Source organism: Crotalus tigris, unplaced genomic scaffold, assembly GCF_016545835.1.
Source record: "Crotalus tigris isolate CLP2741 ecotype Arizona unplaced genomic scaffold, ASM1654583v1 scf7180000024315.672297, whole genome shotgun sequence".
NCBI lineage: Eukaryota > Metazoa > Chordata > Lepidosauria > Squamata > Viperidae > Crotalus > Crotalus tigris.
Window position 1 is genome coordinate 445730 of NW_024100487.1, and position 72089 is coordinate 517818.

Below are 72089 nucleotides of genomic sequence, written 5' to 3' on the forward strand. Positions count from 1 at the left end.
GATTCCATAGGAATGTAACATAGGACTATATGAAATCCATAGATCAATCAATGACTAGGAAATTTGCATGCTCAGAAATCAGGTTGATGCATAATACATTGACTCCTATTTTTGAGATTCTAATCTATTGGGAAGCTTAACAGACTGGAGTATCAGATTTTTGTTTGCTTTTCATGTAACAATGACATTGCTCTATTTTTTTTTTTAAAAAAAAATGCTTCCTGATCATTGGGTTGTGCCATACACAAAAAGGGTGTGGGAAATGACAGCCAGAATTCTCCAACCCCTAGAAATAGCAATACCCCACAAACCCACAGCCGCACTCCGCCAGGAATTAGCTGGAACCAAAGGCAAGACATAGAAGGATGAAAGAAACAATGTAAATTTACAAAATTAACTGTAACAATTGCAACCAATACTACGTGGGACAAACGTCACGTTGATTAAAAACCAGAATAGATGAACATCAGCTGGCAGTCCAACATCACAATCCCAAATCCCTAATCTCTACCCACACTGACCCCAAAGAGTATCAATTTGATTATAGCAATACTAGAATCGTCAGCCATGTTACCACCTGCCACATGCGTGAGTTCACTGAAGCCTGGCACTCCACAAGCAATTCCATGAATAGACACATCGACCTACAACTGGCCTATAAACTCCTCGGAATTCAAATCAACCACAGAGCCAACCAATGACAGCACCAACCCTCAATCAACCCACACAAGCCCCTCCCATTTGTTGTGATTCCTTGCCAGCCAGTGGACCCAGCAGTTGAGTCTGAGAAATCAGCGAAGGATGACCCCTGTATTATGGAATCCCTTGCAGTAGCGTACTTCTGCTAGCTTGCATTTTGCTATCAAAAATGGTGATTGAGAAAGTGAGTTTATTTGAGATGACCTTCTATTTTGTCAAGATGGTCAACCTGTCATTAGAGGAACACAGAAGAAATTCACATTCAGCTGACCTTTAATAACTGCAGATTCCTGTAACCGTGGTTCAAATATTCTGTGGAGAACAGTAATTAGAATATATCTGCATGTGGGCAAATAGCTTCTAGGAACGGATCGCAAACCCTTGTGAGAACTGTAGCCATAAGCTATGGATGTGTGCATTTTTCAATTATGTTATGGCTTTTCTTTGTACTAATTGGGTAATAATATATTTTCGATACTACTTTTTTTTCCATTTCTGGAATACGCTGCGTATTCAAAACTGAAAGCAGCTGGGAACTGACTGCACAAAAGAACAAAATGAAAATAGTTTAGCGTTAGTTTCTCAATTATTTCTCCTGGAAAAATAAACATGCAGAGTCTTATTAATATTGTGGGGAGTTTTGGGTTATTTTAACCTGGGCGTTGAAATCAGAAATGCATATATAAGAGCAGTGGTGGCGCAGTGGTTAGAATGCAGTACTGCAGGCTACTTCTGCTGACTGCCAGCTGCCAGCAGTTCGATTCTCACCGGCTCAGACTTGATTCAGCCTTTCATCCTTCTGAGGTCAGTAAAATGAGGACCCAGATTGTTGGGGGGCAACAGGCTGACTCTGTAAACCTCTTAGAGAGGGCTGTAAAGCACTGTGTAGCAGGATACAAGTCTAAGTGCTATTGTTATTCTGAGAAGTATGTTTATTGACAGAGGTGGCCTTCTGCAAATTTTCCTCAACTCCTCCATAGTCTGTTGGACAGCATCATAGAGCCTGTTTTATTAAGGCAACAACGAAAGTATAGGTCTTCCTGTCAGTCACATCAAACTCTAGGCATAGTGCTCATCTCCATTTCTCGCCCGAGGGATCCAGTGTTGTCCAAAAACAATTTCCATGATCATGTGGCCATCATGACTATAGGCCAAAGGCACATGGAATGCTGTTACCTTCCCACCAAAGTGGTACCTATTAATCTACTCACATTGGCATGCTTTCTAACTGCTAGATGGGCGTGTGCTGGAACAAGGAATGGGAGCTCACCCTGTTGCATGGAGCTTGGGACTCAAACGTGAGCTGCCAGCTCTCCAGGTGACAAGCTTAGCATCTTTAACCACTGAGCCATCATGCCAAGTGGTGGGATTCAGCCAGTTCGCACCACTTCAGCAGAACCAGTTGTTGTTGTGAGTTGCGAAGTCGTATCCAACCCATCATGACCCCATGGACAACATTCCTCCAGGCCTTCCTGTCCTCTACCATCTTCTGGAGTCCCTTTAAACTCACGCCTACTGCTTCAGTGACTCCATCCAGCCACCTCACTCTCTGTCGTCCCCTTCTTCTATTGCCCTCCATCTTTCCCAGCATTAGGCTCTTCTCCAGTGAGTCCTTCCTTCTCATTAGGTGGCCAAAGGACTTGAGTTTCAACTTCAGGATCTGGCCTTCTAAAGAGCAGTCAGGGTTGATCTCCTCTAGGACTGACTGGTTGGATCGCCTTGCAGTCCAGGGGACTCGCAGGAGTCTTCTCCAGCACCATTGTTCAAAGGCCTCCATTCTTTGGTGCTCAGCCTTTCTTATGGTCCAACTTTGGCCTTAACTATACGCACTTTTGTTGGCAGGGTGATGTCTCTGCTTTTTAGTATGCTGCCTAGATTTGCCATAGCTTTCCTCCCCAGGAGCAAGCGTCTTTTAATTTCTTGGGTGCAGTCCCCATCTGCGGTGATCGTGGCAGAACCAGTAGCTAATTTTTTGTTGCCCAGACCCAGAATGGACTTCTGGAAGCAGCATCCACACAGAGAACCAGTTGTTCACCTATTTGAATCCCACCACTGATCATATCCCTCTTAAGGCAGCAGTAACACTAGGGAAATCTCACCCTGTGGTGTTTTTACTTCTTCCCCAAGAGTCTCTGTTCCTTAAGGGGCCATCACTCAGCCACCAAATTGGGACAGTTTTCATGCAGACTCCAATTGTTTGGAGGGCCTTACTCTTTAATCTCCTTCAACTCCCAGGAATGCATTTACATGATACTTCTAAACAGACAGATGTTGCATATTTCCAACTTTACTGGTGGCTACTGATAGGTCTACGCATCATCGAATTATCCATATTCAAACCATCTAAATTAATGGACTCATTAAAGTCTCAAGCCAGTGGCTAATAGGCAGAGGCCTTGAGATGCTCCATCTGCGAGCGAGTACTCTGAATACTAACCATTATTTACTTTTTGTTTTAATTATTTATGTCTTTGTGTTTCTTATGGAGGGATATTGGCAGTTTTCCTATGGCACACACAGCTTGGTGCCGGCCTGCACTTTAAGATTATTGACATATATAATAATATTGTTTGACTCAAACATACTTTATTTTGGAAAGCCATCAAGATCTCTTCTAATGTCGTCTATCTGAAAGCGTAGAGGGGAAAAAATGCAATTACAGCTTCATATACCATCGTATGCGCCAATTATCCTGAGAATTCTCCTTTCGTAAGGAAGCAAATGGAGACAAACCACCTGCTTCACAAGGGATTCATTTCATTCCTACTGAGATTTTCATATCTGTCTAGGACATCTGGTCAGTCCTATTCCTGAATGTCCGAAATTAATAGGAAGCTGGCATCCGGATTTCCGAGGTGGTTTGAAAATTTCAATTTAAATGCCTGGCCAATTAATCATCTACTAACCAATTGTCTCCCGTTACTTGTTCATAATTTAGAGAGTCACTTGGAAATATCAACTGCAGGTCGAATGAGAAAATTCTAGCCTAAATAAAGATATCCTTCCATATAATTGGCGTATATATATTGCAGTACATTTAAAACATAATTTTAAATAAGTAACAAAAGAAGAAGTTCACATTTGCTGGATGTCCTCCTCCTCCTTCTCCTTCTCCTCCTCCTCCTCCACCTCTTCTTCTTCTTCTTCTTCTTCTTCTTCTTCTTCTTCTTCTTCTTCTTCTTCTTCTTCTTCTTCTTCTTCTTCTTCTTCTTCTTCTTCTCCTCCTCCTCCTCCTCCTCCTCCTCCTTCTCCTTCTTCTTATTCTTCTTCTTCCTCCTCCTCCTCCTCCTCCTCTCATCAAGTGTTGAGAATGTATAACTGCTCCTCTTTGCACTTTTCACCAAAATAAGCAATAAATGCAAAGAATAGGATAGGATAGGATAGGATAGGGTAAGGTAAGGTAAGGTAAGGTAAGGTAAGGTAAGATAAGATAAGATAAGATAAGATAAGATAAGATAAGATAAGATAAGATAAGATAAGATAAGATAACCTTTATTGTCATTTTTTTACTATGGGCACAATGGCACACATCAAAAATGAAATTTAGTTGCCCGCTTTCAAAGTGAAACACGTACATGACACACACCTAAACATACTATGAACAATATATGTATAGACCCACACCCCTCCATATACGTAGCAAATAAATATTAAACACTGTCCATCTTGAATATATAACGGAAGGAGGAAGCCTGAGAGTTCACAAGGTTAATGCTGTATGGAATGAAACTATGGCTGAATCTGGATGTTCTGCTATGGATACCACGGAGCCCCCCCCTCCCAGAAGATAACAAGGAAAACAGGTCGTGAAGAGGATGTGTAGTGTCCCAGATAATCTTACGGACCCTGCTCAAGCAGCGCTTCTGTGCTATGTCCTGGATGGGAGGGAGGGAACTGCCAATGATCTTTTCTGCCATCCTCACCACTCTCTGCACCACCTTCCTATCTGAAGCAGAGATGAATAGAATAGAATAGATATTGGAATATGGAATATGGATGTGGAATGGAATAGAATGGAATGGAATGGGACGGAATAGGACGGAACAGGGTGGAACGGAAAGGAACGGAATAGAATAGAATATTGGAATATGGAATAGAATAGAATGGAATGGAATGGAAAGAAGTTCCCATTTGTGGCTACATACTGATTCTAGACTGCTTCCTCTCCTGACTCCATCCCCAGGCTCTGCCTACAGGTTGGTCCATAATGATCTTAATCCCAATAATCCTAACAGGTTTTCAGCATGTATCAGGTATAATACAAACTAGCATAGCTATACATTCCAATCATGTTTTATTAATTCTAGAATTAGCCATGGCTTTTTATAGTCATCTATTTATAGTTATTTATAGCATTTAGATCATTCATTGTACAATTAATTGTAATGTTATAGTACAGGACTCTTCTGACTTTTGACATCTCTGCTCTGTAATTTTACCTTAACAATTTTATCTTTGCCTTGCTTTATCCTACCGGTGTGACTTTTATAATTTTTTGGGTTTCTATTTCTGTGTAATCGCTATTTTATTACTTCCATGCTGATCTGTGAGTGAAATCAAACTGATGGATTGATATATGGATAGGACTGGAAAAAAAATAAGTCTGTCAAAAAAAAAATAACTTAAAGAAATGCTAATACAGATTACACATGCCGCGTTAAATAATTCACCAGATGTATTAATAATGTATGTGCAAAGTTAATTTCCCAGAGGCAAAATACATGAAGTAAATCTATATGAGAATAAAAACAACAAGCGTACTCTTTAAGGTTTCAGTTGAGACCTGTGGTTTATATATTCGGCAGTATCAGGTTAACCCAGAAAACATTCCTCATCTGCTGATACTGAAAGTAGAGAGGTGGTTTGGTGTAGTGCAGACATGCCAAACACAAGGCCCGAGGGCCAGATGCAGCCCGTGAAGTGGTTTCCTGTGGTCCGCGAAGCCATCCTGGAAACAGTGAGGGAAAGGCCCCCGCTGTCTTGGCCCTGGCCCAGTCCGGCCGGGAGCCAATGTACAATTTTGTGGTGGTCATCTATGCTGAAACTCATTCAGTCTTAGCTCCACAAAGCCGTCTGGAAACAGCGAGGAACCAGCCCCTGCTGCGTCGCCCCCGTCCCCTGGGTGTATGCTGGGGAGGGGTCCCCCTTTGTGAGGAATGAAGAAATGCACCATCGCCTGGAAGTGGCCAGCAAATGGCCCTCACCTACTTCACATATCCGGCTTGATGGGCTCCAGGGGAGGGGTTTCAGCAGGCAGTGAGGCTCCTCCACTGGACCATGCCTTGGCACTTGCCCCGGTCCCACCCCCTTCTGCCAGAGACCCTCAGATCTGTCCCACACCTGCCCAGGCCCCCAACAGGTACCTGAGGGCAGGACAGAATGGGAACTAATCAAGGAGAGAAGCAACCTAGAACTAAAGAGAAACTTCCTGACAGTTAGAACAATTAACCGGTGGAACAACCTGCCTCCAGAAGTGGTGAATGCTCCAACACTGGAAGTTTTTAAGAAGAGACTGGACAGCCATTTGTCCAACATGGTATAGGGTTTCCTGCCTGAGCAGGGGGTTGGACTAGATGATCTCCAAGGTCCCTTCCAACTTTACTATTATTATTATTATTATTATTATTATTATTATTATTATTATTTCCTGGAATGGCATGCCTAAGTCAGGTTGCAGTCGCAAATATGAGAAAGCCTTTCCAACTGCATACGCTACAATTTTCTATCCACGTTGAAACTGAACTGAAGAACTGAGGAAGCTTCTTGGATGAGAAGTGAAAAGTCTTCAAAGAAAAACAAGAAACAAGCCATTTTCTTCAACTATCTTCCCTACTCTATTAAGTGTGAGTTTTTCCATCAGCCACTGAGTTTACTTCCTGCTGCAAAATCAATAGGGGTCGGTATGTGCAAGTGTGTTTGTGTCTCCATGGGGCGTGCGAGTACACAAGCCCATCTCCTTTCTTAGCTGCCTTTGATTTATGTCATAGATCACATTTTACAAAAACAGCAATAAGATGGGCCTTTATATTTTTGTGGTTGTTTACAGTACACGAGACTCCCCCACCCCTTTTTTAAAGGTCAGTCATCATAATCAATCAAAATTTTCTGAAGGAAAAAAATTGTGCCTGTGTGCCAACCCGTGACCTGGTTGCAAATAGGTCGTGGGCCGCAGCCCGGCAGTTAGGGACCACGTTGCAGGAGATGACCAGGCTGAGCCTGAGGGAAGGATTAAATGTGTCATCAGTCTTGAGTCCCTTCACTCCCACAAGAGATCTAAGTCCATCCCACCTTGAATTCCATTGACTCTTATCTACCACCAAATTGTTTTGACTGTTAGTAGTTCAGATTCAACCTGTTCTCCATAGCACCTGAAGGCAGGATGAGAAGCAACGGCTGGAAACGAACCAAGGAGAGAAGCAACCTGGAACTAAGGAGAAATTTCCTGACAGTGAGTGGAAAAGGTTGCCTCCAGAAGTTGTAGATGCTCCATCAATGGAGGTTTTTAAGAAGAGACTGGACAGCCATTTGTCTGAAATGGTATAGGGCAGTAGTGGCGAACTTATGGCACGCATGCCAGAGGCGGCACTCAGAGCCCTCTCTGTGGGCACGTGTGCCATGCCCCCGAGATGGCAACCATCCCTCTTCAACTAGCCACCCGCTAACTCACCGAAGTCCCATGTGGCCAGATGCATCCCACTCCCATCCCATCCCTCCGGGCCTTGCATGGTCTTCTTTTCCCGGGCACTGCATCGCCTCCTCAGCTTTTGGCTGTCCGTCCAGCTCAGAGGCAGCTTCTTTGAACTACTGGCGGCGGGCTGCAGAGCCCCAGAGTGCGCTGGTCAAAGGGTCGGCAGGCTGTGGCTGCTGATGGACACTGTCGGCCTCCATGCACCCACTGGCCTCGTGTGCGGGGGCCGATGGTGTCAGGAAGCAGCTGCTCCAGTCCTTGTCTTGCCTTGCCCTGCGACAATGGCACCCCCACCCTGCCTCATCTGTCCTCACCTCAGCCCACAGGATGAGCCTCCTGCCCACCACCCCACCTGCCAGAGACCCCCTGGATCTCCCCCAACCCTGCCCAGCCCCCACAAGCATCTCTCCCCATGAGCAACATCGAGGTGACCACGCCCACCTTGGCCACACCCACCCATCTGCCATAGCCACCACAGCCATGCCCACCCAGTGGGCCATGCCCACCTGGCACCCAGTGATAAATAAGTGGGTTTTGGGTTGCAGTTTGGGCACTCAGGCTCTAAAAGGTTCACCATCACTGGTATAGGGTCTCCTGCTTGAGCAGGGAGTTGGACTAGAAGACCTCTGAGGTCCCTTCCAGCTCTATTCTTCTATTATTCTGTCCTTCAGAAGCATATACTGGTATCCAATCAAATCCTTTTTCCTTTGCTCAGTCATGTAGCAAAGTTAGAATTTAGAATTTCTGTTTGTTTCTTGTAAAACATTAGTAGAATTAAGCTGCATGACCCAGTGAAAAAGGTCTGGGTTGTGGAAAACACACATTACAAACCTATTATCACTCTTGTAAATACTTGTTATTCTAGGTTTTTTTTTTAAAGCCTTTATTAAGCTGATAGCATGTCAGTGTTGTGGAAAATCAATTGTATCCCACAACAAGGAAAGAGCAGATAAAAATCTTAATTATCATAAAGCTTAGAAGGACTTAAAATCCCAGCATGAAGTTCTTGCTTTCGGTACATTACTATATAAGACTTAATTCTAGTTATTTTATGCGTTCCAAATTCTAATAATATTAAGATGGAGATGCAGGTTTAAACCAAGGAACAACTTGCCCAAAAATTCCTAATATCTGAGATCACAGAGTCAATAAACCAAGGGCGAGAAACAGCTGAAGCAACGTGACATTGATGAATACTGCTGAAAGTATACTGTTGGAAGGTGGTCTTCAGGATATAATCTATGTATCTATGGGCAAAATAATCAATACATAATTTAATACTTATTACTTCGAGATATATATGCAGAGGAACTAAGAGATACTTCTCTAAAATTGGTGTGACTTCCTTCAGTTAGAACAGTGGTTCTCAACCTTTCTAATGTCGCGACCCCATAATACAGTTCCCCATGTTGTGGTGACCCCCAACCACTTATACATCACCGGGTGCCAGGGGCGTGGCCAAAGAAAAGGGGGGGGGAATGGCGGACAGCCTTGTTTGGCGACCCCCGTGAAATGGTCGTTCGACCCCAAATGGGGTCCCGACCCACAGGTTGAGAACCACTGAGTTAGACGGTACATTGTGCAAAACTTATCTCCTGCATATACATTATCTTGGACATCTAGATATCTAGCACATATTTGGCATCTGGAATACCAGTGGAAAACAAGACCTCACTGTGTTGATCCATGCTTGAGGTTTTTTTTATTTACCAATGGTATCGTGCCTCTTGGTGCATGGGATTCATCTGATCCCCTTTGAGTTATGCAACAACTCAATAAAGTAGATGAGACTGACATATAGTCAGCATATGAGTTTGCAAGAAAGAAATATATCGGTTAAATTAGCTCAAATGCGCCCGGGATCAGAAGATATTGTAGACTCAATGCATCTTGAGTTAGATACAGTACTTGGATACTAATCACGACGTTTGCTCCATCAAAGTCAGTATGATCAATGCATTACTCTATTAACTCAAAAGGGCTTCATAATTCTGCCCCAGAGGAACATCGCCAATGCTACACAAAATTCAAAACGATGTCAGAAGTTAATAACTGCAGTCTTCTCTTGATTGAGTATAATTCTTGTAAATATTTTAGCTTCTTTTTCCATCAATGGCTCAGCAGGCAGGAATTAATTGCTGTTTCCTTGGCCTTTAACAATAGATGCAAACCTTATTTCAGCCTTTAGTGATTGAAAGTCATGCACAAAAATCTTTGCTGCTAATGATATTCACTTCCAGAACAATAAAAGTTGCAAATGAAGCCCTTTGTCGGGATTTCTCTGTGGCAGATCATAGAGACCTTATGCCACCTCCTCATTTTGTAGTAATTTGTTACAAATTCTGTTGACTTTAGCCGTAAGCAATTGCAGTTAAAAGGGGGGGGGGAGAGAGGAAGAAAGTGAGGACAGAAAAAAAACAGAACACCTAAAATTTGCAGAAGTGCCCATTTATTGCAATGGCACTAGTTAGATAGTTATTTATTTACCAAAATTGCATGCCATCTGCCATTAGATTATAGGTTGTTTAGAATTGTTGAAAGAAAAGTCTTCATCGTGGTTCCGTCCAAGCTGGGAATAAACAACATGGCGACTGCTTTAGGAAGAAGGTTGCAGTTTATTGGAGAGGAGAGCCAGACAGAAAGATGGAGAGAAAAAAGGGCTGAGCACATGTAGGGAGTAGGTTTTTATATCCTCTGGAGCCTTTGGTTTGGAGTTGTTCCTGTGGCATGAACTTTGACCTGAGTCTGAGTGTGCCCTTTGGTGTCTCTGTGTTAATCCTATTATGTCCTGTCTTAGAGTTTGGGTGGGGTATGTAGATTTTAAGAGTCTTTGTCTTCCTAAGCTTCTAGCTTCAACCTTCCTGATGGTTTACATCTGTATTTCTACAGAGCTGGTTTCTGCTTTGGGGAGGGAGACTTGGGGCTATTAAGAAAAACTGGGCATGCTTTTCTGCCTCTTTAAGATCCTTTGAGAAAATACATTTTTCTTCCCTTTCAATATTTCCTTCTCTGGGGGGCTGACTTCCCACAGAATAATAGAGGTGTTCAGAATAATAAAGCAATAGAAATATAAGACTTGCCATCAAAATAAAATACAACATGTGCTATCCACTTTTGAAGATTCTCCATTGCGAATGGTGTGTGAAAAAATAATATCGTTTTTAACCTTCTTTCTGAATAAGGAAAGGATGGGAGTTGAAATCCACACATCTTAACCTTGACTAAGCTTGAGAAACTACTTTAAAGCTGAGCAGTGATTTTTAATTTTGATTTGTTCACGAATCTATGTTGCAATTTTGGATCCAGTAATCAGGCCACTGATGGGGGAAAAAAAAATCATACCTCGACTGAAATGATGCGGAACTAAATGATTGCCAAAGATTTGCAAGATTCCCACCAGGTATCTATAGTATATATTGATTACAGAGAACACAGATCAATAAAGCAATCATTTTCATATCTTCTGGGTCCTTTTCTTAATGTAAAACCATAAATGTGTATTTTCAAGAGTGGGGGTGAAAACGCAATGACTTTTGTTTTCAAGGGCAGTACCTGGTCTCCCTTTATTTCTAAAGCAGAAATACATCAAGGAATCTACAGATTTACTACTGAGCAATCGTTTTGAGCCATCAGACAATGATCGGGTTTGATATGCTGCTCTTTGACTGTAGATTAAAAGGTTTGATTGGATGAATTAAGATCACCTGCTGCATTAACAGAGGGATAGAATCAAGATCACACAAAGTATTAATACCACTTTACAAGGCCTGGGTAAGGCCACACTTGGAATACTTCATCCAGTTTTGGTCACCACGATGTAAAAAAGATGTTGAGACTCTAGAAAGAGTACAGAGAAGAGCAACAAAGATGATTAGGGGACTGGAGGCTAAAACATATAAGGAACGGTTGCTAGAATTGGGTATGTCTAGTTTAACGAAGAGAAGGACAAGGGGGGACATGATAGCAGTATTCCAATATCTCAGGGGCTGCCATAAAGAAGAGGGAATTAAGCTATTTTCCAAAGCACCTGAAGGCAGGACAAGAAGCAACGGGTGGAAACTAATCAAGGAGAGAAGCAACCTAGAACTAAGGAGAAACTTCCTGACAGTGAGAACAATTAATCAGTGGAACAGCCTGCCTCCAGAAGCAGTAAATGCTCCAACACTGGAAGTTTTTAAGAAGAGACTGGACAGCCATTTGTCCGAAATGGTGTAGGGTTTCCTGCCTGAGCAGGGGGTTGGACTAGATGACCTCCAAGGTCCCTTCCAACTTTACTACTATTACCTATATTCTTGGACCTTCAGATTCCCTGGAAATGTATCAAAAGTCCTTCAGGTACAAGATTCAGAAGGTCTTCTCTGTCTTTCAATCTTACAAATTCCTTTGAAGCTGTAAACCTCATCACTGTATCACCCGGGCAACTTCCAAATTCTTTTTTTTTAACCAAATTTTATTAAATTTATATAGGTAAGGAAAAATAGGAACAATACAGGTATGGTAAAGGGAAGGGTAAAAGGAAATGGGGAGGGGAAGGAAATAAGGAATTAGGGTAAAATAAGGATAGGTACAATCACATATTTCAACAAACAAGCAACCGTCCGGATCATAATAGTGAGTAAATATCATATTCAACCATTTTTAACAAAGCTTAAACTGTAACAGATTAAAAACAATTAGTAAACCAATACGTTAATCTATTAAGTAAACACTACTAATAAAATCTAAAAAAAAAATAATCCTAACAATCAAAAGTAACAAATGAAAATCAGTAAATCAAGAAAAGTAATCGTATCCTCAAAATGTTAGTTAGAACTCGATTAAAAATCAGTCATTTATTCTAAAATATTAAATGCTTCAAGTTCTAACGTGTCTCTAACCATTGATAAAATTTTTCCCAACAACTTCCAAGTTTTGTTGGTTGACTTTTTCTTCCCTCTTTCCTGCATGTCCCACCTCCCTCACAAAAGAGGTCTGGAAAAGCTTACAAATCGTTTGATGACATTTTAGTTAATTCTAGAAGAATGGATCTATGTAACAGATAACGACGGTTTAAAATCTACCTGTTTCCTTCAGCGAGACAGTTGTTAAGTGGGTTTTGCCCCACTTTATGACAGCTGTTAAGTGAATCACTGTTGTTGTTAAGTTAGTAACACGGTTGTTAAGTGAACCTGCCTTCCCCATAAAAGGGGATCATGGGATCCCCGGACATTGCAACCGTCATAAATATGAGACAGTCCACCAAGCGTCTGAATTTTGATCACATGACTATGGGGATGCTGCAGCGGCTGTAAGTGTGAAGAACGGTCATAAGTCACTCTTTTCAGTAACTTAGGACGGTCACTAAATGAATTGCTGTAATTTGAGGACCATCTGTACTCTGCCTTTCTTTTAAGTTCTTTTAAACTGAAGCTTCCAAAGATTGCCTGAAATAAATCATTTTCAATAAGGATTAACAATAAATGCAACAATAATATGTTGTGGATGGATGGTGCATGGGTGTATGGGTGCATGGATGGATACATGGGTGCATGGATGGGTGCATGGATGCATGGATGCACAAATGCACAGATGCATGAAGGGAGGGAGGGATGATTGACAAACAGATAGACATAAACATTTATTTTGAGTACAAAGAACAGAGCCTCATTTAAATGGATATTAGAATACAGGTTTATATAGAACGTAGTCAGCCAAAAATTTTGCAGCTGGGGTCAGAAAAGCAGAGCTGGAGGGAACCTTGGAGGTCATCTAATCCAACCCCCTGCTCAGGTAGGAAACACTACACCATTTCAGACAAATGCCTGTCCAATCTCTTCTTAAAAACCCCCAATGTTGGAGCACCCACAACTTCTGGAGGCAAGTTGTTCCACCGATTGTTTCATTGGGCCAATATATTGGAATTGTTTTACTTAAGCTGGGGGGGGGGGAACCTGCAAACCACAGGGATATAATATTGAGAGTTGTGCGGTAGCACAGGAGGTGTCATTTCAAAGAAAATGGGTGAAAAATATACTGCATCCAGTTTTGGTCACCACAATGTAAAAAAGATGTTGAGACTCTAGAAAGAGTACAGAGAAGAGCAACAAAGATGATCAGGGGACTGGAAGCTAAAGCATATAAGGAATGGTTGCTGGAATTGAGTATGTCTAGTTTAATGAAGAGAAGGACAAGGGGGGACATGATAGCAGTCTTCCAGTATCTCAGGGGCTGCCACAAAGAAGAGGGAGTCAAGCTATTCTCCAAGGCGCCTGAAGGCAGGATAAGAAGCAATGGATGGAAACTAATCAAGGAGAGAAGCAACCTAGAACTAAGGAGAAACTTCCTGACAGGTAAAACAATTAACCAGTGGAACCACCTGCCTCCAGAAGCGGTGAATACTCCAACACTGGAAGTTTTTAAGAAGAGATTGGACAGCCGTTTGTCTGAAATGGTATAGGGTTTCCTGCCGGAGCAGGGGGTTGGACTAGATGACCTCCAAGGTGCCTTCCAACTTTACCATTATTATTATTATATCTACTTTGCATCTTTTTATTGCTGGGTGTTTTATTGCTGAGTATCAGTTGTTTTGCCCCTGAGTTTCAGGTGATGAGTTTGGGGGCTGAGTTGTGGGCCATAAATTAGGGAGTGGGACCATCTGTGAACCAAGGATAAAAGCAGCCCATTCTTCCATCAGAAAGAGAGATTTATATATATATATATATATATATATATATATATATATATATATATATATATATATGTATGAGAACAATTAATCAGTGGAACAGCCTGCCTCCAGAAGCAGTAAATGCTCCAACACTGGAAGTTTTTAAGAAGAGACTGGACAGCCGTTTGTCCGAAATGGTGTAGGGTTTCCTGCCTGAGCAGGGGGTTGGACTAGATGACCTCCAAGGTCCCTTCTAACTTTACTACTATTACTATTTTGGATATACAGCCTGATTCAATGGACAATAGAGACAAAAAAAAAAAAAAAAAAATTCCTGACCAGACAATCTGGGCAGATCAGTTACTAACGGTCCATGCATTCTAATCCACGGTGTCATTAAACTGTCAACTAAAATCTATATTTGCTGCAAATATGCCCTAAACCCTTTGGAGGAAACAACTGCACTTGCAAAGAAATGTAGATTAGTTTCTAAGCTCTGCTCAAACTGAACACTATTAGGTTTCCACTTATAGAACAAATGCTTTTTATTGGAATATAGCAATCCTCGGAGCTCAGCTTGCCTTGATGAGCTTTGCAGAAAAAAAAAAAAAAAAACTTGGAGGAACTTCATCCGTCCCAATCATTTTATTGGGAAATTTAACTTGGGTTGATTACACTGGAGGGTTGCTTGCTCCGTGGGGGAGTTTTGTGACTTTTATTGCTAATGTTACTCTTTGCTGGCATTTGGCATCCCTATGGTTAGAACAGAAAACATCAGAGTTGGAAGGGACCTTGGAGGTCATCTAGTCCAACCCCCTGCTCAGGCAGGAGACCGTATATCATTTCAGACAAATGGCTGTCCAGTCTCTTCTTAAAGACTTCCAGTGTTGGAGCATTCACCACTTCTGGAGGCAGGCTGTTCCACTGGTTAATTGTTCTAACTGTCAGGAAATTTCTCCTTAGTTCCAGGTTGCTTCTCTCCTTGATTAGTTTCTATCCATTGCTTCTTGTCCTGCCTTCAGGCGCTTTGGAGAATAGCTTGACTCCCTCTTCTTTGGGGCAGCCCCTGAGATACTGGAAGACTGCTATCCTGTCCCCCCTGGTCCTTCTTTTCACTAGACTAGCCATGCCCAATTCCTGCAACCGTTTTTCCTATGTTTTATTACTTTATTATATTTATTATTTTATTACTTTATTATAGTTTATTACTTTATACTATCCTTCCAACAATGAACAGATTGTCTTCAATTTACAACCATCAGTATAGAGCAGGGGTCTTCAAACTTGGCCCTTTTATGACTTGTGGACTTCAACTCCCAGAATTCCTCAACCAACCAGTTTGAAGACTTCTGATCTGGTGCTGAGTTGTGTGGGTCTTTTTAGTCGTTCATTGGGATGTTGTTGGCTATTTGGGCTATTCTATGTGGGCTATTTGGGCTATTCTATGTGTGTTGTTTATATGGTCTGTGTGGCCTTTTAGTTGTTCATTGGGGTGTTGATGGCTGGCTATTAGGTTTTTGGCTGTTGTTTCCTTGTGCGGTCAGTCCCTCACCCCCTAAGTACTTGAGAAGCTGGTGGTCAACAGGAGTGTCAACAGGAGTGCAGATCAGACCTTACAACTCATTTAACAACTGCCTTGCTTAGCAACAGAAATTCTGATCACGGTTGTGATCGTAAGTCAACAACTATCTGTACTCAATCAGAATGTAGCTAGAAGGGACCTTTAGCCCAACCCCTTGCTCAAACAGGAGACCCTGTACAATTCCAGACAAATGAATGTCCAGTCTCTTCTTAAACACCTCCAGTATTTAAGAACACACAACTTCCAAAGGCAAGTTGTTCCACTGGTTAATTGTCCTCACTGTTAGGAAGTTTCTTCTTAATTCCAGGTTGCTTCTCTCCTTGATTAGTTTCCATCCATCATTTCTTGTCTCGCCTTCTGGTGCTTCGGAAAATAAGTTGACCCTCTCCTGTTGGTGGCATAGTCTTTGAAAATCTCAACAACCACTCTAGAATTCTTCAACAAGAGTTAAGCATCTATCATTTTGTGCATCAGGATGACCAGCAGGCTTGTGAGTGAGTGCATAAGCGCACACTCTAAGCGCTTTCCTTTCTCTACATGGATCCTTCCTTTTTACGACCCAGATTTCAACTGCTAATGTGTACAGCGTTTCTTGAATATATAATTTCTCCACACAGTAATCATGTGCTCTTTTTTTTAAAAAAATGGTAATTTATCCTTTGGGCCAAATCATTGTCCTAGTGAAGTCAGGGAGAATTACTATCATATCTGTCACATTAGTGTATGTTCCCCCTGAGTCAGATTTTTAGATTAGCTCAGTTTCGGAATGAGCACCAAGGAAATAAACTCCGCTTCGCAAATAAGGAATGTGCTACAGCGGCTTTCAATTAAAGCAATCATTTTTGAAGCCATCTTCTGTAACTCTCAGGCAAAGTAAACTTAAGCTTGGAGGTGGACCGCCAGTGTCAGTTAGCCACCGAAGCCTACAAAGAAACAATTGTTTATCTCTAGGTAGACCTTGTGGGAACTGAACTGAAGTTGTGTCATGGTTCCGACGGATGAAAGAATCTTTATTCGAGAAGCATAGCATCGGCACTTACATAGTCAAAACCAAAATCTGAATTCCCCTCCCCTGAGCACATAGTATCAAAGCACAATTCCCTCCTCCAATTTACAGTCATAAATCACATTCTCCAATTAGTTTGAAATGCAGGCTTTCCCTCCAGTTCTTCAACCCACCATTTCTTATCAACTCTTATTTCAATAACCTTGGTTCTCAGCCTAGTTACAGTATCGTTATGTCTAACTAAACTCCCATGCACATTCCTCCTCCTCCCCCCCAGTATCATCTAATTCTAAGAGTAAAACATAAGAAGGAAAAAGGTTGCAGCTCCATATGTTGTCAAAACAAAAACATCCGATGTTAGCAGCGTTGACAAGCTGTTTGTCTCATTCTCCTCTCCATGAGGATTTAACATACGTGCCTTGATGGGATGGCTTTTTGTGCAATTTAAAAGCCAAGAGATAAGGGAATCTCCAATCAACCTTTGATGCATTATTCCTGATCCGCTCTCCAAAATCTACATCCCCAACTTTCATTGCAAGCTGAGGCCATCTGCTCAGCAGAACACGCTCCTACAAGCAGCAACAACTGACGACAAAAGCCTGTGCCATTTGCACAGTTAGATTTGCAAGCAACTATCACCTGCTGATCCTAAAGAGCTTCAGGGGCACAAGAGAACAAGCTACCATCCGTACCGTGGTCAATTTTGTACAAAGATCACAGCCTTCTTTTCGTAGGGCTGACATTTGTTGTTCACAGCTAGAGGCTCTAGAGCAGTGATGGCAAACCATTTGGAGACCGAGTGCCCAAAAACCAGCCCCTCCCCATCCCGCTTGCTCCTCCTTCCCTGCTCCACACCCACCTCCGTCCCACCTGCCCACAGGGCCACTCACCACCTCCATGGCCCACTGCAGATCGCCCAGACAGCCCAGCAGTGCCATGGCAGCTATGCCCTCCACCCATGTACTGAAGCATCAACTGCGTGCAATGGGATGCGAGGGTGGAGTCTTGTCCCTGCTGTCCAGCTGCCATGTCCTTGGCTGCACTGCTCTTCACAGGCCGTGCTCGGGGTGACTCTCCTCCAGGGGGGCTGCTGGTGAAGAGGGGGCCACAAGGGAAGGCAGGGCTGAGGTGACGGCACTCGTGCCCACAGAGAGGGCTCTGAGTGCCGCCTCTGGCACGTGTGCCATAGGTTTGCCACCGCTGCTCTAGAGACTGTTTAATACTTGGAAAAAATAACACAATGGGACATGAGAGAAACAATAATGATAATTAGTGTCAGAGGGGGGAAGAGCATTTGCATGGAACAGGAGATGCTTTTTGCCTATTCTAGCTATTCAGTCAAATTTTGTCACCTTATAACTTATCTTGGCACTGTAACCTTATAACATATCCGCGGTGGTATTACGGCTGAATGGCGAGGCCATCCAAATGTTCTGCCTGATTTATTTCATAGGGCGCACTTTTATGACTCGTGAACTTCAACTCCCAGAATTCCTGAGCCAGCATTGCTCAGCTTGGAAACCTCTCCCTTTCCCCTCAGCATGGCTGGCTGAGGAATTCTGGGAGTTGAAGTCCACGAGTCAGAAAGCGGCCTAGGCCTAGGCCAGAGGTAGGCAACTCTGTCTCTTTTATGACTCGTGGACTTCAACCCCCAGAATTCCTGAGCCAGCATTGCTCAGCTTGGAAACCTCTCCCTTTCCCCTCAGCATGGCTGGCTGAGGAATTCTGGGAGTTGAAGTCCACAAGTCATAAAAGAGCCAAGGTTGCCTACCTCTGGCCTAGGCCTAGGCTGCTTTATGACTCGTGGACTTCAACTCCCAGAATTCCTGAGCCAGCATGGCTCAGCTTGGAAACCTCTCCCTTTCCTCTCAGTTTGGCTAGCTCAGGAACTCTGGGAGTTGAAGTCCACAAGTCATAAAAGAGCCAAGGTTGCCTATCCCTGCCCTATATCAGGGGTCCTCAACCTTGGCAAAATGCTGAGCTTGTCACTTGGAAAGCCAGCAGCCAAGGTTGGAGAGCCGAGCGCCATGAGAGGGGTGAGCTCCCGTACTCACCCCAGCTCCTGCCAACTTAATATTTTGAAAGCACACAAATGCGAGTAGATAAATAGGTACCACTTCGGTGGGAAGGTAACAGCACTCTGTGATGTCATACTGGCCACATGATCAGGGAAATATCTTTGGACAGTGTTGGCTCAAAGGCCCTGGAACAGAGATGAGCACCGGCCCCTAAAGTTGGCAATGACTAGCCAGGTAAAATCTGCCGTCCTTCTTTCTTTCATTTTTATCCCATCTTTATTGCTATTTATAAATAATAATAATAATAAGCACCTGCAACATAACACCCCAGACTTAACAATTGTCGATAAGAAAGACAAAAAAGTCTGGATAGTGGACGTGGCAGTGCCTGGAGACAGCAGAAGAGAAAGAGCTGGAGAAGATAACAAAACACAAAGACCTACAAATAGAAATAGAAAGACTGTGGCAAAAGCAAGCAAGGGTAGTACCAATAGTCATAGGCTCCTTAGGTGCAATCCCAAAACAACTGGAGCACCACTTGACATTGGCATTGACAAATTCGCTATTAGTCAATTGCAAAAGGCGGCCTTATTAGGAACTGCTTCCATCCTGCGACGAGACCTGTAATACCATCAAACATCCACATCTGCCTATCCCATGTCCTGGGTAAGGACTCGTTAGGTAGACAAAATGCCAAATCCAGTCTGAACATCTGGCTGACTGTGTGATGATCCATAATAATAATAATAATAATAGTAAAGTTGGAAGGGACCTTGGAGGTCATCTAGTCCAATCCCCTGCTCAGGCAGAAAACCCTATACCATTTCGGACAAATGGCTGTCCTGTCTCTTCTTAAAGGCAGAGACATACATCTTCTTCCTCTGATTTTACCCTGTGAGGTGGGTTGAGCTGAGACAGAGCAACTGGCCCAAAGTCACCCACCCGGTTTTCATGGCTAAAAGGGGACTAGAACTCACCCTCTCCTGGTGATTGGCCCAACTTCACCCAGATTTTGTGCCTAAGGCAGCACTGGAACTCCTGGTCTCCTCGTTCTTCAACTACTAGACCAGTGGTTCTCAACCTTTTTAATGCTGCGACCCCCAACCGGTCGTAAGTCAAGGACTACTCAACCGGTCGTAAGTTGAGGACTGCTCAACTGGTGCAGCACCGTTTGCAGAATGGGACTTTTGGCGGGCTCAGCAGAGACAGCCTGGACCATTCCTATTGGCTTTTGAAAGCCAATAGAATCAGACTCTATTCAAGAGAGTCTATTCTATTGGCTTTCAAAAGCCAATAGAATAAAAGGGAGTAGCACAGCTAAGGAAAAGGGGGGAAAAAATGGCGGACTGCGTTGTTTGGCGACCCCCATGAAATGGTCGTTCGACCCCAAATGGGGTCCTGACCCTCAGGTTGAGAACCACTGGACTAGACTAAGCTGTTCCTAACTAGTTCAAATGCTCTGAGACCTGGTTCAAAGTCACCCAGCGGACTTTCAAAGCTAAAGTGGGACTAGAACTCACCATCTTCCGGTGATTGCCTCAAAGTCACCCAGACTTTGGGTGACTGTGGGCCTAAGGCAGCACTAGAACTCCTGGTTTCCTAGTTCCTTAAGTACTGGACCAAGCTGCTCTTAACCACTTCAAATGCTTTGAGTCCTAGCCCAAAGTCACCCAGCCGGCTTTCATACATAAAGCGGAACTAGAATTCACCGTCTCCTGGTGATTGGTGCAAAGTTACCCAGTCAGCTTTTATGCGTAAGGCGGAACTAAAACTCACTGTCATCTGGTTCCTTAACCAGTAGGCCAAACTGCTCTTAACCAGCTCAATTGCTGCTGTTATTCTTCTTGCCTACGCTATGCTGGCTATTGTTTGTTAACTAGGATGGGGAGTGACACTTGGATCAATCTTGTTATTTCTACGATTGTGCCTCGATATGAACCACCGGCTTGTCGGCAGGAGCGAGGAATGATGATATTCCTGTCAGCAGTGGATGTCGGAGTCATTCTGAAGTGTCTTCTGAGTCTCTCTGTGTGTGTGTGTGGAATTGTCGCACAATTAGTCAAAAGCGCCTGAGCAAGAGATCGCCGCGTTATGTCAATCATATCATATTGCCAGAGGGGTGAGCAATCAATATTGTAACTACAGTTGTTTTTTCTGCTGGCAAGGGATGTCATTTGGTAGGTGCATATCCTGGAGGCCAGAGAACAAGACAATAAAACAAAGAGGAACGCGAAGCCAATAATAATAATAATAATAATAATGGTGGAAGGGATCTTGGAGGTCATCTAGTCCAACCCCCGGCTCAGGCAGGAAACCCTATACCAGTGGTTCTCAACCTTTTTAATGCCGTGACCCCCCAACTGGTCGTAAGTCGAGGACTACTCAACCGGTCGTAAGTCGAGGACTACTTAACTGGTGCAGCACCGTTTCCAGAATGGGACTTTTGGCGGGCTCAGCAGGGCAGAGACAGCCTGGACAATTCCTATTGGCTTTTGAAAGCCAATAGAATTAGACTCTATTCAAGAGAGTCTATTGTATTGGCTTTCAAAAGCCAATAGAATAAAAGGGAGTAGCACAGCTAAGGAAAAGGGGGGAAAAATGGCGGACTGCGTTGTTTGGCGACCCCCGTGAAATGATCGTTTGACCCCAAATGGGGTCCCGACCCACAGGTGGAGAACCACTGCCCTATACCATTGCGGACAAATGGCTGTCCAGTCTCTTCTTAAAAACTTCCAGTGTTGGAGCATTCACCGCTTCTGGAGGCAGGTTGTTCCACTGGTTAATTGTTCTAACTGTCAGGAAGTTTCTCCTTAGTTCTAGGTTGCTTCTCTCCTTGCTTAGTTTCCATCCTTCTTCCATGCTTCTCTCCTTCATTCGTTTCCATCCTTCTTCCATGCTTCTCTCCTTGATTCGTTTCCATCCTTCTCCCATGCTTCTCTCCTTGATTCGTTTCCATCCTTCTTCCATGCTTCTCTCCTTGATAAGTTTCTATCCTTCTTTCATGCTTCTCTCCTTGATTCTTTCCATCCTTCTCCCATGCTTCTCTCCTTCATTCGTTTCCATCCTTCTTCCATGCTTCTCTCCTTCATTCGTTTCCATCCTTCTCCCATGCTTCTCTCCTTCATTCGTTTCCATCCTTCTTCCATGCTTCTCTCCTTGATTCGTTTCCATCCTTCTCCCATGCTTCTCTCCTTGATTCGTTTCCATCCTTCTTCCATGCTTCTCTCCTTGATAAGTTTCTATCCTTCTTTCATGCTTCTCTCCTTGATTCTTTCCATCCTTCTCCCATGCTTCTCTCCTTGATTCGTTTCCATCCTTCTAACATGCTTCTCTCCTTCATTCGTTTCCATCCTTCTCCCATGCTTCTCTCCTTCATTCGTTTCCATCCTTCTCCCATGCTTCTCTCCTTGATTCTTTCCATCCTTCTCCCATGCTTCTCTCCTTCATTCGTTTCCATCCTTCTTCCATGCTTCTCTCCTTCATTCGTTTCCATCCTTCTCCCATGCTTCTCTCCTTGATTCGTTTCCATCCTTCTTCCATGCTTCTCTCCTTGATTCTTTCCATCCTTCTTCCATGCTTCTCTCCTTCATTCGTTTCCATCCTTCTTCCATGCTTCTCTCCTTGATAAGTTTCCATCCTTCTTCCATGCTTCTCTCCTTCATTCTTTCCATCCTTCTCCCATGCTTCTCTCCTTGATTCGTTTCCATCCTTCTTCCATGCTTCTCTCCTTGATTCGTTTCCATCATTTTCATCCACTCTTCTCCCAGGGTAAAAAAAAATGTGAGCATTAATTAGGATTATTATGGTTTTTCTCTCTTTCCATCTCTGGATCCATCTGGGACATTAACCTTCTTAGAAAATATAATATCCATTGTCTTTGGAAGATTAATGCGTGGGGCTCTGACGTAGTCGAGGAGCTTCAAAAGACACCAGTTTAGATCTCACAATCAGGATAAAAGGTTGGGGACCCACCATATATATTAGCTTGCCAGAATTCCCTTTTTCCATAGGGTCCATAGCTGCCTTGCCATATAGACAGTTCTTTTGATCTGTCTGCACAAGAAGGGACACACGTCTGAGTCGGCCTTCTTCTCTTGATCTTTTTCCTCGTGCACTTTTCATGAGGATTGGGCCCTTGGGAGCCTTAGAGACTAATTAATAGCAATATTTTTCAAGTTTCCCATCCTTGCTCCAGAAAGTATAAATAATGAATGTCTTAAATTCCTGAAGTCTCTTGCCTAGGCTGATTCTTTAATTACAGCATGCTAAGCAGTACCATTTGAGGCAAGGCTACTCTTTGGCGAGAGCATTTTCAATGGGGCTGTCATACCGTTCGGCTTCTGAAGCAGGAGAAAAGCATGGGAATCCATTTATTTTGTTCACTGAAACATTTCCCCAGAGTTTAATTAAAGGCTGGTAATTAGCTGCACTACACATTTGTGTGCTATGTCATCTGTGCCTTGAATTTTGATCAGAAGTCTGCTTTTCGCCTGGAGATTTCAATCTCTCTGTCTCTTTCTCTCTCTCTCTCTCTCTCTCTCTCTCTCTCTCTCTCTCTCTCTCTCTCTCTCTCTCTCTCTCTCTCTCTCCCCTCTCTCTTCTTCCCTCTTTCTCTCTCTCTTCCTCCCTCTCTCTCTCTCTCTCTTCTCTCCTCTCTCTCTCCCTCTTTCTCTCTCTCTCTCTCCTCTTTCTCTCTCTCCTCTTTCTCTCTCTCTCTCCCTCTCTCTCTTCTATCTCTCTCTATCTATCTCTCTTTTTTCTCTCTCCCTCTCTTTCTCCTCTCTCCCTCTCTTTCTCTCTCTCTCTCCTTCCTCTCTCTCTTTCCTCTCTCTCTCTCCTCTTTCTCTCTATCTCTCTCTCCCTCTCTTTCTCTCTCTCCTCCTCCCTCTCTCTCAGTCCCTCTCTCTCTTTCTCTCTCTCTCTCTTTCTCTCTCTCTCTCTCTTCTCTCCTTTCTCTTTCTTTTTCTCTCTCTCTCTCTCCCTCTTTCTCTCTCTCTCTCTCTCTCTCTCTCTTTCTCTCTCTCTTTCTCTCTCTCTCTCTCTCTGTTCCTGTTCTGAGTAAGATTAACCAATTTATTCACAAGGAACGAGTTTCCTTTTTGTTTTGTTCCTTTAGTAAGCTTAATTCCAGATTTCAAAGGAACCCGAAGAAGTGGGTTGTCTGGTTATACAGGAAAATATGGGCTCCGGAATTGCTGCTGGAAGATACAGCTGAATACTGTAAAGCAAAGCCTTTGACCAGTCGTCTGATTATAATTGATGCTCTGCCTTCAGGGTTTTTGCCCTTTTCCTTTCTCTTGCCATCCATTTTTGGTTTTTTTGTTTTTTAAATGAAAAAGGTGTTTGAGTGTGTTCTCAAATGTACCACAAGCTGTGATTCCAAAATTTACAACTTCTTTTATTTTTATTTTTTTCAGAAGCCTGCTCTGTGTCTCTAGCATAGGGTTATGGAGTTAAGATTTCTTTTCTTCTGTTCTCTAGGATAGGTGGGTACCTTCTAGGAAAAGCTGGCCTGAAGAAAAACAATCCTTGAATGAAATCATATTTATTTTATTCACTGACTAGGAACGTAGAAGTTGTTGTTGTTAGTTGCGAAGTCGTGTCTGACCCATTGCGACCCCATGGACAATGTTCCTCCAGGCCTTCCTGTCCTCTACCATCTTCTGGAGTCCACTGAAGCTCACACATACTGCTTCAGTGACTTCATCCAACCCCCTCATTCTCTGTCGTCCCCTTCTTCTCTTGCTTTGATCTTTCCCAGCATTAGGCTCTTCTCCAGTGAGTCCTTCCTTCTCATTAGGTGGCCAAAGTACTTGAGTTTCAACTTCAGGATCTGGCCTTCTAAAGAGCAGTCGGGGTTGATCTCCTCTAGGACTGACCGGTTGGATCGCCTTGCAGTCCAGGGGACTCGCAGGAGTCTTCTCCAGCACCAGAGTTCAAAGGCCTCAATTCTTTGGCACTCAGACTTTCTTATGGTCCAACTTTCACAACCATCCATTGCAACTAAGGTAGAAGACACGGAAGAAAAGATCAAGTATAATAAAAGCATCTTGGTAATGACATAACATGTAAAAGTTAAGACTTTGGAATCAGTGAAATGAAAATAGTACAATAAAATAATTGCATTCAGTTCGGAAATTGAAGAATGAACTATTCTTTTCTCTAGACTAGTTGAAATAAGGGGTCCTTGGTGCTCTCTGAGTTTGGTTGTTTTCTTGCAGATGTTTCATTCTCCAGACTTGTTAACATCATCAATGCTGAAGAAGAGTTGCAGGAATTGGGTATGGATAGTCTAGAGAAAAGAAGGACTAGGGGGGACATGACAGCAGCATTCCAGTATGTGAGGGGCTGCCACAAAGAAAAGGGCATCAAACTATTCTCCAAAGCACCAGAAGGCAAGACAAGAAACAATGGTTGGAAACTAACCAAGGAGAGAAGCAACCTGGAATTAAGGAGAAACTTTCTAACAGTAAGAAGAATTAATCAGTGGAACAGCTTACCTCCAGAAATTGTGGGTGCTCCATCACTGGAGGTCTAAGAAGAGAATGGATAGCCACTTGTCTGAAGTGGTATAGGGTCTCCTGCTTGATCAGGGGGTTGGACTAGAAGATCTCCAAGGTCCCTTCCAGTTCTATTATTCTGTACATTCTGTTGTTATCAGCACTGATGACGTTACCTAGTTTGGGTAATGAAATGTGTGCAAGGTAACAACCATGCTTACAGAGCACCAAGGGATCTTTTCAGAAAGATGTCTCAGATTCACTCAATTCCTCTTCATTTGGGGCCTCTCCTGAATCCCTACAAAGCCCCTGGATCAGGGGTCTTCAAACTCAGCCCTTTTATGACTTGTGGACTTCAACTCCCAGAATTGGAGAAAAGAATGTAGAATGTAGAATAATAAGGATGGAAGGGACTCTTTCTAGAGTCTCAACATCTTTTTTACATCGTGGTGACCAAAACTGGATGCAGGATTCCAAGCGTGGCCTTACCAAGGCCTTGTAAAATGGTATTAACACTTCACGTGATCTTGATTTTTATTTTTAATATTTACTGTTTTTCTCCTGCAAAACATATCCAAATATAATACCAAATGCCTTGTCCATAATACAACTAGAAGAGAATGTGATTTGTGGGACTAACTTTCTAGATAAAGCTCAGGCATATTTGCAGGATCTGCAAACATGTCAGAAATACGATAGGATGTACGTTTCTCGCCTATCCATCCAGTAACACATTAAATACAATCATGAATCATGATGTGGCTGGCTATGTTCCTCTATTTGTTAACATTATGCGTGAATCACCTCTAATTATCTTTCTGGATAGGACATAGGGAAGCAAAGTTCTAACATCTAATAAATCTTCCGTAGGAGTCAAATTCTATTAACCTTCCCTTCTTAAGGTCACTGTCTGGAGTTTTTAACGGCAGAGCAAAGATATTTGTGTCAGATATGCCTCCAACACAAGATACTGGGTTGACTGTACAGATAGTATTTATTTGAGGTTTAGCAGATCCAGATAATTTTGTGGAGGGTGATCAGCATGCATGTGACACACACACACACACAATTCTATTCTCTATATATTCCATTCTATTTTATGGCTCCAAAATTTCCTGAAACCTCTTCAATAAGTTGCTGGACACATTCCCAGCAGGACTGCTTGCTGACCTAGTTCTCTGAGAAAAAGAGAAGATGTTTCTTGAGGAAGAAGTTATGAGATCCTGCATAGAAAGAACACAGGAACTGCCAAGTGGTCGAAGTGAATGCAGGATAACAATTAACTTCTATCCTCAACCATTATGATCCAGGTAAAGTAAGAAGGCTGCCTATTTTTACTTTTATACATGTAGAATAATATTTCTGGTTCACCTCAGACAACAAAATTCAACAGATCAATCCTGTCTCAGGACTTAATCTCTGACATATACATTTTTCAATGCTAATTTTTTTTTTGATTGCTAACAAAGAGTTAAAGGGGGACTGGGATAGCTATTTCAAGCTAATTAGCTCTCATCAGCCAGCCATACCCTTCTGAGATTCGAACCTGGGCTGTTTGCACGTTAGGCAGCTAGACCACAGGCTCTTTCTCACTTTGTCAGCTGTATCAGGGAGGGAAGAGACCACTATGGTAGATGCAGTCCACTTTCTATCAAGCTGTCCAAAAGAGAGCTACTAGATGTTATCTTATGTACTTGGGACATGACAAACCACTTATGAAAACATAGCTTAAAATCCTGTACGGATTTATTTGTGTAGTCACCAGGAATCAGATTTGACTCAGAGGCAAAAACTAAAAACGAACAATATTTGAATGCTATTAAGTCTTCCCAAAGGTGCTTTTTCACGAGGCAACTGGACTTTCTTGTTTTTCTTAGAAGACGTTCCACTTTTCATCCAAGGTGCTTCTTCATTTTCTTGGATGAAGAAGAGCTGAAAAAGCTTCTTGGAGGAGAAGTGAAACATCTTCGAAGAAAAACAAGATAGTCCAGTTGCCTTGTGAAAAAGCATCTTTGGGATAACATGACCTGGATGACTGAGAATCTCCATAGACATAATGCTATTATGTGTTTAGGCAGCAGGAGTATTATAAATGTGACAAGGGCAGAATTCCTTTCCAGGACAGGGGCTTTTTTTCTCATAGAATGCCCAGAACAGAGTTCTGGCACCTTTTTTGGATGGAACCTTGTAGGGTAGGCAAGGCGGGTTGTATGACGTGTGTGAATAATAATAATAATAATAATAATAATAATAATAATAATAATAATGTAAGTGCCGCCTATGCAAAGAAGCTGAAGAAACAGTGGACCACTTGGTAAGCTGTTGCAAGAAGATTGCACAAACTGATTACAAGCAGCGGCATGACAAAGTAGCAACAATGGTGCATTGGAAGATCTGCAAAAAATATCATTTGCCTGTAAGCAAAAACTGGTGGGATCATAAAATAGAGAAAGTCATAGAAAATGATAAAATTAAACTGCTCTGGGACTTCAGAATTCAAACAGACAAGCACCTGCAACATAACACCCCAGACTTAACAATTGTCGATAAGAAAGACAAAAAAGTCTGGATAGTGGACGTGGCAGTGCCTGGAGATAGCAGAATAGAAGAGAAAGAACTGGAGAAGATAACAAAATACAAAGACCTACAAATAGAAATAGAAAGACTGTGGCAAAAGCAAGCAAGGGTAGTACCAATAGTCATAGGCTCCTTGGGTGCAATCCCAAAACAACTGGAGCACCACTTGAACACCATTGGCATTGACAAATTCGCTATTAGTCAGTTGCAAAAGGCGGCCTTATTAGGAACTGCTTCCATCCTGCGACGATATCTGTAATACCATCAAACATCCACATCTGCCTATCCCAGGTCCTGGGTAAGGACTCGATAGGTAGACAAAATGCCAAATCCGGTCTGAACATCTGGCTGACTGTGCGATGATCGATAATAATAATAATAATAAAGTTGGAAGGGACTTTAGAGGTCATCTTGTCCAACCCCCTGCTCAGGCAGGAAACCCTATACCATTTCAAACAAATGGCTGTCCAGTCTCTTCTTAAAAACTTCCAGTGTTGGAGCATTCACCGCTTCTGGAGGCAGGTTGTTCCACTGATTGATTGTTCTCACTGTCAGGAAGTTTCTCCTTAGTTCTAGATTGCTTCTCTCTTTGATGAGTTTCCATCCGTTACTTCTTGTCCTGCCTTCAGGTGCTTTGGAGAATAGCTTGACTCCCTCTTCTTTGTGGGAGCCCCTGAGATATTGGAAGACTGCTATCCTGTCCCCCCTCGTCCTTCTCTTCATTAAACTAGACATACCCAATTCCAGCAGCCGTTCTTTATATGCTTTAGCCTCCAGTCCCCTAATCATCTTTGTTGCTCTTCTCTATACTCTTTCTAGAGTCTCCACATCTTTTTTACATCGTGGTGACCAAATCTTCAAGAGCTGTTCGTAAAGAGATTTGCACAATGTCTCTCAAAAACAGCGTATTTAACTTCACTTTTCTAGATTCTCTGGAATATCATTAAATTAATATCAAATAGCATCCTTAATAGCAGATCACTGTCAGAATTACTTGGTTTGCTTGGAGAAACTAAAAAAAAATAAATCGCCCAAACGGTCTTTGGTGGTTAATTGCATTATTGGTTTACTTTTCACAGATTTATGGACAGGTAGAGTACATTAAATTAATTCAGTCCGTCTCACTACGTGCCAGAGTTGCTCTCACAAACTGAGAAACTACTAAACTTCTGGTTTAGTGATCTTGTGTGGGAAATCGTATCGGCAGGAAAATTCATCTAACAACAAAAGCATTAAGGAATCCTATAATTAAGGATTTATACACTTACTCCACTTCAAATACACAAAGCCTTCCCTAATCTATTTCTTTCATCTGTAGAAATTGCTGTGACAGATGAAGGACCACCTACACAATTTAAGCTAGACGAGAATATCAAGCTACCGTATACAAAACCCCTAGGAGAAAAAGTTCTGATCACACACCAATAAAATCAGAAAAAGTGTTCCAATGTCTAAGGGGCTACCACAAAAGAGAGGGAGTCAAGCTATTTTCCAAAGCACCTGAAGGCAGGACAAGAAGCAACAGATGGAAACTCATCAAGGAGAGAAGCAACCTAGAACTAAGGAGAAACTTCCTGACAGGGAGAACAATTAACCAGTGGAACTACCTGCCTTCAGAAGCGGTGAATGCTCCAACACTGGAAGTTTTTAAGAAGAGACTGGACAGCCATTTGTCTGAAATAGTGCAGGCTTTCCTGCTTGAGCAGCAGGTTGGACTAGATGACCTCCAAGGTCCCCTCTAACTCTGTTATTCTGTTAAGATTCTTAGAAGATGATGATAATAGAAAAGAACGGACCTATCTAAGCCTAATTTATCTATGGAACTTAAAGCCATAAAGTATTTTATTTATTTTTTTTATAAAAAAAAAAGAGAGAGAGAGCCATATACAGTATTTCTTACTGGAATTTTAGAAATGTAGATCTCTAGAAAGTGATGGTAGACACTGCCCAAATGTTCATACTGGGAATGTTTAATTTTTTTATTTTTATTTATATCCTGCCTTTATTATTTTTACAAATAACATATCCAACATATCTTCTTCCTGCTAGTTTTCCCACAGGTCAGGTGAGTTGGGCTGAGAGAAAGAGACTGTCCCATGGTCACCCAGCTGGCTTTTATGCTTAAGATGGAACTAGAACTCACAGTTTCCGGGTGACTTGCCCAAGGTCACTCAGCTGGCATTCATGGCTAAGGCGGGACTTGAACTCACAGTCTGCTGATTTTGAGCCTGGTGCCTTAGCCGTTAGACCAGGGGTCTTCAAACATGGCCCTTTTATGACTATGTTTGCTTATGCAGCTGAATCTACTGTGGGAAGTCAGCCTCCCCCCCCCCCCAGAGAAGGAAATATTAAAAGAGCAGAAAAATATATTTCCTCAAAGGATCTTAAAGAGGCAGAAAAGCAGGCCCAGTTTTACTTAATAGCCCCAAGTCTCCCTCCCCCAAATAGAAACCAGCTCTGTAGAAATGCAGATGTAAATACTCCATTCAGGAAGGTTGGAGCCCTCCAGCTAGAAGCTTAGGAAGACAAAGACACCTAGAATCTACATACCCCACCCAAACTCTAAGACAGGACATAATAGGATTAACCCACAGGTGCCAAAGGGACACAGGTCAAAATACATGACACAGGAAATACAAAGCCTCAAACAGGAACAGGAAACAACCTCAAGAGCCCCAGAGGGTATAAAAACCCACTCCCTACATGTGCTCTCTCTCTCTCTTCTTCCAGAGCCATCTTTCTGTCTGGTTCTCCTCTCCAATCAACTGCAACCTTCTTTCTAAAGCAGTCGCTATGTTGTTTATTCCCGGCTTGGACTGAACCCTGATGAAGACTTTTCCTTCAACACTACTCTGTTCTTGTTTAGCTAGTCAGCACTAGAGTGTGATAAAATATTTACCACCCCCCCCCCCCGCACAATTAGCCATGGGTAACCTTCCTTCATTTCCGGCTATTGTATAACAAAGCAATTAATAATAAAGTTGCTTTCCCTATATTTGTATGTAAATATTTACTGCCTGCAGGAAGAAAACCACATCTGCAATATTGCTGTGGAAATATATGTGTAGCATTGAGGCTCCCAGAAATTTACAATAGAGGCTTAATGTAGGCAAATGAATACAGCTGGGTTATTATCGTTCAATGCCTAAAATATCAGTATTCTTAATTTTCTTGATTCATTTTCCTTAATTTTTTTTTTTAAGGTCCTGATTACCTTAAGGACCCCAAGAAAAATATTGAGCCACTGAGACTAAATGTTAGATCTAAAGAACAACTGCTTCGGACAGTCAGGTTGTTTTAAAACAAGGGTCTTCAAACTTGACCCTTTTATGACTTGTGGACTTCAATTCCCAGAATTCCTCAGCCAGGCATGTGTGCCTGGCTGAGGAATTCTGGGAGTTGAAGTCTACAGGTCATAAAAGGGCCAGCTTTGAAGACCCCTGCATTAGACCAAACTGGCTGAATGTGATTTTTCCTTATGTAAATCTATATCAGGAAAATGTTCAATATTTGACGGGAGAAATTTCAACAATTTGGGAAGGAAGATGGTGTCAGGTTAGGTTATCTGCTTAAAAATGCCAGACAGGCATGAGATATGATTGATTAAGTTGCTATTAGATTAGGGAAAATATAAAAGGGAAACTCACTGTTCAGCTTCTGCAATTATCTGCAATGGACCGGTTATTATTATTTATTTTTTTTTGTCTCACGTATTGCTTGGATCCATCTGTTAAACAAATTACAAGCAATTATGTGGGAACATGTGAGAGTTATCTGAATGGATGTTCTGCCATGGGAAGCTAAGTTTGCAATCTTTAGATATGACTTTTGCCTGTTTTGTTCTGCAGCAGAATTGTGTTTTAGCAAAAAATCTCCGTTAATGATTTAAGAGATCAACGAGACAGCTGTCTCTGGGAAAGTTTGAGCAGAACTTCAAACACTCTTACTGTACATTTGTCTAGCTTAAGGAACTGACTTAAATAAAACAGAGATGGGGTTTTTAACTCCCTCGTCCTAAACAGAGGCATGCAATTTCTTTAGATTGTCTACATGAAAATTAAGGGTGTGGAAGTCATCAGAGGGCAGATTGGAGACTGCGGTCACAACAGCCAGGATAGTGGCATCAAAGCTCTGTCTGTCTTTTATATGTGGTGCACATAAAAAGCCAAGCAGAATTCCATCACAGTTATAATGATTATCCTGGGATTGTTGTTTTTTTGGACCATACCCTAAAGACAACCGAGAGACAGCTACACATTCATAAGTTTATTTGTTTAGAAAATTTATATTGCCACCTACTAACATATGGTGGTCAAGCGGCTTACATGGATATAAAGACACCCTATAAAAGAAGTAAATAATAATAAGAAGAAAATTAATAAAATAATAAATTAATAACCCACCCCGGAGACAACACACTTTCAAACTAGCCATTTAATGGGCTTCATCCTGATCTGAGTTCCACAGGCCCACTGGCAGAACCACATCTTCAGCGCCTTCCGAAAGAGTGTTACAGTAGTGGCCAAAATTGTGGAACCCTTTTGGGAAAAGTGTATTTTTGAGGTTTGATAGCTAATAACAACACTTTTTGAGGGGAGTAGTACCATAAAATTATATATCAATGGAAAGATAATTTAATCAAGAATGTAATGAAACAAAGTTTGTTCAAATATCTGTACTGTATTCTATAAAAAGTGATAGCCAAATAACCAGAAAAAGGAAGCACAACTTTCTTAGGTTGATCTCAGGTAGCTTTCCTTCATCTGATTGTAGCCAATGACCGTGAGTGTTTAGAGAGCCAATCGGGTGTCATCTTGTTTTGGCCATGAGCCAATCGGATCACAATAGGATTCACTGATTGATGTCCTGTATTGAAGCTGAGAGGAGGACATTTGTCAGTGTGTTACGTGATCGCTATCAAGTTGGTTGGGGTTTTTTTGTGTTCTTTCATTTAGTGAGCTTGTAAAATGTCATAAAATTAAAGTCATGGTGCAAAGAGTTGACTGGTTGCCCAGAAAGCAATGTAAAATATTATTAGTATGTGAACAAGGCTACAGTTATAAAGAAATTAGAAGCAAAATGGGTGGAAACTTAACCAAAGGTGATATTTCTACTGTACACTTTTCCCAAACGGTTTCCACAATTTTGGCCACTACTGTAGAGTGGGGGCCAGGTCTAATCTCTGGAGGAATGATGTTCCAGAGAGAGGGAGCCACCAAGGAGAAGGCCCTTCATCTGGGTCCCATCAGATGTATCTCCATGGGGGACGGGACCCACAACATTCCTTGCATCCCCACTCTAGTGGGTCAGGTAGACGTGACCAGCAAGAGATGGTTCCTCAGATAACCTCTGAGTTTTCTCTGACTTTCAGTGGGAGAAACCTGGGTCAGGAAGTCCTACCTCTGCTTTGCTACCACAGAATGAAACATGTCAAGATCTACTCAAGCTATCTCACCTAGGTGTAGCATACATGGGCAGCGCGACTATATTGTCTCCTTGCTGAATCTGTGCTGCTTTCAATTTTCTCTATTTCTTGAAATCATGTTTTTTTCCCTCCTCTTTTGTTCTTTATCTTAGATGGGGAGTTTGTTTCTGTTTTTAAAAAAGGTCCAAATGCAAGTTATTTTATTTGCTAACAGTCTAAAATGCTGAGTAGAAATTGTCAACGAATAGGTACGATCCACACACTGCAAAGTTCTTTAGAACATTTATGGTGCTCTCTCTGTACGTACATTTTCTTTGTCCAAAGGTCTTGACAGAAAGCCTGCAGCAAAACAGAGAATACTATCCTAAATGTACGTTGGCTCATCCTTGATCAATATCTGCAGAAGTACAAGGCAAAATATATCAAACCCCAGAAATCACCACTACTAAAACTTTTGTTCTTTGGAGAATTGTATGTTATATACCTGCATGCTCTAATTATTGTGGAATAGAAATGAAATCTGACCGAAAAGTGTCAGTAGCAAAACGTATAAAGTTGAACTTTGAGGTTACAAAATAAAAATGTGCTTTTGAGCTCGTGTGTTGGAGAAGAGTCCTAAGAATACTACGGATGGTCAACAAAACAAAGAAATGGATTATAGAACACATTACAAGTTTTCACTCAATGTACAAATGTCCAAGTTTATATAAGCGTGCCTTGTGTGCATTATGCAAAGATCTAGCCCTCTTGAAAAGTCCATAATGCATGGAAAGATGGATGGCTAATGATGTTGATGATGATACGCATTCAGTCGTATCCAACTCTTGACAATTCTATGGTCCAAGTCTTTCCTCATCTTCTGATCTTGCACTAGTTCTTTGAGTTTTTCTATGCTCTGGCTGATGTCAGCCGATGTCAGCTTTGATGGTATCCTATCCACTGTGTTCTTTCGTGACCCGGTTTCCTTTTACTGCTAACTCTTCCAAGGATAATTGCTTTCTCCAGTGAATATCCCCCTCACGACATGGGCAAAATAAGTGAGAAGTGGTTGCCTCCCTTGACGTGTCTGGTGTTATGTACTCAAGCATTTGCTTGTTAGTCACCTTTGGTGTCCAAGGAATACAAGGAGCCTTCTCCAGCACCACAGCTCAAATGAGTCAACTATCTTCCTGGCTTGAATTTTTTAAGCTCAAACTTTTACAGCCATAGGTAGCTATGGGGAACACGATAGAGCAGACTAATCTACACTTGGTTGCCTGATTGACGTCCTTGCTTTTCCACATTTGGCTCATGTTCATTATTGTGGTGTGATCCTGTGCAATCCAACATTTTATTTCTGGGCTTCAAGAGTTAATTATACTATAGCAGCCATTGGTTAATATTGGAAGACCTGAAAGAGTATGTTGGGGACCATGTTGGGGACAATATTCCAGTATTTGAGGGGCTGCCACAAAGAGGAGGGGGTCCAATTATTCTCCAAAGCACCAGAGGGCAGGATGAGAAACAATAGTTGGAACCTGACCAAAGAGAGAAGCAACCTGGAATTAAGGAGAAACAGTGAGAATTAACCAGTGCAACAGCTTGCCTTCAGATGTTGTACGTGCTTCATCAGTGGAGGTTTTTAAGAAGAGATTAAACAATCACTTGTCTAAGACGGTATAGATTCTCTTGCTTGAGCAAGGGGCTGGACTAGAAGACCTCCAAGGTCCCTTCCAGCTCTATTCTAGTCTAGTCTAGTCTAGTCTAGTCTAGTCTAGTCTAGTCTAGTCTAGTCTAGTCTATATTCTATATTCTATTCTATATTCTAGTCTATATTCTATATTCTATTCTATTCTCTATTCTCTATTCTATTCTATTCTGTTCTGTTCTGTTCTGTTCTGTTCCGTTCCGTTCCGTTCTATTCCATTCTATTCTATTCTATTCCATTCCATTCCATTCAATTCCATTCCATTCTATCCCATATATTCTATTCTATTCTATTCTATTCTATTCTATTCTATTCTATTCTATTCTATTCTATTATCCTAAAGAGAATTTATCTGTTGGGTTGTCAAGAATTAACACCAGCTTCTTGGCAAATAAACAAGTGTCAAAAAAACGCCATTTGTACACGTAGATAAACAGATGGATGCCATGGGGTGAAATAGACTTGTTACAAAAAAAACCCACCAAAGAATGGATTTTTGTTTAAGGTTTATTTTGTCGGCGTAGATACACTCAGGGGAAATTCCTAGAGGATGCTGAATTTCTGTTTTCTTTAGAGATAATATTGCACTCCATAGCGCATGGGGTAGGATTCTCTCAGTAAACGTTCAAATGATGTTGCGCTATTCTCTACCCAGAGGAGAGATACCAAAATAAAAAGTATTGATCAACAGAAGCTGAACTGATTCTTTCCCCCGGGATTGATGAAATAGAGAGCCGACTAGATTTTATGATTTGGAGGGGGGGGGAAGGTGAAGAAATGAAGAATGAAATAATAATAACGAAGAAGTGCCAACTCAATCAGTACGATTATTTAACGTTAAAAGCTTTCTCCTGGAAACACCCAGAACTGAAATGAGACAGACAAACAGCTGAGGTGTTCAGAGACCATCTCTATTGTTCCCTAGTCAGAAGCCAATGGCCTCACAATTTTTTTTTTTTAGATTTAGAATCAGTAAACAAAGTGTAGGAGAACAGAAAGAACTGTTATTGTTGTTCTTGTTGTTGTTAGTTGCGAAGTCATGTCCGACCCATCACAACCCCCTGAACAATGTTCCTCCAGGCCTTCCTGTCCTCTACCATCTTCTGGAGTCCATTTAAGCTCAGGCCTCCTGTTTCAGTGACTCCATCCAGCCCCCTCATTCTCTGTCGTCCCCTTCTTCTATTGCCCTCAATCTTTCTCAGCATTAGGCCCTTCTCCAGTGAGTCCTTCCTTCTCATTAGGTGGCCAAAGGACTTGAGTTTCAACTTCAGGATCTGGCCTTCTAAAGAGCAGTCGGGGTTGATTTCCTCCAGGACTGACCGGTTGGATCACCTTGCAGTCCATGGGACTCACAGGAGTCTTCTCCAGCACCAGAGTTCAAAGGCCTCCATTCTTTGGCGCTCAGCCTTTCTTATGGTCCAACTTTCACAGCCATACATTGCAATTGGGAAAACCATGGCCTTGACTATACGTACTTTTGTTGGCAGTGATGTTTCTGCTTTTTAGTGTGCTGTCTAGATTTGCCATAGCTTTCCTTCCCGGGAGCAAGCGTCTTTTAATTTCTTGGCTGCAGTCCCCATCTGCTGTGATCTTGGAGCCCAGGAAGATAAAATCTGTCACAACTGTAGTTATCTCTTTGTTTTTAATTTCCCACCATTTGGTTTAAAACAGATCAGGAGGAAGTGTTGAACACAGGGCTGAATTATGTTGGTACTGCAAAATTCTTTCCATGCTAGGAGAGAGCTACATTTAATTTAAACTTCTTAAAATAAGAGATTTATTTTGACAATGGCAGTCAACATCATTTCTGTTCCTTTCCTTCTTTATTCTTTCAACTCCTTGATTTTCCTTCCTCTATCTCTGGCAATCCATTCCTCTGATGAGTCCAGCCCATAAGTGGCTCCTTGCTCTTAAAAGAGCTTTTCTCTTTACTTCTGAGTAGTGCCCTTCTTTTAAAGAAGAGATTGGATAACCATTTGTTTGAAATGGTACAGGTTTTCTTGCTTGAGAAGGGGGTTGGACTAGATGACCTCCAAGGCCCCGTCCAGCTCTGTTTCTGCTGTTGTCCTTATGCTTTCAGGGGGAAGGAAATGAAAAGAAACAGTACCAGCAGTTTTGCTCTTACAATCACCCTCTCACACCACCTTTTAAAAATAAACATTTGTCTAAATCAGGAGTCTTCAAACTTGGCCCTTTTGCGCCTTGTGGACTTCAACTCCCAGAATTCCTCAGCCAGGCACGCTGAGGGAAAAGGAAGAGGTTTCCAAGCTGAGCCATGCTGGCTCAGGAATTCTGGGAGTTGAAGTCCACGAGTCATGAAGGGGCCATAGTTCCCCCATGCTGGCTCAGGAATTCTGGGAGTTGAAGTCCACAAGTCATAAAAGGGCCAAGTGTGAAGACCCCTCCCAGAATTCCTCAGCCAGGCATGCTGGCTGAGGAATTCTGGGAGTTGAAGTCCACAAGTCATAAAAGGGCCAAGTGTGAAGACCCCTCCCAGAATTCCTCAGCCAGGCATGCTAGCTGAGGAATTCTGGGAGTTGAAGTCCACAAGTCATAAAAGGGCCAAGTTTGAAGATCCCTGGCCTAAATGAACTATGCGTATTAGACACTATTCATTTCCCTTGTTGGAAAATGCACTGCTTGAAATCAAATCAAACCAATAGGCTAAGAGCACAACTCTTGAAATTAATCGTGCAGGGCTTGGATTTCTACTGAAAAAAAACATGTTCTCTTTTTTTATGAAATTGTATATCAAGGACACCAAGGATTCACCATTAAAATAAGAGAGCTAGGAAAAAGACAGAGGACCATCCTGGTTTATTACACACACACACACACACACAGAGAGAGAGAGAGGGGGGGGGGGAAGAAAGTTCCCCAGAAAAGAAATGTTTTCAGAGACAGCCAGGAAAAATATATGAAGCAGCTTGAGAAAAAAAAAAAATAGCTGCCTTATGAATTCAAAGAGAAATTTTTCATCTTCAGCCCTGGGCATCACAAAGTATCTTTTTTTTTTCTTTCTTTCTTTCTTTTTTTTTGGGGGGGGGGGGAAATTGTCACACTCATAATCTATAGTACCCAAGGGAGCTGTCCAGATAGATATGAAGGTGTGGATTCTAAGCAATAGGCTTAGGCGTAGATTTATTTTTATGTGGTTTATGGAATGTGGTGTTAGAAAATAATTTTCTTTTTAGATTCAGTGATCCTTTCTTTTCTTACAAAGGAATAGAATAGAATAGAATAGAATAGAATAGAATAGAATAGAATAGAATAGAATAGAATAGAATAGATCAGTCAATTCATCCGGGAAACAGTCAATTCATCCGGGAAAGTGTTTTGTGTCATTCTGAAAAGTGAGTTAAATAAGCTCTAGAACAGTGGTTCTCAACCTTTTTAATGCTGTGACCCCCAATCGGTCGTAAGTTGAGGACTACTCAACTGGTGCAGCACCGTTTGCAGAATGGGACTTTTGGCGGGCTCAGCAGGACAGAGACAACCTGGACAATTCCTATTGGCTTTTGAAAGCCAACAGAATTAGCCTCTATTCAAGAGAGTCTATTCTATTGGCTTTCCAAAGCCAATAGAATAAAAGGGAGTAGCACAGCTAAGGAAAAGGGGGAAAAAATGGCGGACTGCATTGTTTGGCGACCCCCGTGAAATGGTCGTTCGACCCCAAATGGGGTCCCGACCCACAGGTGGAGAACCACTGCTCTAGAAAATACAGAACTTTTGAAGTGAGTGAATACAGCAGATCTCTTTATAATTTTATAACAAGATGCCATTAAAAGATTACTTGTGGGGTTTTTTTACACAGGTAAGAAAAACTTAGCATTGGCCGGGAGATGTTCTCATTTCAAAGAGTGATGCCCAAAGCACACCAAACAAGTGTGCTTCTCTCATATGATAATTAGCTAATATTCACAATTTTCCCCTCCAGTATTCAACAATAAATGGAACTGGTTTTGCCAGATGTTTACTCTGGATTCAGAAGAACCCAAGATCACATTGCTAAGTTCAAATAAACAATGGAAAAGGCAAGAGAACTTCAAGCAGTTTTTGTTTTATTGATTGCACAAAGTTGTTTGACCGTGTAGACCACAACAGATTGTCCTTAAAACAGAAGCAAACATTGAAAATTGGCAGTTTGTTAGCCAATTTGAAGGTGTCTAGGAAGGAGAACTTGGAACCAAATAAGGAGCAAATAAATGGTTTAAAATTGAGAAAGAAGTGTGCAAATTCTCTCTCTCTCTCTCTCTCTCTCTCTCTCTCTCTCTCTCTCTCTCTCTCTCTCTCTCTCTCCCCCCCCCCCTCTCTATCCATCTATCCATCCATCGTACACGGAGACTACTGAATGAGTAATACTAACTAGACCAGTGGTTCTCAACCTTTTTAATGCCGCGACCCCCAACTGGTCATAAGTCGAGGACTACTCAACTGGTCGTAAGTCGAGGACTACTCAACTGGTGCAGCACCGTTTGCAGAATGGGACTCTATTCAAGAGAGTCTATTCTATTGGCTTTCAAAAGCCAATAGAATAAAAGGGAGTAGAATAGCTAAGGAAAAGGGGGAAAAAATGGCGGACTGCATTGTTTGGCGACCCCCGTGAAATGGTCGTTCGACCCCAAATGGGGTCCCGACCCACAGGTTGAGAACCACTGAACTAGACTAAAAGAAGCTGAAATTAAAATTGCTGGGAGCATCATCAGCACTCAGTAGATATGTTACTATTGCCACCTTGATGATGAGAAGTGAAAAGGATCTCTTGCTGAATTTGAAGAGAATTAAAAAGTCAATTTTCTTCTGCTTTTTTAATTAAGATTACATCAACAGGCAATGTCGATCTAGTGCAAACAGGCAGATAAGAAGTTGGAATAGTCACAGATATTTATTTTTCTTGGCTCAAAAATTCACAGCCATGAAATAAAGAGATTTTTTTTCTTTTTGCTAAAAGTCAAAACTCTAGGCAAAATATTAAAATGTAGAGGCCTGCCTCGGCAAGAAAGACACATACTGAAAAAAAAATAAATCTGATGCCTTTAAATTGTAGTGTTGGGGAAAAAATGTTGGGAATACCTTGTCTTGCAAGAAAAATAAAGTGAAACCAGATTGCTCACTGTAAGCTAAAATAAGGAAGATAAAGCTTAGATATTTTGGATGTGTAATATGAAGGCAAGAGTTATCGGAGAAGATTTGATGCTTGGAGAGAAAGAAAAAAAAGCAATTGAAAAAGAGTCTTGTAGAAGGCCAAATGATGAGATATTATCACTTGTAAGCAAGTGATTCTAAGTGAGCTTACAAGAACTCAAAAACAGCTATCGACAATCTTGTAAATCCTGCAGAAAAGATTTCTATCAAATAACGAGAGAGGGAAGTGATTGAAAGGCAGACAAACAACAGAACAGTTTATCGTTTATTGCTATCTATTGTTGAAAGAAAAATCGGATCCATTTCCAAGCCGGGAGTAAATAAAATGGAGGCTAAGATGCTGGAAATAAAATGGAGGCTAGCTGTTTAGGAAAAAGGGTTCTTGTTAGAATAGAATAGAGCTGGATGGGACCTTGGAGGTCTTCTAGTCCAGCCCCCTGCTCAAGCAGGAGAACATATACTATCTCAGACAAGTGATTGTCTAGCCTCTTCTTAAAAATCTCCAGTGATGGAGTGCTCATGATTTCTGGAGGTAAGCTGTTCCACTAGTTGATTGTCCTCACTGTCAGGAAGTTTCTCCTTAGTTCCAGATTGCTTCTCTCTTTAATCAGTTTCCAACCATTGTTTCTTGTCCTTCCCTCTGGTGCTTTGGTGAACCCCTCAGATACTGAAACACTGCTATCCCCTATTCCTTCTTTTCTTTAGACTAGCCAAACCCAAATCCCACAGCCGTTCTTCGTATGTTTTGGTCTATAGGCCTTGAATCATCTTAGTTGCTCTTCTCTGAATTTTTTCCAAACTCTCAACATCTTTTTTGTGATATGGTGACCAAAACTGGCTGCAGTATTCCAAGGGTGGTCTCACTAGGGCTTCATAAAGCAGTACTAATACTTTGAGTGATCTTGATTCTATGCCTCTGTTTATTGATGAGCAGAACCAGCAACAGTTCTGGGACAGCTGACAAAATGGAGTTGAGAATGGGTGGGTTTTTATACCTTCTGATTGAGATGCTCCGGGGACATGTGCGATGTAGTGACCCTAGTGTCAATGGTGGTGGGTTAAACCTATTATGTCCTAAAGGTCATGTCCTGTCCTTAGAATCTGGGTGGGCAAACATAAATTCTTAATCCCATCCGCTGTGGGGGCTGAAGGTGTTTTGTTTATGAATAGATTGGCCCATTTAAAATCTCCTAACAACTGGTCTTTTTGCTTGAGGCTTTTTTTTTTTCCTACAGTAGGAAGACTTGGGGCTGCTTTGTTCTTTTCTTAAGATTTTTTTTCTCCATTTCTCATTTAGGAGAAATATTCTATCCTACCTCTTTTTTTAATGTTAAGAATAAAGAATATTTTAATTTGGGCGGGGGGGGGGCTTCCTACACTATAATACTGCATCCAGGTTTGGTCACCACAATGTAAAAAAGATGTTGAGACTCTAGAAAGAGTGCAGAGAAGAGCAACAAAGATGATTAGGGGACTGGAGGCTAAAACACATAAGGAACAGTTGCTGGAATTGGGAATGTCTAGTTTAATGAAGAGAAGGACGAGGAGGTGAAATGATAGCAGTATTCCAGTATCTCAGGGGATGCCCCAAAGAAGAGGGAGTCAAGCTATTCTCCAAGGCACCTGAAGGCAGGACAAGAAGCAACAGATGGAAACTAACCAAAGAGAGAAGCAACCTAGAATTAAGGAGAAACTTTCTGACAGTGAGAACAATTAATCAGTGGAACTTCCAGAAGTGGTGAATGCTCCAACACTGGAAGTTTTTAAGAAGAGACTGGACAGCCATTTGTCTGAAATGGTATAGGGTTTCCTGCCTGAGCAGGGGGTTGGACTAGATGACCTCCAAGGCTCTTCCAACTTTATTATTATTATTAATTATTATTATTATTATATTATTATTATTATATTATTATAGTATTATTATTATTATTAATTATTATTATTATCGATCATCGCACAGTCAGCCAGATGTTCAGACTGGATTTGGCATTTTGTCTACCTATCAAGTCCTTACCCAGGACCTGGGATAGGCAGATGTGGATGTTTGATGGTATTACAGATATCGTCGCAGGATGGAAGCAGTTCCTAATAAGGCCGCCTTTTGCAATTGAATTATTTTTATTATTATTATTATTGGTGGTGGTGGTGGTGGTGGTGGTTGTGGTGCTATTTCTGCTGTTGCTGTTGCTGCTGTTGTTGTTGTTGCTATTATTATTATTATTTCCATCAGAGGTCACCGCAAAAGGCTCACAAGCATCCATATCAGAGAAGGCAAGTGATTTCAGTGTGTGCTGCAATGTCACAATGTGAATGCAGTCCTTCACATAGTTTGCAACACAACTACAAAAGGACTGAGCTTGTCTTGACTTCAAGACATACATTTCATCAATTTGATATCCTTGTGGTTTCCCCCAAGGACATCTGTGGGCACACAGCTTTAAAAGCAATCAAACCTGTAGGTTAAATCTGAGAATTTAATTGTGTTATGCTTCATAAACTGAACTACCACTATTTTTTTTCAGTCACAAGGATTCTAACCTCTTTGAGTTTTTAATTTCTGACAAGAACAACAAAAGGAAAAGAACAAGAACTGCTAACTTTATACCACTTTATAACACCTGGGTTAAGAACACATTTGGAATACTGCATCCAGTTTTGGTCACTACAATATAAAAAAGATATTGAGGCTCTGGAAAGAATGCACAGAAGACTAACAAGAATAATTAGAGGGCTGAAGGCAAGTTGTTCTACTGATTAATTGTTCTAATTGTCAGGAAATTTCTCCGTAGTTCTTGGTTGCTTCTTTCCTTGATTAGTTTCCATCCATTGCTTCTTGTCCTGCCTTCAGGAGCTTTGGAGAATAGCTTGACTCCCTCTTCTTTGGGGCAGCCCTTGAGATACTGGAAGGCTGCTATCCTGTCCCCCCTCGTCCTTCTCTTCATTAAACTAGACATACCCAATTTCAGCAACCGTTCCTTGTATGCTTTAGCCTCCAGTCCCCTGATCATCTTTGTTGATTAAATAAATATACAATCATTCTTTCTAGAGCCTCAACATCTTTTTTATATTGTGACGACCAAAACTGGATGCAATATTGGTTAATGTGGTCTTACCAAGGCATTGTAAAGTAGTATTAACACTTCACGTGATCTTGATTCTACTCCTCTGTTAATGCAGCCCAGCACTGTGTTGGCTTTTTTGGCAGCTGCAGCACACGGCTGGCTCATATTTAAGGGATTGTCTGCTAGGACTCCACCTTCTCTTCATACCCATTTAAAATACTTTTCTTTTGGGATATAAATGTGAAGCAAGAGAACAATAAAGAATACCATGTAATAGTCTGTTTTCACTTGGGCGTCTTCGTACTGTACATTGTGAATTACTTTTTACATAGCTCTTTAATTGTGAGCTAGAAGGCCCAAATTTACTTCCTCTGCAATTTACTACTGCTAACTCCATTACTAAGATCACAAGTTTAATATTTCAAAGGTAAGGCTGTTCTGTTATTATGCTAAATGTTATAATTATGCCATAATAGTTATAGTATAATATAGCACTGGGGTGTTTTTTGTTTTTTTTTTTTTTTGGCAGCCTGATCATACTCATGATTTATACAGAATTTGTAAAAAGAAATATTGGTACGGAATGTAACTGAAGAACAATGAAAACAGAAAATGTTTCCCATTTTATAGAGGGGCAATTGAAGTCCGATGAATAAAAGAGTGGTCTCGAGAAAAGAAAACACAAAATAAGGAATGCACTTGAAATTAAATGAGTGTGAATTGAAAACCGTTAAAAGATCTGCTCTGCGTGTCCTGGACAACTATGAAGATCAGAATTTCACATTTCCAACTTCTATTTCCAAGCAGATCTTGGCAGTTTTATGTAGCACGTGTGTTTTTAAAATAATCTTTGGAAGAGGGCATGCATTTACCAATCCTATTTTAAGATAAAATGTCTGTGTGTGTGTGTGTGTGTGTGTGTGTACGTGCAGAGAGAGAAAGAAATAATACATTTAGAAATGCATAATTAAGCACAGGACTGAATATTTTTAAGCACTCCGATTAAATGAGAAAACTAAAAAGAACAGGGAAAAGTGACTGAAAACTCCCAATTTACTCCTCCTTATTTAGAAGCAATTTCCAGTTTTATTCTAATGTCATAATGACGGCATATGTTTGCAACTAGTTACCTGTAGATGCATACACAGACGTCACGCCTATTGTAGAAGAAAGAGTGGGAGAACGTGGGGGTGGAATTAAAAAAGAGATTAGTCTAGAATCCCTGCATAGCCACGAGTAAACTAAGTTCAGTTCCTCTTGAGTGCCATGGACCCTTATCTCACTACATTAGCTGAGAAGATTCCAGTGCATAAGCTTTTATTAGTAACTGTGAGAGGGATCTTGGAGTCCTAGTGGACAATCACCTAAATAGGAGCCAGCCGTGTGCTGCAGCTGCCAAAAAAAAGCCAACACAGTGCTAGGCTGCATTAACAGAGGAATAGAATCAAGATCACGTGAAGTGTTACTACCGCTTTACAATGCCTTGATAAGGCCACACTTGGAATATGGCATCCAGTTTCGTAAAAAAGATGTCGAGACTCTAGAAAGAGTGCAGAGAAGGGCAACAAAGATGATCAGAGGACTGGAGGCTAAAACATATAAGGAACAGTTGCTGGAATTGGGTATGTCTAGTTTAATGAAGAGAAAGACAACGGGGGATATGATAGCAGTCTTCAATATCTCAGGGGCTGCCCCAAAGAAGAGGGAGTTAAGCTCTTCTCCAAAGCACCTGAAGGCAGAAAAAGAAGCAACGGATGGAAACGCATCAAGGAGAGAAGCAGCCTGGAACTCAAGAGAAACTTCCTGACAGTGAGAACAATTAACCAGTGGAACAACCTGCTTCCAGAAGTGGTGAATGCTCCAACATTGGAGGTTTTTAAGAAGAGACTGGACAACCATTTGTCTGAAATGGTATAGGGTTTCCTGCCTGAGCAGGGGATTGGACTAGATGACCTCCAAGGCTCCTTCCAACATTATGATTATGATTATGATTGAAACAGTTTAATTGGACTTTCATTTATGGATTTTGCCTTTCATTCCTGACACCCCTCTCCTTATAATTCAGTTCATTCATCAAAGTAATTCCAATATCATAATCCGATTAGCAGAGCAGAAAATGTTTTCTTGCAGATCTGCTTATTTGTTTATTTATTAAATGTATTTGCTTCCCATCTCACCAAAAGATGACTCTGGGGCTTACAAGGTTAAGGTGCAGGAGTCTATAAATTTTATAAACCAACCAACCAACAAACAAAAAATGATCAATATTAAAAGAACCAGCAGTCAAAAAGAAATTGCTGTTGACTCATACAGTATTTGAGAGAGTAGTTAGGTAGGTCTTGAAAAAAAAACAACTACAACAGATTTCCACGCTGTGTCTATATCTATTAAAAAAAACAACAGAATTTACAAGAAATGGTTTTACCTATGATGTTCTGTGGAAGCAAAAGCTGGACTTTGAAGAAGTAGGATAGAAAGAATATTAATAATTTTGGTATTGGGGAAGAATCCTGAGATTATCATGGATAGCTAAGACCATAGCAATAGCAATAGCACCTAGACTTATATACCACTTTGCAGTGCTTTGCAGACCTCTCTAAGTGGTTTACAGAGTCAGTATCTTTGCCCCCAACAATCTGGGTCTTCATTTTACTGACCTTGGAAGAATGGAAGGCTGAGTCAACCTTGAGCCAGTCAAGTTCGAACTCCAGACTGTGGGCAGAGTCACTGTGCCATCATGAAAAGGAAGGAAGGAAGGAAGGAAGGAAGGAAGGGGAGGGAGAGAAAGAAAGAAAGAAAGAAAGAAAGAAAGAAAGAAAGAAAGAAAGAAAGAAAGAAAGAAATATCAATAGCACTTAGACCAGCGGTTCTCAACCTGTGGGTCGTGACCCCATTTGGGGTCGAACAACCATTTCACGGGGGTCACCAAACAACGCAGTCCGCCATTTTTTTCCCCATTTTCCTTAGCTGTGCTACTCCCTTTTATTCTATTGGCTTTTGAAAGCCAATAGAATAGACTCTCTCTTGCTGAGCCCGCCAAAAGTCCCAGTCTGCAAACGCTGCTGCAAGTTGTCTGCAGCGAAGGCGAGCTGTCTGGAAGTTTCCACCCTTCCCTGCTGAGCAACTACTAAAAATGTAAGTAAAAGAGGGCCAGGGGTGGGAGGTGGGAGGCCAGCGGGCGCAGGGAGGGTTGCTGGCATGCGTGGGGCCCAGCGGGTGCCTTACCTCCCATGGGCTGGGCCAGCTGGTGGCCCAGCCGGTGGTCGCCCTGCGCCATGGCTGCCCCTTGCCAGCTACGCCTCGGCCGGCGCAGGGGGCAGCACCATGCATGCGCAGCACTCCCAGGCAGGGAAAGTCCTCAACTTACAACTGGTTGAGTAGTCCTCGACTTACAACCGGTTGGGGGGTCGCGGCATTAAAAAGGTTGAGAACAACTGACTTAGACTTATATACTGCTTCGCAGTGCTTTACAGACCTCCCTAAGTGGTTTACAGAGTCATCATATGACCCCCCCCCCCAACAATCTGGGTCCTCATTTTACCAACGTCAGAAGGAGGGAAGGCTGAGTCAACCTTGAACTGGTGAGAATTGAACCGTCAAACTGCAGGCCACGAGCAGGCAGCAGAAATAGCCTGCAGTCCTGCATTCTGACCACTTGCGCCACCACAGCTCATAGATAACAATAACAATAAATAAATAGATGATAGAACAAATCAACCCAAAGTTCTCTTTTAGGCGCTAATGACCAACCTCAAATCATTGGGTTGTTTGTTTCTTTTTTCCTTTACATCTTATGTAAACATCAAACTCTCTGGAGAAGTCTGTAATTCTGGGAAAAGTGGAAGGAAAAAAGAAAAGACGAAAATGAGCAGCAGACTCAATTATAAGGACAATGAGGACACCGCTGGAAGATCTGAAGGGCCAGGTTGAGGGCATATGATCCTGGAGAAAAATCTATCTACGTGTGGTCAATAAGAGTCCACATTGATTAGAGGGCACACGGCGAATCAAAAACGGGGCATTTGATAGCAAATGAGCTATTCTCGTGGAGCATCTGTGAATGGGTTTTTAAGGGCTTTCTTTCTAAATTAAATCCTGCTGTTTCTACAGCTGGCAGTTTGGAAGAAAAGTCACTAGACGGGAAGAGACAGGGCATGACCCCGATCAAGTCATGCAAGGGCGCCTGCAGTGGCTTTTCGCTGGAAAACATTATTAAAACTAAATTAGAGGAAGAAAGGAAACATTGAGGGGTTCACTCCAGTTCCTGGTCTCTGTATGTTGGATGGGCAGGGCAACTGATAAAACACAGGTGGTTCAGTGGATTGTAGAAAGAAAAAGGAAAGAGGATGATGGAACATTGGAAAAGTGGTGGTTGAATAGAAAAGACAGATTCGCTGCTCTCTTCTGGAAACTTGCTACTTTTCTGAAGTTATTACTAACATCTGAAGCTTCAGAGAGAATCCTTTGACTGGAATCCGACCAGGAATAAGCCCATAATCCATGGGAGATCAATCAGAATATCAATCAGAATAGAAATGGAAGGGACCTTGGAGATCTCCTAGTCCAACCCCCTGCTCAAGCCATTTCAGACAAGGGACTGAAATTCTTAAGTCTTCCAGCAACGAAGCTCAAAACTTCTGGAGGCAAGCTGCTCCCCTGGTTAATTGTTCTCACTGTTAGAAAGTTTCTCCTTAATTCCAGGTTGCTTCTCTCCTCGTTTAGTTTCCATCCTTCTTCTGTGCTTCTCTCCTCGATTAGTTTCCATCCTTCTTCCATGCTTGTCTCCTTCATTAGTTTCCATCCCTCTTCCATGCTTCTCTTCTTGTTTAGTTTCCATCCTTCTTCCATCCTTCTCTCCTTGATTACTTTCCATCCTTCTTCCATCCTTCCCTCCTTGATTACTTTCCATCTTTCTTCCATCCTTCCCTCCTTGATTACTTTCCATCCTTCTTCCATGCTTCTCTCCTCGATTAATTTCCATCCTTCTTCCAATCCTTCTCTCCTTGATTAGTTTCCATCCTTCTTCCATGCTTCTCTCCTTGATTACTTTCCATCCTTCTTCCATCCTTCCCTCCTTGATTACTTTCCATCCTTCTTCCATGCTTCTCTCCTCGATTAATTTCCATCCTTCTTCCATGCTTCTCTCCTTGATTAGTTTCCATCCTTCTTCCAATCCTTCTCTCCTTGATTAGTTTCCATCCTTCTTCCATGCTTCTCTCCTCGATTAGTTTCCATCCTTCTTCCATGCTTCTCTCCTCAATTAGTTTCCATCCTTCTTACATGCTTCTCTCCTCAATTAATTTCCATCCTTCTTCCATGCTTCTCTCCTCGATTAGTTTCCATCCTTCTTCCATGCTTCTCTCCTTGATTAGTTTCCATCCTTCTTACATGCTTCTCTCCTTGATTAGTTTCCATCCTTCTTCCATGCTTCTCTCCTCGATTAGTTTCCATCCTTCTTACATGCTTCTCTCCTCAATTAATTTCCATCCTTCTTCCATGCTTCTCTCCTCGATTAGTTTCCATCCTTCTTCCATGCTTCTCTCCTTGATTAGTTTCCATCCTTCTTACATGCTTCTCTCCTTGATTAGTTTCCATCCTTCTTCCATGCTTCTCTCCTTGATTAGTTTCCATCCTTCTTCCATCCTTCTCTCCTCAATTAGTTTCCATCCTTCTTCCACGCTTCTCTCCTTGATTACTTTCCATCCTTCTTCCATGCTTCTCTCCTCGATTAATTTCCATCCTTCTTCCATGCTTCTCTCCTTGATTAGTTTCCATCCTTCTTCCAATCCTTCTCTCCTTGATTAGTTTCCATCCTTCTTCCATGCTTCTCTCCTCGATTAGTTTCCATCCTTCTTCCATGCTTCTCTCCTCAATTAGTTTCCATCCTTCTTACATGCTTCTCTCCTCAATTAATTTCCATCCTTCTTCCATGCTTCTCTCCTCGATTAGTTTCCATCCTTCTTCCATGCTTCTCTCCTTGATTAGTTTCCATCGTTCTTCCATCCTTCTCTCCTCAATTAGTTTCCATCCTTCTTCCATGCTTCTCTCCTCAATTAGTTTCCATCCTTCTTCCATGCTTCTCTCCTTGATTAGTTTCCATCCTTCTTCCATGCTTCTCTCCTTGATTAGTTTCCATCCTTCTTCCAATCCTTCTCTCCTCAATTAGTTTCCATCCTTCTTCCACGCTTCTCTCCTTGATTAGTTTCCATCCTTCTTCCATGCTTATCTCCTTCATTAGTTTCCATCCTTCTTCCAATCCTTCTCTCCTCAATTAGTTTCCATCCTTCTTCCACGCTTCTCTCCTTGATTAGTTTCCATCCTTCTTCCATGCTTATCTCCTTCATTAGTTTCCATCGTTCTTCCATCCTTCTCTCCTTGATTAGTTTCCATCTTTCTTCCATCCTTCTCTCCTCGATTAGTTTCCATCCTTCTCCCATGCTTCTCTCCTTGTTTAGTTTCCATCCTTCTTCCATGCTTCTCTCCTCAATTAGTTTCCATCCTTCTTCTATGCTTCTATCCTTGATTAGTTTCCATCCTTCTTCTATGCTTCTATCCTTGATTAGTTTCCATCCTTCTTCTATGCTTCTATCCTTGATTAGTTTCCATCCTTCTTCTATGCTTCTCTCCTCGATTAGTTTCCATCCTTCTTCCATGCTTATCTCCTTCATTAGTTTCCATCGTTCTTCCATCCTTCTCTCCTTGATTAGTTTCCATCTTTCTTCCATCCTTCTCTCCTCGATTAGTTTCCATCCTTCTTCCGTGCTTCTGTCCTTGATTAGTTTCCATCCTTCTTCCATGCTTCTCTCCTTGATTAGTTTCCATCCTTCTTCCAATACTTCTCTCCTTGATTAGTTTCCATCCTTCTCTCCTCGATTAGTTTCCATCCTTTTTCCATCCTTCTCTCCTCGATTAGTTTCTATCCTTCTTCCATTCTTCTATTCATGATTAGTTTCCATCCTTCTTCCATGCTTCTCTTCTTGTTTAGTTTCCATCCTTCTTCCGTGCTTCTGTCCTTGATTAGTTTCCATCCTTCTTCCAATCCTTCTCCTTGATTAGTTTCCATCCTTCTTCCATCCTTCTCTCCTTGATTAGTTTCCATCCTTCTTCCAATCCTTCTCCTTGTTTAGTTTCCATCCTTCTTCCATGCTTCTCTCCTCGATTAGTTTCCATCCTTCTTCCATGCTTCTCTCCTCGATTAGTTTCCATCTTTCTTCCATGCTTCTCTCCTTGATTAGTTTCCATTCTTCTTCCATGCTTCTCTCCTTGATTAATTTCCATCCTTTCCATCCACTCTTCTCCCAGGGTTAAAGAAAATCTGAGCATGACGTTTTCCATGCCTAGTTGGGGCTTTATATTATGGTCTTTCTCTTTTTCCTGTGGATCCATCTGGGACATTAGAAAGGTGCTACTCACCTGCTAAAGACACAGAAGCAATGCTGGGGTAAAGTATTGCAACTTTTTTCCCCCTTTACTTAAAATCCAACTCCAAGAAGGCAGAGAGTTTGGATCCAGGAGAAAAGGTAAACAATTTCCCTTTGTGTTCTTAGCTGATTGAAGATACGTTTCAGGGAAATTAAATCATGGAATGCACACAGGGACAAACAACTAATTTTAGTGTCATGGCCTCTGTCAAAATTCTAGTCTACATACATTTTTACAAAGGAATGAATTTGGGGAGATTGGCTAAAACAGACATGTCAAACACAAGGCTGGGGGCCGGATGCGGCCCGCAAAGTGGTTTCATGTGGCCCGCAAAGCCATCCTGGAAACAGTGAGGGAACGGCCCCCGCTACCTTGGCCCTGGCCCAGGCTGGCCGGGAGCCAATGTACAATTTTGTGGTGGCCATCTATGCTGAAACGCATTCAGTCTTAGCTCCACAAGGCCGTCTGGAAACAGCGAGGAAACAGCCCCTGCCACGTTGGCCCTGCCCCCTGGGTGCATGTTGGGGAGGTGTCACCCTTTGTGAGGAATGAAGAAATGGACCATGCCTTGGTGCTTTCCCCGGTCCCACCCCCTTCTGCCAGAGACCCTCAGATCTCTCCCACTCCTGCCCAGGCCCCCACAGGCACCCTTGACAGGAACGATGTAGAGCTGGCCATGCCCACCCAGCAGCCACACCCACTCCATCCACGCCCACCCGGTAGGCCGCACCCACCCTGGCCACACACACACCCAAGGGCAACCGCAATGCTGATGCAGCCCTCAATGAAATTGAGTTTGACACCCCTGGTCTAAAAGGCCAAATATTCAGAAATACAAATATTTACTTCCAGGACAATCTGCAGGACTGGCTAGGGTTCCTTACCAAATGTAATTTGCTTTAATATTACATGCGAAAATAGCTTTCATTTGGTCTGCATGAAGGAAGGTTAATTTACCAGTTATTTCAGAATAACAGAGTTGGAAGGGACCTTGGAGGTAATAATAATAATGATGATGATAATGATAAAGTTGGAAGGGACCTTGGAGGTCATCTAGTCCAACCCCCTACTCAGGCAGGAAACCCTACACCATTTCGGACAAATGGTCATCCAGTCTCTTCTTAAAAACCTCCAGTGTTGGAGCACCCACAACCTCTGGAGGCAAGTTGTATTTTACAAAAGGATGCAAGTATAAATGCAAGTTAAACTTCTAATCTTCATTATTACCTATTTTTTTGGGGGGGGGGGGGAAATGCTCTTTTCTCCTAGTTGCATTCTCCCATCCTTGCAAAGCCAGCAGTTTGCTTTGCAAATGAAATCCTGTCCTTTGCCCATGTTTTATTTACTCTAATCATCCCATTGGGAGTTATTAGATCAGATTTAATTTTGTTCTGTACAGGTACCTGTGTACGTGATTTTTTTCTGTTTGAGGAGCTTGATTTCATATTTTTCTTGTTTTGAGTTTGCTAACTCTTTTTCTTCAGCCGGCATGCCTCAGTCCAGAATGTACAGATGGCAAAGAATAATGAAATTTAATTATGTAAATCAAATTATGCAAATTGGCCAATCAGGCAAAACAGGCGATGCAGTTCTGCTTTTGACGTAGGGGTGTTTGTGTAAGCCTAACCTGTTTGCTACTCCAGCTGAGCTACAGTCTGTTCAATCACACCGTAGCCACATCCAACTGCCAGATTCTCATGCTTTTTCTCTGGATTGTTATTATTATTATTATTTTACAAAGAGCCCCAACCATTTACCCTGACCCATGTTTTAATTGTAACTTTATTTATCTGGGTTAACATCAACAACGATTGCAATTAGGAATAATTGCAGAAGAGAGGGCAGCAAAGAAAATTAAGACCAGCTCTTCAACATTCCACAGCTTTCCCCTCCCTGCACCATCTCTTAAATTTCTCTTCTTTTAACTCCACTTTGAACATTTAAGCCGAAACAAAAAAAGAGATGGCTTTTTGTGATGATGATGTTGTAAACAATTCGGAAGAGTTTGCTAAAATTATGAATGAAGACAATTTTGTTGCGTTGGTTTCCACATCACTGTGAATGTACAGAAAGTTCATTGAAAAAAAAATGGACTATGACCATTCTTCCCACTTATGACCTTGTAGCCTCCCCATCATCAGCTGATCAAAATTCAGACAATTGACAACTGACTCATACTTACAACTGTTGCTGTAGATCTAAGTATTCAATTCAAGAGCAATACACAGAAGCTTAAAAAATGATGTCAAGAACAGAGAGAAAGATTGTCATTGCTGCAAAAATCAGCTATTTAGATTCCTTCCTTTTTTTTTCTTTCTTTTTTTATTATCCTTCACGTTTTCCTTTCCCCCTTTATAATTTATTTCTTTTTCTGTTTCTTCTACATTTCTGTCGTTTTTTTTTAAATATATGCAATCTTTTAATAAACAATATTTAAAAAGAAAAAAACAGAGGGGGGGGGAGAGAAAAAAATGATATTCCTCTGTAAATCCCTTGATTTGTAAAACAACCAATGAACAGTTCAGCTTTGATTGGTGACAGGGAGATAATTCATAAGGCCATTGGTGTTGTGGACGCTGCCAATGATTCTGCAGGGTTTCCAGACAGGGTTAAATCCGTGCCGATCTGGAGACATCGGGATTAAATCTCAGGGCTTCATTTTATCGATCCCCTGATCAGCGTGAAGTTGGTTGAGACAGAGATGTGTTGGTTAAGATGAGTAGGCATGGTATCTAAGTAACCGAATGTTGAAGCTGATTCTCTCTCTCTCTCTCTCTCTCTCTCTCTCTCTCTCTCTCTCTCTCTTCCCCTTTCTCTGCAAAATAATTGATAGAAACGTTGGCTGTGTTACAGCATGTACTTTTAGACTTGCGAGATTATGTTAATGCAGCTATATAATAAATAAAGTGAAATTAGCTCATTTGGTTACATTTCCTGTCTGGTCTACCTTGTAAGGCTGACTCTCTCTTAATCACCTCTCCACGTGTCATTATTGGATGGATAAAAGGAAGCGGGATACCTATTGGAGTCGCCTTGAGCTCTCAGGTACCAATCTAGCAAATGCAGAAATAAAAAGGATGAGGGACAATTATGATTATTTTTTTTTCCCCTTCTGTTCAGTCACGTCTGAGTTTTGGAAACTGCCTGGACGAGTCCACGAAGCTTGCTTGGCAAAATTTTTTAGGACTAAACAGCTGTCCTCCTGCCCACCCTTTAACTCAGATTCAGACAGACAGACAGACACAGACAGACAGACAGACAGACAGACAGACAGACGATGGATGAATGGATGGATGGACGGACGGATGGATGGATGGATAGTGGGAGATTACCATATTTTCCGGCGTATACGACGACTTTCTAAACCATGCAAATCTTCTCCGAAGTCGGAGGTCGTCTTATACGCCGAGTCGTCTTATACGCCGGAACATACGGTAGATATTCCAGGACTCCTACAAGCAAATACACTTTTTTAGGTCCAAATATTTAATCCTTGAAACATCTGCAATCTTATATTGCTTGAGATGTTGGGAGACCAGCAAAAAAATAGTTAAATATATGCCATTGCCTGCAATTTGTAGACAAAAGAGTGTGTGTTGTTTCTAGTGTGTCATTTGGCAGTAGGTAAGAAGGCCTACCAACCATGCATGAAAAAATACGTAGCTCTTTTTTTTTTATGAAATAGACTGAAATAAACTTAAGAGCTTAATTTTCCAGTTGTTGGCCCATATGTTTTAGCACTGACTCCATTGTTCACTTTGTTGCATGTTCTTAGTGAATCAAACTGCTCCTTCCAAACACCCTATAGAATAAAAATAGGGATCCTTATGGGTTGACTGGCAAGATGTTCCTCTTTTGTTTGTGACATTGGGGAAGTAATGAACTTGGGTTAATTGGTTCTGCCAGAGATTGAGTTGCTCTCAGCTTCATGATCAAGAAGATGGAACAACTCATTTGTACTCGGACAGAAGTCCTAGAATTATAGAGGAAGCAACTTTAGAGTCGTAATTTGTCATTATCTTCAACCGATAAAGAGATCTACTCACGTTTAGGTTCCAACCAATATTTTGAGGATATTAAATGTAGCACATTATTTTCAATATGAAATAAAAGCAAAATGGATTACACAAACGTATCAATCACTCAGCAGACTATCTCATTCTTGCTGAGCCAGGTGCCCTCCTCCTACGTTGGAACTGAATTTCCAGAATCCCAAAGCAGCAAGAGCAAGTTGTGAACTCAGCTGGGAATTTAAGGACTTGTAGTTCCAGCATATCTGGAGAGTCTGAGGTGGAAGAAGGCCTTAGTTAAGCCAACATGTCTTCTGTAAAGTGTGGGAAGTCACCCCCCCCAGAGAAGGAAATATTAAAAGGGCAAAAAAATATATTTCCTCAAAGGATCTTAAAGAGGCAGAAAAGCATGCCCAGTTTTTCTTAATAGCCCCAAGTCTCCCTCCCCTGAGCAAAAACCAGCTCTGTAGAAATGCAGATGTAAATACTCCATTCAGGAAGGTTGGAGCCCTCCAGCTAGAAGCTTAGGAAGACAAAGACACCTAAAATCTACATACCCCACCCAAAGTCTAAGACAGGACATAATAGGATTAATCCCCAAATGCCAAAGGGACACAGGTCAAAATACATGACACAGGAAATACAAAGCCTCAAACAGGAACAGGAAACAACCTCAAGAGCCCCAGAGGATATAAAAACCCACTCCCTACATGTGCTCTTCTCTCTTTTCTTCCAGAGCCATCTTTCTGTCTGGCTCTCCTCTTCAATAAAGTGCAACCTTCTTTCTAAAGCAGTCGCCATGTTGTTTATTCCCGGCTTGGACTGAACCCTGATGAAGACTTTTCCTTCAACAAAAACATCTGCTGTTGAAGTGTATCCCTTCAGACAGGAGACAGGCAGTTCATGAGTGAATGTTCCCAGGGTCTCTAAAACAATAATGTCAGGAGGTAAATTAAGATAAATGATTTCAGATGAGAAGGCAGTTTATTACCTAAACCACTGATGGCTGGTGATTGAATATTTTTCAGTGCACAAGGATCCCAGATATTTCCTGGAACACCTTCAAATTGCTTGGCTCGTCTTTCTAATGCCTTTTCAGTTTGCTTTATGTATGTATGTATGTATCTAAATATATATATTTAGATTGCTAACAAAGAATAAAGAGAGAATGGTATAGCTATTTCGAGTTCCTTTAACTCTCTTCAGCCAAACCTACTCTTCTGAGATTCGAACCTGGGCTATCTGCATGTTAGGCAGTTGTTATAACCTCTAAGCCACAGGCTCTCCCTCACTTTGTCAGCTGTATCAGGAGAGAGACAGGGGGAGGAGATTTTTACCTTGAATGAGCACCCTGTCAGCCCAAATATGGGAGAAAGAAATCTTCTTTCTTTTCTCCCATATTTATATTCTGAGGTTTTCATGGGTGTTTGTATGTAGGTGTTTGATTGTTCGGGTTTTCTCCCGCGTAAAATTGGAAGTGTCTTGGCAACGTTTCGACGAAGTCCCATTCGTCATCTTCAGGCTGGTGTTTTCAGCTTCGTCTAAACGTCGCCAAGACACTTCCAATTTTACGCGGGAGAAAACCCGAACAACCAAAGACCTACATATATATATAAACACTGCATTTTTCTGAGTCCAGCTGAATATAAACATATATATGGGCAGGAGGCAGCTTCATGTCCCAGATAGACAGGGGACCAACTAAAGGCATATATATTCCTGCTTTCCACAACCAGTAGCTACTAATTGTCTTATTCTTCGCCCGTAAAGCTTCCTCTGTTGGTGCTGTCTTAACTACATCTTGGAATTGTCAGTTCCATAATTAAACACTGTGCCATGAAAAGAATATTTTCTTTTATCTGTCCTGAGATGCCCTACATTTCAAGAAGACAAGCTGGTTCTCCTTCAGCAAAGCAATATGCCTGCTAATTGTATCTTTAATACTGCTTCCCATCAATTTATCTGGAACAGACATTCAGCTAATTAACCTGTAATTTCTGAGATGCCCCTGGGATCATCTTCTTAAAATGACGGTTTTACATATTAATAAACTGGCTATGACTAACGAGGCTGAATCCAGCATACGAAAACTTAGCAAATGTTGCCAGGTTTTAGAGCTTTTTAAGCAGACAAACAAGAGATTCAAAGCAAAAAAAAATAATAATATTTTTTTTTAAATAGCAACTTCTAATAGAATAACAAAGAAGGTTATGGCAGATTCCTTGTAGCAGGAAAGCAGCAATTCACATCATAATGCCGAGCAAAACATCAGGTTTTTTTTTTTCCTTTATTCCACTGGATCATTAGTGAAAGCAGCAGCCAAACTCGTAACATTGTCTTCCTCTTGCTAATATATTTTTAATGCAATTTTGAAGAGCTTAACTCTTGATGTGATCACCTTTCCATCCTTCCAGTGCAGAGACTGTTCATCCATTAAGGATGGATTACATTCCTTCATTAGAAAATCATCAATTTCCAATCAGAGTCCTTTAAGAACTCTTGGCTTTATGCCATCTGACTGGTTTATTGGCCTATACCAGGGGTCCCCAACCTATGGTCCGTGCCCATTACTGAGCTTTGGCCTACTGGCCACTGGGCTGTGGGACAGGATGGTCAGTGCACTCACGTGTGTGTGCACACACTCATCCCCACTCACACTAGCACCCGCAGACCCGTTTGCACCTGTGTGCAGGGCTAACAGCAGTGGTGGCTAGGGCCTGTGTGCATGTGCAAACGGCCACTAGCGCTGTGCAGGTTGGGGGGCCCGTTTGCACATGCGTGCAGTGCTAGCAGAGGTGGTAGCTAGCACCTGCATGCCTGCATAAATGGGGCCACTAGCGCTGTGCAGGTTTTGCAGCCTATTTGCGTATGTGTGTGGGGCTAGCAGCGGCGGCTAGCATCTGCGTGGGTGTGCATGGCTCTGTTCGCGTGTGGCCCCGTTCGCTTGTGCATGCGTGTACATTTCCCAGCTGCTCTCTTTTCCTCCGGGCCACCAGGTCTCTACCAGGAGTCCCTAGTCTATGGTCCACGGCCCACTATTGCACACACTCACCCCCACTCATGCTAGCACCCTTAGACCCGTTTGCACCTGTGTGCAGGGCTAGCAGCAGCGGTGGCTAGGGCCTGCACACATGCGCAAATGGCCACTACCATGTGCAAGTTGTGCGGCCCATTTGCCCATGCGTGCGGCACTAGCAGAGGTGGTGGCTAGCACCTGCGCGCCTGTGCAAACGGGGCCACTGGTGCCGTGCGGGTTGCACGGCCCATTTGCGCATGCGTGTGCGTGTGCACAGCCCCGTTTGTGCATGGTCCTGTTCATGTGCGTACTCGTGTAAATTTCCCAGCTGCTCCCTTTCCCTCTGGGCCATGTAAGGATGTAGGTCTATACATATGTTGTATATAGCATGTTTAAATGTGTGTGTTGTGTGTGTGTACACTTTGAGAGCAAGCAACTAAATTTCATTTTTAATGTGTGTCGTTGTGCCCACAGTAAAAAAAAAATGACAATAAAGGTTATCTATTCTGTTCTGTTCTATTCAATATATTGAAGTGATGCTCCTAGGTCTTTAATGCAAAGCAATAGCATATTAAAAGGAAATTAATCTGCTGGATCTGCTATTCAAGCTAAACAGGAAGGAGTTTCCTAGCATGATATTCATGATGGTAAAAAGTCCACCTTATATATTCATGTGATATTGACACAGTTGAGGGCACTGTATCTCCCTTCCTTGGGTTATTTCCCTGTCCGTCCTTATTAAGGACAGTTATCCACTCATCTGGAAGTGTGGGGGCTCTATAAAGCCCAAGTTAGAAGATCATAATTAAATAAATCCCTGTAAGTGGAAGGCTTTGGATGTGGGTATAAAAATGTTTGCAAACATTGGCTAATAACATATTTGCTCTCGTCTGCAATTTCTTCTACATGAGGCAACATCTAAGCCATCTCAGACCGGAAAATAAATCTGAAAGTCAAGCTAGTGCAAAGCTACTCAGTCTTGACTGTATAAATCCAGATGATCGCCAGAATCACTAAAATTGCCTTCTGGAAGCAGCTTTTTGCATTTGATCAGGCTGCAGCTTCCAGTACTTCTGTTTTCTTCAGAGAGCCCAGCACAGCCCAGGTCTCCTTCATCTTATCTTTTTTTTTCCAGCTCCTGTTTGCATTTTAAAATAATTCCCAGAAGTTAAGGGACTGCATCTACTATCATTTATAGTTTGATTTTTATACACAAAGTTTCCTCCTCCTCCTCCTCCTCCTCCTCCTCCTCCTCCTCCTCCTCCTCCTCCTCCTCCTCCTCCTCCTCCTCCTCCTCTTCTTCTTCTTCTTCTTCTTCTTCTTCTTCTTCTTCTTCTTCTTCTTCTTCTTCTTCTTCTTCTTCTCCCCCTCCTCCTCTTCACATTCTCCTCCTTCCTCCTCCTCTTCCTTCTCCTCCTCTTCCTCCTCCTCCTCCTCCTCCTCCTTCTTCTTCTTCTCCTCCTCCTCCTCTTCCACATTCTCCTCCTCCTTCCTCCTCCTCCTCCTCTTTCTCTTTCTCCTCCTTCTCCTCCTCCTGCTCCTGCTCCTTCTTTCTCTTCCTCCTCCTCCATACTCCTCCTCCTCCTTGTCTTCTTCCTCCTTCTCCTTCTCCATCTCCTCCTCCTCCACATTCTTCTCCTCCTCCTCTTTCTCCTCCTCCTCCTCCTTCTTTTCCTTCTACTCCTCCTCCACATTCTCCTCCTCATCCTCTTTCTCCTTCTCCTTCTCCTCCTCCTTCTCCTTCTCCTCTTTCTCCATCTCCTCCTCCTCCTCCTCCTCGACATTCTCCTCCTCCTTCTTCCTCCTCCTCCTCCTCCTTCTTTTTCTTTTTCTTCCACTCCAAGAGTTGAAAGAGATACAAAGTTCTGGTTCTTGCACTCCTGGCAGCCTCAACCATTGTTAATGGATGTTGTTGTGGTGTGTATTTGATGTTGTCTCTCCATCTTCTTCTGGGTCTGCTTTCTCCTCTTTTCGTATATGCCTTGTACGGAATCCCTGTGTATTTGTTTTTGTAAAGCTTTCGCTGGAACAAGCAATGGAAAATGGCCAATGGATGTCAACAAAAGTCACAAATTGCCTGTCTCACAAAAAGATTAATTATTGGAAGGAAAATATACGAAATCCCAAGGCTAGGGCAGAAACCAGAAGCGAATAAAATAAAATAATATATATTTGAACAAAACTAGTGTTTTGTACCAACCATTCTCTCTATCATTCAAAAGGGTCTCCTAAATTTTGCCACTCATTTCTTCCTTTTAAGATCAATCCTAAATAATGTTTAGGATGCATCTTTTTCTCTTTGCCCCCCTCCCCCCTCACATCCATTGCAGCTCTCTCAACCATATGATTTAAAGCAATGTACAATAAATTACATGTAATAACTCTTTATAGAGCTAAAGAGAGCATCTCAAATCTTTACTCTCAGAACACAAGGGTTTTTTTTTTGCCCCCCAAATTTGGCTGTTTCTTTTTTTTCAATTTTGTAAGACTCCTAAGTATCCCAAAGGCAGGTTGTCCTCAACTTACGACCACAACTGAGCCCAAAATTTCTGTTTCTAAGGGAGACATTAGTTAAGCGTGTTTTGCCCCATTTTACGCCTTTTCTTGCCACATTTGTTAAGTGAATCACCGCAGTTGCTGTAATGGTCATAAGTGTGAAAAAAGGTCATAAGTCATTTTTTTTCCAGGGCCGTCGTTACTTCAAATGGTCACTAAATGGACTGTTGTAAGTCGAGGACAAACCTGTATCGGTTTCTCGGCATTCCTGTCCCACTCTTCCTGTGAAACATTTGAAATGGCAAAAAATCCACGTTCTTTCAGGAAATGTCAGAATGGATTTTGCCATTCGTTAGAATTCCCTGTCTGAAATCCTACTAAATAGACACCCTCATTATCTTTTCCATCTCTGTTGGAAAGATGAATGGCTGTCAGATCAAAACAAGAGACACCCACGGTTTGCTAGTTTCTTCCTAGAAAGGGCTTGCTATCATCTGCCCAGATTTCAGCTGTGCATTTGGGAGAGAGAGAGAAAGAGAGGGTGGGGAGAGAGATGGAGAGAGAGAGAGATTGAGAGAGAGAGATGGAGAGAGAGAGGGAGAGGGAGGGAGAGAGGGAGACAGAGGGAGAGAGGGAGAGGGAGGGAGAGAAGGAGAGGGAGGGAGGGTGAGGGAGAGAGAGAGAGAAAGAGAGAGGGAGAGAGAGAAAGTGAGAGAGAGAAAGAGAGAGAGAGGAAGAGAGAGGGGAAGGAGGGATAGAGAGAAAGAGAGAGGGAGAGAGGGAGAGAAAGAGAGAGGGAGAGAGGGAGGGAGAGGGAGGGAGTGAGAGGGAGAGAGAGGGAGAGGGAGAGAGGGAGAGAGAGGAAGAGAGGGAGGGAGAGGGAGAGAGAGGGAGAGAGGGAGAGAGAGAGGGAGAGAGGGAGAGAGAGAGGGAGAGGAGAGAGAGAGGAAGAGAGGGAGTGAGACGGAGGGAGAGAGAGGGAGAGAGGGAGAGAGAGGGAGAGAGGGAGAGAGGGAGAGAGAGAGGGAGAGAGGGAGAGAGAGAGGGAGAGGGAGAGAGAGAAAGAGAGGGTGGGGAGAGAGATGGAGAGAGAGAGAGATTGAGAGAGAGAGATGGAGAGAGAGAGGGAGAGGGAGGGAGAGAGGGAGACAGAGGGAGAGAGGGAGAGGGAGGGAGAGAAGGAGAGGGAGGGAGGGTGAGGGAGAGAGAGAGAAAGAGAGAGGGAGAGAGAGAAAGTGAGAGAGAGAAAGAGAGAGAGAGGAAGAGAGAGGGGAAGGAGGGATAGAGAGAAAGAGAGAGGGAGAGAGGGAGAGAAAGAGAGAGGGAGAGAGGGAGGGAGAGGGAGGGAGGGAGAGGGAGAGAGAGGGAGAGGGAGAGAGAGGAAGAGAGGAAGAGAGGGAGGGAGAGGGAGAGAGAGGGAGAGAGGGAGAGAGAGAGGGAGAGAGGGAGAGAGAGAGGGAGAGGGAGAGAGAGGAAGAGAGGGAGAGAGACGGAGGGAGAGAGAGGGAGAGGGGGGAGGGAGAGAGAGGGAGAGGGGGGAGGGAGAGAGAGAGAGGGAGAGAGGGAGAGAGAGAAAGGAGGAGAGAAAGAATTGGTTGAGTACAGATGTCTATTTCAAAGGGGCTGCACAGTTTCGAATCGACAGCTTCTTCTGAAAAAAACATTCGTTCTCAGTACGTGTTTTGAAATGCACAACTCAGTGCATGCCTTAAAAGCCACACTGATATTTTGATCATATGTTTCAGCTGGAACAGACACCATTGTGTTAATAGCAGATCCTTTCATTCCTGTCTTTAATTACCTTGCAGTGTTAAGGGACATTTGTTGTTTATTTTGCTTTGAGAATTCTCCTACATTTGAAAATTTTCCCAAAACTGATTGAACAACTGTCAATAGCTCCATTTTTTTCCCTTTCCTTCCCCCCCCCCCCAGCTATAGTGAAAGCAAAGTTGAAAATAACTCTACAGTCCTCCATATGAGGCAGAGCTACAATCAGAAAAGGGGAGGTTAAGGAAGCAAGGAGTAATTTAAGAGTTTGTCCCTATCAGGAACTTTTGTCAGTGCTCACTATGTAATTGGGAGCTGAACATTAGTTCTCTGAAACTGGGCTAATTTGGGTTGCAGTATAGAGATGGAACGATGGGAAAACATGTGGCTAGAAAAATTTAATTTCAATATTATAATCTTATGACACAAGAGAAGTGCTCTAGAATAGGGCTTTTCAACCAGTGGTACAGGTACCACCTGTAGTACATTGGCACCTGGCAGGTGGTACGTGACCATCCTAGAAAAGTGGTAGCGGGGGAGGGGAATGAGCTGAACTACTGGCAGCACCGCACAAGCCTGAGCGAGAGACGGCTGGAGCTGCAGGGCGTTCAGGGCTCAGCGGAAGCGCCAGGATCAGTGCCGCTTTCCAGCTGATTGGCGCTTCTTCGGGGTTGTCAGGGCTCAGCGGAAGCGCCAGGATCAGCGCCAGGCTCCAGCTGGAGCTCAGTGCTGATCCTGGCGCTTCTGCTGAGCCCAGAAGAAGCGCCCATCAGCTGGAATGTTGCAGCATCTCCAGGGTCTTGTGATTTACATTCAGATGCTTGGCAACTGATTCCTATTTATGACGGTCACAGTGTCCCAGGGTCATGTGAAGTGATCAAAACCTGCTGCAACCACCCAGCAGATGGGGGGGAATAAAAACCAAACACCCCCCACCCCACCCTCGCTGCCAATCCTCAACAGAAATGCTCACGACAATGAAAACCTCGGACAGGAGGAAGAACGCAGCCGGGCAGGCAGGGAGGTGTCCTGCTCAGCTGTGCCTTGGGGGGCACTTTTTTCAGTGCCACTGTAACTTCGAACGGTCACTAAGTGAACTGTTGTAAGTCAAGGACTATCTGTACTTCATCACTTTTTTCCTTTTTTTTTTTTTTGTCATCAAGTTTTTGATACCTTGCTGGTGGTACTCGGATGTTGCCATATCCTAAAAGTGGTACAATGGGTGAAAAGGTTGAAAAGGCCTGGTTTAGAACATATAAAGGCCCTTCAAATTTATGTTAGAAAAGTGAACAACTAGAAGGGACATAATACAGATAGTCATTGATTACAATTGAGCCAAATTTCTGTCGCTAAGCAGGACCATTGTTAAATGAGTTTTGCCCCATTTTACGACCTTTCTTGCCACAGTGAATCACTGCAGTTGTTACGTAAACCCGGTTTTAAGTGAATCCGGCATCCCTCTTGACTTTGCTTGTCAGAAGTTCACAAAAGGGGATCACGTGACCCCGGGACGCTGCCACTGTCATAAATATGAGTCAGTTGCCCACGTGATCCTAGGACATTGCAACTATCATAAACACCAGTCAGTTGCCAAGCATCCAAATTTTGATCACATGACCGTGTAGACGCTGCAAGGGTCATAAGTGTGAAAAATGGTCAAAAGTCACTTTCTCCAGTAACTTTGAATGGTCACTAAATGAAATAATCAAGGACTACTTGTAAATTAATCAGTAGGTTTGCCCCAGAGTTACAACAGAATAACAGAATTGGAAGGGACCTTGGAGGTCTTCTAGTCCAACCCCCTTCTCAGGCAGGAAACCCTATACCATTTCGGACAAATGTCTGTCCAGTCTCTTCTTAAAAACTTCCAGTGTTGGAGCATTCACAGCTTCTGGTGGCAAGTTGTTCCACTGGTTAATTGTTCTAAATTTCTCCTTAGTTCTAGGTTGCTTCTATACATATACATATACATATACATATCCAAGGCCACACTTGGAATACTGAATCCAGTTTTGGTCACCGCGATGTAAAAAAGATGCTGAGACTCTAGAAAGAGTACAGAGAAGAGCAACAAAGATGATTAGGGGACTGGAGGCTAAAACATATAAGGAATGGGTGCTGGAATTGAGTATGTCTCGTTTAATGAAGAGAAGGACGAGGAGGGACAGGATAGCAGCATTCCAGTATCTCAGGGGCTGCCACAAAGAAGAGGGAGTCAAGCTCTTCTCCAAAGCAGCTGAAGGCAGGACAAGAAGCAACGGGTGGAAACTAATCAAGGAGAGAAGCAACCTAGAACTAAGGAGAAACTTCCTGACAGTTAGAACAATTAACCAGTGGAACAACCTGCCTCCAGAAGCGGTGAATGCTCCAACACTGGAGGTTTTTAAGAAGAGACTGGACAGCCATTTGTCCAAAATGGTATAGGGTTTCCTGCCTGAGCAGGGAGTTGGACTAGATGACCTCCAAGGTCCCTTCCAACTTTACTATTATTATTATTATTATGGATCATCGCACAGTCAGAACTGAAGAAGCTCCTGGGATGAGAAGCAATACGTCCTCAAGGAAAAACAAGAAAGTCCAGTTGCCTTGTGAAAAAAAACACCTTTGGTATAATAAAAGTTTGTATGTAATTTTTCATAATAGCCCCTTGTAAGTGATTGGCACTGATTCAATTGCGACTGTGGACAAGACGAAATAGAAAGTTCTCCCTAAGAAAGGATATTTATCAATGCTTATGTGTCTGTTTCTCTCTGTTGGTCTCAAAAGAAATAAGAGTAGGTGACGTGGACTGTTAATTGAAATAAAGACCTCATCTATATAAAATTAAACAGCCCTGATTCAATAATCATAAATGACTCAGGTTTTTGTCAGCTTTTATCCACCATCTTTTGAAAAGATCGGCAAGGAGAGATTCTCTCCCGTCATTATCTTAAAATGGCACCATTTTGTGAGTTCCAAATAAAATTCCATCCATTTTTGTTAACAAAAGGCTTCGGTTTGCTCAAAGCTTGTAGTTTTAGCTCAGGGGTCTTCAAACTTGGCCCTTTTATGACTTGTGGACTTCAACTCCCAGAATTCCTCAGCCAGCATGCCTGGCTAAGGAATTCTGGGAGGGGTCTTCAAACTTGGCCCTTTTATGACTTGTGGACTTCGACTCCCAGAATTCCTCTGCCAGGCACGCTGGCTGAGGAATTCTGGGAGTCGAAGTCCACAAGTCATAAAAGGGCCAAGTTTGAAGACCCCTGTTTTAGCTTGTTGTAACTTTGCCTTTGTTTGAAGCATTTATCCAGTCTTTTGCTAGATTACAGCCTCCAGTATTAATGGTAATGGTTGTGTGTTAATCTTCCGGGCCACACACAAAACAACATATATATATATATATTTCAGAACCACAGGCAGACTAAATCATAAACGGCAGTTTCCTCTGTAATTCAATGCATGTAATGGCGGCCAATAATATATGGGTGTAGCTACTGTAAGTTAAACGGTCAAGCAAAATCTGGATTTTTCTAATGTGCAGCTCTAAGCTTGATTATCAAGTTGGTGGGGTCATAATCTTAACAGTTTATACCACATCAAGGATAGAAAGAAAAGGAGTCTCTCTTGCAGAGCTAAAATGTTTAAACAACTAAAAAAAAGTCCGCCTGCAAGGGCAACTGAGTTTAAACCTTCATTCTATTTTTTCCCATCTTAAATGGGTTTACATAGGCTGCAAAAATCCAAGTTGTCTTATTATTTGGATAAATAACAATTAAAGATAGGCGCTTTTCCAATATTTCTGCAAATAATAACCACACTGATATAAAACTTCTTTTCTAACTGATCATCTTGATTGTCTTGTCATAGATCCTGTTTAAAATTCTTATGTCAATTTGTTTTCTCCACAATATTCAAAACAGTCTTACTGGTTAAGATTTTCATTACGCTTAAGTATTTAAGCCTTTTTTCCTCAGGCAGGCCATCCCGACACTTATTAATTCAAGAATGGCAAAAGAGAACATTTTTGGAAGAAGAGAACATCAAGCAAAGCTATTATGTGGATTATAGAATTATAGAAGCTAATTGTTATTGGTTGTTTTTTTTTAAAATATAAACCCAAACAACAAGATGTTTACCAAATATTAGGGTGATTATGTAAAACAAATTAATAAAACATATTTTTTTTAAAAAAAGAAAATAAACCATTTTAATGGGGGGGAAATCCAAGTTGTCACTAAATGGTACGAAAAAGCTACATGTAATCTTTGACTTGCAATCATTCATTTAGTAAACGTTCGATGTTACAGCAGTACTGAAAAAAGCCTGCCTTACGACAATTTTTTATACTTAACAATCATTGCAGCATCCCTGTGGTGGTCATGTGATCAAAATTCAGACGCTTGGCAACTGGCATGTACTTATGACGGTTGCAGTGTCCCCGGATCATGTGACCCCCTTTTGCGAACTTCTGACAAGCAAAGTCAATTTATTTATTTATTTATTTATTTATTTATTTATTTATTTATGAGACTTATATACCGCTTTAAGTGCAAGCACTCTCTAAGCGGTGTACACCAATAAGCAATGTATATATATATTTACATTGCCCCCAACAATCTGGGTCCTCATTTTACCTACCTCGGAAGGATGGAAGGCTGAGTCAACCTTGAGCCAGTGAGATTTGAACCGCTGACCTGCTGAACACAGTCAACTAAAGTGGCCTGCAGTACTGCACTCTAACTGCTGCGCCACCTCGGCTCTGGGGAAGCCAGATTCACTTAACAACCGCGTTACTAACTTAACCACTGCAGTGATTCACTTAACAACTGTGACAAGAAACGGTCGCAAAATGGGGCAAAATTCACTTAACAAATGTCTCACTTAGCAACAGAAATTTTGGGCTCAGTTGTGGTCGTTAAGTCGAGGACTACCTGTATATTTCTCTATGTTTTTGCAACCATCTCGTGGTTCTCTGGATTTTGCAGCTCAAAAGGACTGCATTAGTGACTACTGTGTTTTCCTGAAAATAAGACCAGATTTTTTTTTTTGCCTCCAAAAGAGGCACCAGGTCTTATTTTGGGGGTAGGCCTTACCTCACCTCCTGCACTGACAGCCCCACCCAGCCGGTCCACTTCTTCTGGGGCCAAAGTTCTGCAGCTGCATTCGGGACTGCATTTTGCAGTCAGGCCTTTCCAGAAGGCCTAAGCAGCCAAGTACCGAGCTATGGATTCAATCGGTTTTTTGCTGCAGAGGCCTTCCAGAAAGCCCTGTGACTGAGAAATGCAGGCCTGGCTGCAGAAGAGGCCTCAGAAGAAGAAGTGGGCCTGCAAGGAGAGGCCTGGCTGCAAGGAAAGTAGGTGTAGGGTGAGTGGGGCAGCTCCACGCACCCCCACCCCCATCCTAGCTTGATTTTTAGGTGTGTGCCTTGCCCCAAAACTAGGGCTTATTTTTGGGATAGGGCTTATATTAGGCCCATTCCCCCAAAATCAAGCTAGGGCTTATTGTTGATGTAGGCCTTACTTTTGGGGAAATGGTAGTCCTCAAAGAGAGCTATCAAACTGTGCAGAATCATTGTTCTGCAGAAAAAAATACTGAGCTTTATGGAAATAATTTCCATGTTCCATCTGATCCATGCAGCTCTTTGCAATGAGACATGACTTGGCTTGCTAGAGGCCATGGACTAAGATTTTTTTTCTCCTTCAAAGTGAAAAACAAGACTCCGGTTTTTTGAGGGGACCAGATTCCCTTCAATACTCAGCCAACCTATTGGCAGCACAGTGGTTAGAATGAAGAATTGCAGACTGACTCTGCCCACAGCCTGGAGTTCGATGCTAATGGGGCTCAAGATTGATTCACCTTCTCTGCTTCCATGGTTGGTAAAATGAGGACCAGATTGTTGGGGGCAACATGTTGACTCTGTAAATAGCTTAGAGAGGAGTGTAAAGCATTGTGAAGCAGTAAATAAGTCTAAGCTATTGCTAAGTGGGAAGGAAGGAAGGAAGGAAGGAAGGGAGGGAGGGAGGGAGGGAGGGAGGGAGGGAGGGAAGGAAGGAAGGAAGGAAGGAAGGAAGGAAGGAAGGAGGGAGGGAGGGAGGGAAGAAAAAAGGGAGGGAGGGAGGGAGGGAGGGAAGGAAGGAAGGAAGGAAGGAAGGAAGGAAGGAAGGAAGGAAGGAAGGAAGGAAGGAAGGAGCCATGATGGCACAGTACAATGCAGTATTGAAGGCTAACTCACTGCCCACTGCCAGGAGTTCGATCCTGACAGGTTCAAGATTGACTCAGCCTTCCATTCTTGCGAGGTCGGTAAAATGAGGACCCAGATTATTGGGGGCGACATGTTGACTCTGTAAACCACTTAGAGGGGGCTGTAAAGCACTGTGAAACAGTACATAAGTAAGTGCTGTTGATAGCTCTGCCATGGTAGCACAGTGGTTAGAATACAGTATTGCAGGCAAACTGCCCAATGCCAGGAGTTCGATCCTGACCAGCTCAAGGTTGACTCAGCCTTCCATCCTTCCGAGGTCGGTAAAATGAGGACCCAGATTGTTGGGGGCAAATATGCTGACTCTGTAAAAACACTTAGAGAGGGTTGTAAAGCACTGTGAAGTGATATATAAGTCTAAGTGCTATTGCTATTTTTTAACAATTTGGAGAATGAATAGACTCAATTTCTAATCTTAGTATATCTATATTCTCTGATAGAAATAAGCACTGGTGGTTTTTGACAGAGTTTGGGTAATATGTCACAAATACAACTAAAGCCCATTTTAGAGAGGTGAAGTGGGTTGCAAACAAATTTAATAAATAATAATAAATATTTTTTTTCCAGTTCTTATAAACAAAGAACCTTCATACGTTTATCTTTCTCTTCTTCTTCTTCCCTATTCTGGCCAGGAAGCAGTCACATGGGGAAATATGTGAAAAGCCTTAAATGTGCGAACCTTAGATCAATAACTAAATTAAATTGGGGAAAAAAATTAAAAAGAACATTCAAAAACTAAGGGGAACAAAATGGATAGCCCTCCCCCTGTTATCCTTAGGGCTACAGAGCTTAAATCCCATTTTTTTTGTTGTTGCTAAGCAATGATTATGACAATCTAAAACGAAACTCAGATTTTCATGCACATAAGTATATATTTTGCTTTAATTATATCATGCCTTCAGGATATACTTGGAAGTTGATAAGCCTGTTTATTTTTGTAAAAAAAAGAAGAAAAAAATGAAATGTCTGGGCTAATGAAGACATTCAGAGACAGAAGTTTCTCTGTTTTAGATAATCCTAGAAGAGGTGGGTTGTTAAGGGGGTCAGATTTAAGATTGTATTCCATTGTGACATTGGTTTGAAAGATTGAACAGCCCTCTCTCAACATAGGGGGTGGGATACAACCACATCTATCTCTGAGCTTTTGTCTGAAATGGTGTAGGGCAGTGATGGCGATCGTTTTAAAGACCGAGTGCCCCAAAACTGCCCTTGCCCCCACCTTGTGCCCCCATGCCATCCCCCACTCTGCCCACCCGCAGGACCACCCACTGCATCCACAACCCACCAATCGCCCAGGTGGCCCAACAGCGCCATGGCAGCTACACCTTCCGGGCGTGCCCCGCAGCATCAACTGCACGTGATGGGGTGCGAGGGCGGAGTCTTGTCCCCAGTGCCTGGCTGCCATGTCCTTGGCTGTGCTGCTCTGTGTGGGCCGCACTTGGGGGCAATTCTCCTCTGGGGGGGCTGCTGATGAGGGGGCTGTGGGGGGAGGCGGGGCTGAGGCAATGGTGCACGTGTCCACAGAGAGGGCTCTGAGTGCCGCCTCTGGCACGTGTGCCATAGGTTCGCCACCACTGGTGTAGGGTTTCCTGCCTGAACAGGGGGTTGGACTAGAAGACCTCTAAGGTCCCTTCCAACTCTTATTCTGTTTACAACACGGTCTTTTTCAGCAGTTCCAAGAAAGTTCCACACCCATTTGCACTACTCAAGTGACCTGAAGGGCACCGATAACCCTCCAAGTGGCCTCAATGACTCTCTGACAATTAACCTTCAGAATGTTAACAGCCAGGTGACTGCAAGAGGCATAAACTCTTCCATTCCCCACCATTCATTTAGAACCGAAGAAGCTTTTTGGATGAAAAGCGAAACATCTTCAAGGGGGGAAAAAATCCAGTTGCCTTTTGAAAAAGCAACTTTGGGATGTCCAAGTGCAAATCTTCTATTAAATCCACTCAGATTGTGTTTGCCCAAAATGGGGTTTAAAAATCGTTGAATCCTGCTAGGAGCAAACTTCAGTCTATACAGTGGATGGAGCTGTAAAATAAACTATTTCCAGCTAACACTTGGCTTTTCACAGATTAAAAATAAATAAAGCCGGGGTTGATGTGCAGGGGACTTGCAAATATTTCCTAAAATGGACGCATTTTCTCCCTGGGTCTTATGTAGCCATGTTGTTATTTGGGATGAGACATCTCTGGAAACAGCTTGTTACTGCTCAGTCGTTAGAGCAAGGCTTTTCGACCTTGTCACCCATGGTACCACTTTTAGGATATGGCAACATCCGAGTACCACCAGTCACCTAGCAATGTGTCAAAAACTTGATGACCAAAAAAAAAAAAAAGGAAAAAAGGGATAAAGTTCAGGTAGTCCTTGACTTACAACCGTTCGCTTAGTGACTGTTCGAAGTTACAATGGCACTGAAAAAAGTGCCCCCCAAGCCACAGCCGAGCAAGACACTTGCCTGCCCACCAGGCGGTGCTCTTCCTCCTGTTCGAGGTTTTCATTGTTGTGAGCATTCCTGTTGAGGATTGGCAGCGGGGGTGGAGTGGGGGATGTTTGGTTTTTATTCCCCCCATCTGCTGGGTGGTTGCAGCAGGTTTGGGTCACTTCAGATGACCCTGGGACCCACGTCATAAATATGAATCAGTTGCCAAGCATCTGAATATAAATCACAAGACCCTGGAGATGCTGCAATATTCCAGCTGATCGGCACTTCTTCTGGGCTCAGCAGAAGTGTCAGGATCAGTGCTGCTTTCCAGCTGAGTGGTGCTTCTTCAGGGCTCAGCAGAAGCACCAGGATCAGCGCCGAGCTCCAGCTGGAGCCTGGTGCCTCCACTGAGCCCTGACAGCCCCGAAGAAGCACCAATCAGCTGGAAAGTGGCACTGATCCTGGCATTTCCACTGAGCCCTGACAGCCCTGCAGCTGCAGCCATCTCTCACTCAGGCTTGTGCGGTGCTGCCACCGGTTCAGCTCATTCCCCTCCCCTCCCCACTTTTCTAAGATGGTCGCATACCACCTGCCAGGTGCCAATGTACCACAGGTGGTACCCATACCACTGGTTGAAAAGCCCTGCATTAGAGATCCTGGAATTAGAACATAGAATAATAGATTTGGAAGGGACCTTGGAGATCTTCTAGTCCAACACCTTTCTTGAGCAGGAGATCTTATACAATTTCAGATAAATGGTTGTCCAGTCTCTTTTTGAAAGCCTCCAATGATGGAGCACCCACAACTTCTAAAGGCAAGCTATTCCATTGGTTGATAGCTACCACTGTTAGGAAATTTCTCCTTAGTTCTAGGTTGCTTCTCTCCTTGGTTAGTTTCCATCCATTGTTTCTTGTCTTGCCTTTTCAAGCTTTGGAAAATAGTTTGACCCTTCATCTTTGTAGGAGCCCCTCAAATATTGGAACACTGCTATCATGTCTCCCCTAGTTCTTCTTTTCATTAGATTAGCCCTACCCAATTCCTGCAACTGTTCTTCATATGTTTTAACCTCTAGTCCCCTAATGATTAGAATTAGCTCACCGTTGAAAGAAATCCTTTAGCCACCTTATCAATCCTTATTAATCTCCCAGCTATTCTGATGAATCCTGGAGGATGTTATTTGAAACCTTAAGAAAAGTAGGCTGAATCTCCATCTATCCTCAAAAACGGAAAGGTAAAAGAAGACCTTAGCAAAATATTCCATGATGAAGGGATCTTGTGAGTCTCTGCATCAAGAAAAAAGGCAACACAAGTTGACTCAATGACGCCACTTGCATTACTTCCAAGTCATCTGTCTTTTGTCTTCTCTAGTCTCCTCTTTGCACAAGCCAGAAGAAGAGACATCTGCAAAGGAGAACATTGTCCTGTGAGTTCCTCTTGGGGTCTTCCAATAATTGCAGAAGCCAGGGAGATGTATAACCTCTAAATGTGCTTGGGTTAGCTTTCTTTGTTTACTTAGAATATCCTCTATATGCCAACGCTGCTAACATCGGATGTTCTTGCTTTGACAACAGATGGAAATGTAGCCATCTTTTCTCTATCGCTTTTAGAGTTTGTTGATGATGGGAGGGGGAATGTGGATGAGAGTCCAGCTAGTCATAACAATAATAATTCAGCCAT